This window comes from Zingiber officinale, chromosome 9B (assembly GCF_018446385.1).
Source record: "Zingiber officinale cultivar Zhangliang chromosome 9B, Zo_v1.1, whole genome shotgun sequence".
NCBI classification, from domain to species: Eukaryota; Viridiplantae; Streptophyta; class Magnoliopsida; order Zingiberales; family Zingiberaceae; genus Zingiber; species Zingiber officinale.
In genome coordinates, this window is record NC_056003.1 from 83168429 (window position 1) to 83240517 (window position 72089).

Here is a 72089-nt window from a genome sequence, read left to right on the forward strand (position 1 = left end):
TAAATACTCCAATGGCTACTAACATTAAAATTGACTCTGACTTAAAAGGAAAATCAGTAGACTTAAAGTACTATCGAAGTGCGATAAGAAGTCTATTGTACCTAACTACAAGTTGACCTGACATCCTTTTTGCAGTAGGTATGTGTGCAAGATACCAATCTTCTGAAAAAGAGTCACACTTAACAAACATTAAAAGAATACTTGGATATATTAAGGAAACCCTAAATATAGGACTCTGGTATCCTAGGACTTGCAACTTTGATCTAATTGTCTATTCTGACTTAGACTATGCCAGTTGCAAACTAGATAGAAAAAGCACAAGCGGTAGCTATCAATTTCTAGGTCAGTGCCTAGTAAGTTGGTCAAGCAGAAAGCAACATTGTGTTGCACTATCCACCACTGAAGCTGAATACATAGCCCTAGGAGAATGTGCATCCCAACTATTATGGATGATGCATACCCTAAAAGACTATCAACTAGAATATCAAAATATAAAAATTTCAATTGATAAAATAGGTTCAATCAATCTAACTAAGAACCCAACTCACCACTCAAGGACTAAACATATAGAAGTAAAACACCACTTTGTAAGGGATCATGTCACTAAAGGTGACATTGTACTCAACTATGTTGAATCCAAGTCAAACCTGGCTGATATTTTCACAAAACCCTTACCTGAACTTGAGTTCAGTGCACTTAGAAGACAAATAGGGATGTGCTTAGTAGAATATAACTTACTTTTTCTGCTTATCAGCTTGATTTTAAATTCTAGGGAAAATATTTTTTCAAAATTCTAATTTTTGTTAGTTTTCAAAAATTTGGACTTAGCCTAGGAATTTACCCTCTAGAAATCATGTTCCCCTAGATTTCAGCCAGAGCATCTCACAAGCACACTAGGTTTTACTTGCTTGTGTATGAAAACACTTAGAATGGTGTGAGATGCATAGGGTACTACCTGGACTTAAGAATGCTTATGTATATGCATCGACATGAGTCTGGGCAATAAATATCAATTTCCATTAATCAAGTTAAGTTATACTGTCTTAGTCAAATCTAATTGGATCACTGACTTAACTTGACTAACCAAGTGAAAGTTGCTGCCCTCTAGGTAAATAGCTAATAGCTAATGGTTAGATATTTGGCTAATAAAATTAAGTATTTAGTTTAATTTTTTACTCATGCTTGGACTTTAGGACTTTTTGGAAAAGAGAACTAACTTTTTCTTTAAAATTGACTCACTCTTTTTGATTCTAAGTAAAAGAGGCCTTAGCTAAAGTTTTACAAGTTATTACTATTTAAGCTAAGTGTTTCTTTTTTCAAATTTAACTAAGTAAAATTAATTTTTGAATCTCTAAAATTTTTTCTTTAAAGTTTTATCAAATATTTTTGTTCACTCTTTTTAAACTAAATTTTTTGCTAAGTTACTTTTCAAACTTTTCCTTAGCTAAAAATTTCTTGCTAAACTTAGTTTTTGAAAAAATTTTAAGTAAAAGGTTTTTTTTAAAAAAAAAAATCTAAGTACTTTCTCAAAAATCAAATTATTTTTTAAAAAACTACACTCCCTACTTAACTATTGATAAAGGTTTTTCTATTCATTCGCTTAGCTAAAAAGTCTACAAGAAAATTTATTCTAAAAGCTAAGTATTTATCAAAATGTTTTAAGTATTTGTTCAACCTTATATTAATTTTTTTTTTAGTTTTAGCTAAAAGTTTTTGTGTATTCTAAAAGCTAAGTTTTTCTAAAGCTAAATTTTTAAAACTAAGTTTATGAAAGCTAAGTTTTTTTTTCAAAACCTTCTTAAAAGCTAAGTTTTAAAAGTTAAAATATTTCTCAAAACCAGTTCTCAGCTATGTACTTTTAAAGATAAATTCTTAAACTAAGGCCTATGATCAACTTCTCAACCTGTCTATTTTTATACCTTCTTTTTATTTTTTTTTTATATATGGCAAAGGGGGAGAGTATATGTAAATTCAAATGTAAATCTAAAAGTCAAGTATAAAATGAGGAGCTTTAATTAAGGGGGAGTTTTTCACTTAAACTTTTATTAAGGGGGAGACTTTTTATTAAGGGGGAGCTTTGCATTTAAATTTATGCTTGTACTATCATTCAGTTATGCTTGCGTTGTTCAAAAATTCTTTATAGCATTATTTCTTTATTCTTTATGTCTTTTTACTTAACTTTAAATTTTTTTTGCCATAATAAAAAAGGGGGAGATTATTGGTGTGGAAAGCATCCGACGATCGAACCTAAATTTTGATAATGGCAAAGGATTCAAAGTTAAGGTTATTTGTGATCTAATGTGTTGAATAAGTTTGCAGGAAAAGTCTTAAGGTATCTTAGGCAAAAACCCTAGCTGCAGTTAGACAGGCAAGAAAACCCTAGGGGGTGGTAACCCTAGGTCCTAGGGGGTATAACCCAAGGCGAAAAGCCTTGGCAGGTCGAGGTCTTTGAGTAAAAGTCCTAGAGTTGGATACTCTAGGTGAAAATCCCGGTGTCGCGGATCGGATGGAAAGTCTGGGCGGGTCGTGGAGCAGACGTCCAACAGAAAGACCTGAAGACCCAAGCACTGAGCAAAAGCCCAGTCGATTTGGAGGATCGAACTGGAAACAAGTATACTCTCCTGAGTGGAGTAGGTGAGGACGTGTTCCCCGCTGAGGGAACAGTAAGCGTCGGTTCAACCTAGGGTTTCCGGTCGGAAATCCGAAGTCAGAATCGGACAGTCTGGTGATTGTCGGACATTTATTTTTATGTTATTATTATGTGCTAACTTTGTTTTACAGGATATGGTGTTGGTTTGTGGACTAATGTATCTTGCAAGATGTAAAAAGAACTCAACTTCCCGGATGAACAGTGTCCAGGGCGCCTCCATGGAGCCTGGAGGCGCCTCGGGTGCTTCAGCAGAAGGAGCGCGTGAAGTCAAGCTGGAGGCGCCCTCAAGGAGTATGGAGGCGCCTCAGACAGCCTTGAAGGTGCCCTCCATGGCATTGAAAGCGCCTTCAAGAGGCTAAGCGGCGACTTGTTCAGAGCCCATCTACGCTGCGGATTCGGCGCAGATGAGGGCGCTCTCAAGGAGGTTGAAGGCGCCCTCAATGGGCTTTATAAGGAGGTCTCGAGTAGCAGCATAAGAATCACTTTTTCTGAGCATCTTTCAACTGTTTGCTACTAACGAGATGATCCGGCTGAGCCATAACAAGACCCCGACGACCTGAAGTTGTGAATTTCAAATTCCTGTTGTCTGTATAATTTCAGCTCAGTTAAATTGTAATATTCTTCTTGTAATATTTGCGTGATTATAGTTGTTGCTTAAAGTAAACGCTCAACAAGCGTGAGCCTTGGAGTAGGAGTCGCCACAGGCTCCAAACCAAGTAAATCGTTGGTGTTTGCGATTGTTCTTGTTTACTTTATTTCCGCTGCGTTACTCGTTGATTTTCCGAAACGAAAAGTGAAAGTCACGAGCGCTATTCCCCCCCCCCCCCCCCCTCTAGTGTGTCTCGATCCAACAGTTCACACAAACAAAATCCTGACAATAAGAATTTTGCACATGCATAAATCCAATTTTAGAGCGTAAAATAAAAGAAAATAATTAAACACATCAAGGATGTAACAAGACAAACTGAACTGAAATGATATCATTTCGTGAATAAACATAGAATTTCAAAAGGAAAATGAACGAAGATCTAAAGAGGATGCAATTTACATTCGATCGCTATGTCAAGAAGGGAGTGTCGGAGAAGAGAAAATGACAAACTTCGTTGGGAAAAGAAGTCGGTGTAGAGGGATTAGGTTTGTAAAAATATGTGGAGGATAAGATAGGGATTAATGAAAATATATAAGGATATTTTAGAAAAGAAAATTAACAAAATAAGATCTTTTTTAAAAAAAAAGTAGGATCTCATTTACTTTTTTAAAAATAGCTTATAAGCTGTCAAACAGCTTATTTCAATATCTTATAAGTTGTTTGTGAAAAATTTTAGCAAACAAATTTAAAGAGCTTATAAGCTCTAAAACATATTATAAGTTTGTTTTATAGAGCTTATAAGCTTAGCCAAATACCCTCTTAGTCTCTACTTTTGAACTACACGAGTCTAGATGTGCAGGTTCAAGACATGAAGAAAGGTCTAGTCAAAACCTCACACTAAAAGCCAAGGAGATCGAACCGGATTTAGAATCATCGGTCGACAAAAATGAAGAAGCATACATGTAAATACCTCAGGTTGGTTTCGATGTGACCAACCGAGTTAAGTTATGTCGTGTGTTATTTTGATGTCTTGTGTCTAAGTATGCAGGAGGCTTAGGAACATAATAAGTCAAGCAGAAGATGTAGCAGACAAAAAGGATGACACAGGAAGCAAGTCGATGAGCTTGGTGCATCTGAGAGATCATAAGCTATGGAAGAGTACACCGGTGAACGAGAAGGACATACACAAAGCATTCAAGGGACGAGAAGTTAGGGAGGAAGTATGTTCAAGGAGAATGTTAGAGTTGGGTTCAGATGAGCTTAACTTCGAAGGGCCGGAGATCACCCAAGCAAGTTGGAAGCTTGCTGCCTCCATGGAGGGTGCCCCTGTGCCTCCATGGAGGGCACCCCTGTGCCTCCACGGAGGGCACCCCTGTGCCTCCACGGAGGGCACCGTCACGCCTACAATGGAGGTGCCTTGAGTTGTTGATTATCATTAGCTGACCGTTGTGAACATGGATAAAGCTTTATCCATTGGAGGCACCCTAAATGTCATTGGAGGTGCCTCCTATAACGTCCCTAAATTTTCTTTATATATATATAATCTTAAAACTACACAATCGACATGAAGGGAAATACTGAATTCTTGTCATAAGTTCTTGAATTTATTTGCAACTAAATAAATTGTTAGATTATGCGGAAATATAAACTAAAAAGGGTCTTCAGGTTGTGTCTCCTACGGCCCGAGCCTGCTCATTGGTCGATGCTTCCCATCTCATGTGGTTCGCCTCCTAAAATAAATCCAATGGTAAGTCTATGGATTCGGCATGTTCAAATCATGTTATGCAATAGTTAACGTCTATAATTTGGTGTACTAAGGGAAACACATGCTAGGTAACTTAGAACTTGACTGCTGGCATATTATAGACATGAACCTAAGCATAGACGTTGACATGAGCATGAGAGCACAAACATAAGTATAAGCATGTAAATAAGCTTAAGCATGAAAATAAACATAATCATAAGCATGTATATAAGCATAGGCGTAAGTAAACTTGCGCGGCATAAATAGACATACTAAGGATGAGCATAAACACATGCAGCCATAAACATAACCATATATGAATTGGAACTAAGTGTAACATAATTAGGAACCTATCATGAACATAAATTGAGCATAAGCATAATCATAAAAGTAGCGCCACGTAAGCAAGCTAGCAGGTCATAAGCTACGTAGGGTTGGTGAGCTCCTGGGCTAGGGTCACCGATTACACTCTCCCTCGTAAGATTTGTTTAGCTCCCGGATTAGGGTCATCAGTCACACTCAGCCACAAAGGATTTGGTGAGCTCCCGGGCTGGGGTCACTGGTCACACTCAGTGAGCTCTCAGACTGGGGTCATCGGTCACACTGAGTGAGCTCCCCGGGCTTGTCCGGATCATAATTTGGTAACTATTTAAGCATAGGTATAATCATAAATCTAAACTTAGGTATGCAAATTCATAACATAAGCTTAAGCATAGACTTGTGCATCAATATAGCATGGACATACATAACATAAACATACACATATGAACACATACAAATCCCTAACATATTGTACCAAGAAATCAGAAACATGTTTATTGTCATCACATCTTAGACTTAAATCTAGATTTAACATGTGGCATTTAAAGTTGACATGAAAAGAAGTAGAAGGGACTTATACATGGCTAACTCAAGACCGAAATATAGGATTCATGCACACTATTAAGAACAACATGAACTCAACTAGCCTCTACTTGTAAACATGTATGTGAACTATCATGATGGTAAGGTGGAAGGATGGTTATAAACCCAAAAAAAATAGTGAATAAACTAATTTCTACTAATCCGGAATTTACACATTGTACGGTAATTTAGAGCCTAAGAAAATTTTTGACTTCTAGAGGTAACAAGTAGCTAACATGTACATAATGGTAATGCAAGAACATGATGAATAACAATCCCCAAACCAGTGATTAAATCTACCCCTATAGAATCCGAAACTTGAAAGTTCTACATTATAATTTGAGCATACAAAGTTCTCTAATTTCTAATGGAAAATAAATAGAAAACATGAAGCAATCGTAGTGTAACATCATCATAAAGAAACCCCTAAAAACAGTGATTAAATTTACCCCTAGAAATCTGAAACTTACAAGTTCTACAAATCAAATTGAGCATAAAAAGATTTTCTATCTTCTAAGGGAAAACAACTAGAAGTATGGAACAAAAATATAGTGCAACATCCAAATGAATAACCCCTAAAATAGTGATTAAAACTACTCCTATAGAATCCGAAACATACAAGTTCTAAAATCAATGGGGCCATAAACAATTATGTATCTTCTAATGGAAACCAAATGGAAAACATGAAGCCATTGTAGAGTGTTCATCAAGATGACTAACTTCTAAAAATAGGGAGTACAACTAAGATGTATGCATTCCATAAAAATAGAATTTGCAACTAAGATGATTGCACACAAAAACTGAATCCAACTATGATGATTGCACTCATCAAAATTGAATTAAAACTAAGATGCATGAATTAAACAAAAGGTTTTAAATCCTCACCCTATAATATTCGAAATCTGCACCAAATTAAAGAGCCAACGAAAGTAATCATAAGTAGAGAACATGCACGAAATTGTAGAGCAAGAACATGATGGACAACCCTTAAAATTAGTGAGGAAAATATCCCCTCAAAAATCTGAAATCCAACATCTATATAAATAATTTGGAGCATAAGAAAAGAACATAAATCATGGTGTCATCTTCCTAAAAACAGTAAAGAAAAACCATGCATTGGATCCGAATTCCACAAGTTATAGAACTTAGCTAAAACATCAACCAAGGTAGAGAACATGCCTTCCAAATCCTTGCTACCAATCTCTCTCTTCTCCTCCTCTGTTTAGAGCTTGGAACTGATAGAATTATGGGGAGGATGGAGGCTTAGAGCTGGTGTAAGTTTGGTGAGGATGGAGGCTTAGCTTAGGGCCAGCGGAAATTTTGAAAGGAGATGGAGCTTTAATGTAGGGGTTTAATAAAAGGTGGAGGCTTAGGGCTTTGTCTCTCTTTTCTTCCTTTATAAAAAAATATTGGACCTAATCTTTATACTAAAATTACTACATGAGAATTTTAAAAAAAAATCTAAAAAAATATTTAGATAACTTTTACACACATTGAATAATAATTATCTAAATTTGGGACATTAAATATACCTTTAATCAAGTAAAGAGAGTTAATTAAATTAATTTAATATTATTCTAAAAGATATAAAATTACATTTCAACTTACGCACTCTATCCCATTCTAATTATGTATGAAGTTAGTGTGGTTAGGTGTTGGACACTACACCTCTAACCCACAGAAACCAACGATAACATTTGCCCAGAATGCTATAAATAGCATCCTGGAGGTAGGAGTTAAATACAACAACTAGTAATCAATTTCTATACTCCTTACTGAGCTATCAACGACTATAAGTAGCTTCTTCGCCTTCAACGAAGGAGGTTCTTATTGAACTTTCACTTATCTTGGATTAACAACCATCTAAGTTGTAACCAAGTAAACTCTAGTGTCTCTTACGCTTTTATGTTGTTTATTTTAATTATTTAATTAATTGTCTATCCTTGTTAGTTCAAAATCAAAAGATTTTTTCTAACTCTTATTTCAGGACTATTCACCTCTCTCAAGCTGGCTAAACGTAGACCAACAATGCATGGTAAGGAATTTAAAAAGTTGTTTAAATCTATCAATTTTGACAAGTCACAGGCTAAAAAGCTTCTATGGAACAAAAGAAAAATAAGGTGCTATAACTGTGAAGAAGGACATATTAAAGATAATTGCCTCAAATTGAAGAACAAAGTAAAAGAAAAGGACAAAGGAAGGTCAAGATAGAAGAACCTTAAAGCGGCGTGGAGCGAATCATTATCATTTGAGTATGAGAAAGAAGAATACGTCGGACTAGCACTAATGACCAGTCACCAAGAATTAGATGACAAAGGGACCTCAACAGAGAGCATCAATGAAGGAGAAGCGTCTATTGATGAGTCCAACATAATAAGTGAGATACGTTTCTTACATTCTGATAAATTATAGGAAGCTATAAAAATGCTGAGTAGATCATTTTATAAAATTACGGTGAAATATATAAATTCAAAGATTAATAGAAAATTTTGACAAACTTAACAATAAAAATGCAAAACTAAAAGATCAAATAGAATTATTAAAAAAGAATTTTGCATGCTCAAATTTGAAGTTTTCACAAATCTTAAATTTTATAAATTATGGAGGACTAAATTGATACATGAGAAATTATTGGGGCCAAATTGTAAAAATTACTAGAAATATTATTTCAATAAAATATTTATTTAATACAATATGTAATAATTTATTTTGGATATAAAATCTATTCTATCCTATTAAATTAATTTTATGCGCATACTTGAAATTAATTTTAGTTGAATTTTTAAATGTATTGACTAAATTAATTGTCCGTACACTCTCTGTTTGATTTTTTTTGAAGTTTAAATTTTTTTTCTGTTCTAAAAATTATATTATCCATTGGTAGAAAAAATTTCAAGATTTTTTGACAGAAAATATTTTTTTATAAATTTTTTACCTAAAATAAATTTTTAATATTAAAAATTTTTGGAGATTATTTTTTTGGAAAACTTGAATTTTTTAGAAAATTACTGTTATATTTTGAATGTTTAGAAAACTCAATAAGATTTTTATAAGTCGAAAACTATTTTTAATCATTGAATTTTAAAAATTCATATTTCTGTTCAAAAATATCTATTTTAGCTATAAAGAAAATATTTTTTTGTAAATTTTTTTATCATGATCTGAATGTTTCTACTTAATATTGACAAAAAAAAGTTTAGGATTTTTTTTGAAAAATTAAAAATAATTTTCAATTTTTTTTGAGAAATCTATCCTTTAAATATATAAATTATTTTCCTCGAAATTAATTGCGTTAAAAATACATAGACTTTCCTCACATATGTAACTCCCTAAGAAAAAGTTTTCATATTTTCCTACTAGTTTTCAGGTTTTTTCCCTATTTTTGATGTGATTAAAAGGGAAAAATTGTAAGGATTAAGTTGAGGGGGAAATTGTAAAATTTGAGTTTGCAAAATTTGGCTTGTACATTTGTAATATTTTACTTGTACTTAATTACAAAATTAATTGTGTTAAACAATTTTAAATTATTTATTTACCGTAACATTAACTCGGGTTGATGCACATCAAAAAAAGGGAGATTAATAAGTACCCCAGATTAATTTTGATGTGATTAACTGGGTTAAGGTAGACTGTGTATTTGATGTCTTGTGTCTAAGTATGCAGGGACTTAGGAACACAAGAGGTCTAGCGGAAGACGCAGCGAGCGAGAAGGATGGCGCTAGAAGTGAGTCGACCAACTCGGTGCATTCAAAGGACGAGGAGCTGTGGAAGAGTACACCGGTGAAGCGAGAAGGATGCGCATACGCATCCAAGGGATAAGAAGCCAAGGAGGAAGTTTGCTCGAGGAGAATTAGGTTCAAGTGAGCTTAACTCTGGACTGTCGGAGCATCACCCAAGCGAGCACGAGGAAAACAATAGTCAATGCTGAAATTGACCATTCATGTGAACGCACTTCGGATGAACCAAAGGCACCTCCAACATTTAGCTGAGTTCTACTTAAAAAAGGACTGGAGGTGCCTCTGATGGACTGAAGGCGCTTCAGATGGACAATAGCTGAGGCGCCTCTAGTTGATCGGAGGTGCCTCCAATGAACATTAGTCGTTAGGCTACCGATGTGATGAGAATAACGTTTTATCTACTTGGAGGTGCCTCCAAGCCATGTTAGCAACTGATAACTTTTTCTGGAATGATATGAATAACAACCTAGAATTAAAAGTTCAAAACACACCTTGTACTCATTTCTGTATTTCATTTTCTATGCGTTAATTTCTGTAAAGAGACTTCTTCGCCCGAAGGAGATCTTCATAAGTGTGTTTCATTTTTCTTAGATTAGCAATCTTCTAATTGAAAACCAAGTAATTCTCTTTGTGTCTTTATCTTTTTAATTAGTCTCTTAATTCTTAATACAAGTGTTCATAATTAAGTTATAAGTCGAGAAAGGGTTGAGTTTATTTTTGCAGGACAATTCACCCCCCTCTTGCCGGCCATCAAGGGACCTATAATTGGTATAAGAGCGATGACGCTTCAGAAGGACTAACTTCCGACCGAAACAAAGAAACCAATGGTCGGATCAAGCATCGTTCCATCAAAATTCGAGGGAGATTCGCACACTGAAAACACCGAATAGAGGTATTTCTAAAAACTGACTTTGAGATTCGTTAATAATCAAGTATGATTTTGTAGTTCCTATGAATCAAAACGGAGAGGAGAAGGAGAAGAGTCCTTGGACAAAGAAAAAATAAAATGATTCCGTAGCAAATAAAAGAGCGGAGTATCACTTGCTGAGTGTGCTACCACCTCAAAAAGTCAACCGTATCGGAAGCTACTCGTTGGCCAAAAAAAACTCTGGGAAAAATTCCTAGAACTCCACGAAGGCACAGCCGAAGCCAAGCTCACAAGACTAGACATACTTCGGAACAAACTGATGAATATCCATCTAGAAAGAGGTGAGAAGGTAGTCGTTCTACAAGCGAAGGTCAAAGAACTAATCACCGGGCTCGAAAACCTCAGTGAAACGGTAACCAACCGGGACTCGGTACGCTACACACTCAATGCATTTCCCAGGACTCCAGAATGAACCTCGATAATCGACGCATACTACATCTCAAAGGACTTGGAGGTAAGTACCCTAGAGTAACTCTTTTCTACTTTAGAATTACATGAAACCAGATGTGCAGGTACAATAAAAGAGTCAAGCCATATTCTGGCACTAAATATAACCAAGAAGGATGAACCCGAGTCAGACTCAGAAGGAGATCAAGAAGCTTACATGGTAAGAAAATTCAGAAAATTCTTTAGATCACAAATTTAAAGAAATGCATAATAGGAAAAATCCAAGAAATAGAAAAAGGGTTCGATGCTACCAGTGTCAAAAGGAAGGACATATAAAAGAGGACTATCCAGAACATAAAAAAGGAAAAAAGATAAGATGCCCAAGCAAAACAAGCGTAAGAATCTAATCATCTGAGTCAGAAATAGAAGAATATGCCAGACTAGCACTGATGGTGAGCCATGAAAAGCAAAGCATCTCAGAAGCCAGCATCGATGAAGGGGGAGCGACTTCAGATGAATGTAGTGAGGTATGCCTCTTACCTCCCGATCAACTCTATTTTGGTATTAAATCTATGGAAAAATCAATGTGCAAGTTAAAAAGTGAAAATGATAAATTAAAAAATGAAAACTTAGAAATAAAAAGAATTTTAGTAAAATCATGTCTAATAGAAGATTTTGAAAAAGTAAAACTTGAAAATGCTAAATTAAAGGAACAAATAAAAAACTTAAAAAATTCTGCATGTTCAAATATTTCTATTTTAAATGTTAGAAAATATAAAGGATTAAACTGGTACTATATATTTCACAAATGTCAAATCAGAAAAGTGATAAAAACTTATATCCCTAGAAAATACTTAATTAACCAGTAGGTAGAAACCTATATTGGGTTCTGAAATCATGCCTAAATTAAATTATTCGCATGCTCTAATTTTTTTTAGTGTCAAATAAATTTCTTAGCATATGTTCTGTTAGAATTTAATTTTTTGAGAAATAAGATTTCATTACTGTCGACAAAAGTTAAAGTTATTTTTGTTTACTTTTTCTATGAATTTCTAAAAAAAACATATTTTTTAATTTAAAAATATTATTTTTACTATTTTTTTGCAAAACTCATTGTTTTTGTTCCAAGAAAAATAATTTCAAAATTTTGTGAATTATTTACACCCATGCCAATTTTTAATATTTAAAATTCTCGACCACTAAGATTCTAAAAGATTAATTTTTCTGCACGACTACTTAAAATTTATTTTAACTTAAAAATTAATTTAACTTAATTTTATTTTTTTACCTAAAAATTCATTTAAACCTACAATTTTTTTACCACATAAATTTATTTTATGTTCTCATGTAAGTTTTATCTCTATGTTTGGATGACTCTAATTAATCATTCTCATAATTAATTAAAATTTTCACCAACTAGACTTTCTTGTAAATTTTCTTAATCATTTTAAGCTTACCCCTATTTTGAATGTGATTAGAAGTTAAGTTTAAGGGGGAGGTATATTTTTCAAACTATTACATATCTAAAAGTCTTAAAATTTGAATATATATTTCATGTCTTTAATTTCATGTCTTATTTTACCCTAACTTAATTAGGGTTGATTCACATCAAAAAGGGGAAGATTGTAAGTACCCCGTGGGGGTTTTGATGTAATCAATCGAGTCAAGTTAGGTCATGTTGTTATGTGATGTCTTGTGTCTAAGTGTGCAAGAACTTAGGAGCATAAAAAGTTGAGCGAAAGATGTAGCTAGCGAGAAGGATGACACGGGAGAGAGCTGACGGGCTCGGTGCGTCTGAGGGATGAAGTGTTGTGGAAGAGTACGCTGGCAGACAAGAAGGAAGCGTGCGACATTTCCGAGGGACGAGAAGCCGGAGCGGAAGATTGCTCGAGAAGGCTGGAAGTTGGGTTCGGTGAGCCCTATTTCGGATGGCCGAAATCACCCAAGTGAGCGGAGCCGGAGCGGAAGACCCGGACCGAGGCGAGCAGAACCAGAGCAGAGGACCCGAACTGAAAAAGTCAACCATGTTGACTTTATGGGTCAAGGTGCCCGGAACCTAAATTTTATCACCATTGACGTGGACTTTGACCGACGCGTAGGGGATAGAATTCTATCCCACTACAGGCACCTCGAACCCTTTCAGGCGCTTCGAACCCTTCCAAGCGCCTTGACCAAGGCTATAAATATGACCTTGGTCCCAGAAGCTACAAGAAACAAGAATTTTGATAAGCATCACTTGTGCGCTTCTCTTTGTTAGTTTAGCTTCATTTTTTCTGTGCGTTAATTTCTGTAAAGAGACTTCTCTGCCCAAAGGAGATCTTCATAAGTGCGCTTCATTTTTCTTGGATTAGCAATCTTCTGATTGCAAACCAAGTAATTCTCTTTGTGTCTCTATCTTTTTAATTAGTCTCTTAATTCTTAATACAAGTGTTCATAATTAAGCTATAAGTCGATAAAGGGTTGAGTTTGTTTTTGCATGACAATTCCCCCCCCCCCCCCCCCTCTTGCTGGCCATCAAGGGACCTACAATATAATCATCTTCTAACACTGTAGTCTGACGAGAAGTTCAAAATGAGGAGAGTGATGTTGATAGCAGTGCCAGTGCTCATGGAAGTGATGACAGTGATAATGCATCTTGTAGTAAAATCTATTTCCCCCTACTCTAGTACTGGAGCCATGGACAAATGAGACAGATTGCACACATGCAACTCAAGATTCTGATCATGGAACTAGAAGTGGTATTATTCAATATCAATGTCAATATAAATGTGACAAACAAAGGAAAACCCATAATTATCAAGATATGCGTGATAGTTTAGTTGAGATTGATTTTGATCAAAGTTCATCATACTCACAACCTTCTTATTATAAATATGATGCATCATATGGTGATCCATCATGCTAGAACTCAGGGGCGTATGCTTATCCTTATCCTATGCCTGTACCTGTACCCATTTCGATTTCAGTGATGCTAGTTCGAATTCAACTTCCAATTATGAATTGAGACACATTGATGGGCATGTGAAAAAATCAATATCAATATTGCATGTCATGGGATGATTATTTAATCTGGGTATTGGAGACCTATGGAATTGACCTAAGTAAAATGTTACAAGAATCAATGTTTCCATTTGATTCACGTCATTTCTTTTGGTATTAGAAAGATAATATATGTATCAATTTTAATTCCAAATTATTTAGAGATTAATTTTCTTTAAAGAAAATAATATTTAATTATTTTTAATTTATAAAAAATTCTTCAAATTATTTTATTAGTTTTTTTATTCATACAACAACAAATATTTGATTAAATAGTTTAAATTATTACCAAACAAAATAAAGAAAAATATACTTTGATTATAAGGGATGAGATTAATTTTTGAATACTTTTTTCCTTCTTATTTTTGTAAACAGAATTCCATTGATTCATTGGTTTAATTTGGAACTCTCCGATAGATCTTTTTTCTACCCTAAAATAAAAGAAAATGATAAGATCGAACCAATCTTTACATTTATTTGTGACCATAGAGGAGTCGTTTGAGGTCGAGGTCTCATGTATGGTTTTGAAATAGCAATAGGAATAGTATTATTTTTATCAACTATAATTATCTAATAGTTTAAGTAAAGTTGATATAGTTGAAACACAGTCCAAATATGATTTTGGAGGTGGAATCTGTGGTGTCAACCTATAAAAATGAACTTATAATCTGATGGTCAAGGGATCATTTAATAGATGCAGAATCAACTGAGGGATCATTTCCTCGATTTTTATTTGTACTATTTGTATTCCTCGGTAATCGAAGCCTAAAAATCTATGAACTAGTTCATGATTTACTAACCAATCAAATAAACGATCTAGTTGCATCTTCTTGATTTCTTCTCAGGTTTCATTTTTTTTAGTATTTCAATTTACAATGAAATTTTTAAAGAGTGACCATTTTTTTTCCTATTCTGCACAAAAGAATCTTACCTTTCCTGATTCACTAATTCGAGGAGGAGGGGATACTAAACTTTTGGATTAAAAAAATATTTTAGAAGGTATTTCTAAAGTAGATGCAGGTTGATAGAGTAATTTTTTATCATAATTTCCCGTATGAATACTACACTGAATATAAAACTCATGATTGGTAGTAAAACATCAATTTTCATATTAATAAGCAATTTTATCTTCAAGGATTTATCTAAATATCTTTTTATGAAGTTTCGTTATAGCATCTATAACAACCTCTGGTTTAGATGGACAGCCCGACAAATAGACATCGACAGGAATTATGACTATGTGAACAATACTATAAGAATCAATATTGATGATTTCTAATATCCAATATTGGTTTTATACTATAATAGCCCTATGCTATCTGTCTTAGTTAACAATCATTGGGAAGGGAATTCAAACGTTGTCCTTGTGTGGTTTTGATCAGATGATCTGTTGTCTTTTTGTGCACTAGTTTTCTCTCTATGAAATGAGGCTGTTGGTCGATAGGATCTTAAGCACACCCATTTGCAGTACTAGCCCTATCCATGCGTGGTAATGAGGGGTTCCTATTGTGCGACAGATAGGTGTTTCCTTGTTGCTTCGCTATCCACCCTCATCTTGCTCTTATTAGACCGGGTATAGTATTGAGAGAATTTCCCAACACGCCTTCTCAACCTTGTATAGGACAAGTTCATAACTCTGTTTCGGGTGCACTTTGAGTACTTCAATGGGTGTCACTAAACTCATCACCTATGTCCCATGCGCCTGACGAATCGAATACCTCAATTAGAGTCTCTATTACTTGAACCCATCTAGTTGTCTCCATTAATCATATTAAGATGTCCAACAATTAAAAATTTATATAAAATTAATATATAATTTATTTTTAAATTATACATAATAAATATATTTATCTAATAATTATTATATATAAATAAAAAAATACTAAAATTATATCAACACGATACAGAATATTAAAATTATATTATTTCAATCTGATATGGAAACCTCGACGCATATTGAGATTTTAAATCTTAAATTTAATTTAGAAAGTCGACCAACCTTCAATAACTATTTTAAATGCCCCAAAGAATTTCTCAAAGCGGCAAAAGGGAAAGAAAAGCGTGAATGGGAGAGGAGAGAAGCAAGCCAAGATTGCTTATTTGTATATGAAAGGGCGGGATAGAAAGGAAAGAAGAAAGTTTCCCCCGTTCTTTTGTTCCCCGTTCAGTCTTGCTAGCTGAGGTGAGCTGACCTCCTTTGCTGGATGGTGGTTGCCTCACTGCAATCGCAAAAGACTTCTTCCGATAGGATGAACCCGATAAAGCATCTTTTAAGCCCCACTACAATAAATCCTCATTAAATAATAATAATAATAATAATAATAATAATAATATCAGAAATGTCGAATCTAAGATGATCGATCCAATCACATAAAAATTTTTCATCAATCATCAAGATAAATTAAGAAAGTACACAAAAACTCACCCTAACAGCCAACATTCTTAGATCCGTTATCCATTAAGAATTTTTTTTTAATAATATACAGAAACGGGATCTCGAATTCTAAACATCTAATTATCATCAGAGGTCTAACCATGACTTTAGACCCTCTGTCCAGGAGGCAACAAGTCCTCATTGAGGTTGCAAAAGGAGGTCACAAATCTAACCAACAAGGTCGACGATTTACAATTCTTTCATATTGTAAAAAAGAAAATATAAGTTTGCATACAAGCACAACACAGTGATCGAGAATCATAGTAACAGTACAAAATGAAAAGAGAGGAAACGAGAGAATATCTTTCATTACAACTTTCAAAACAACTTACATTTTCATATAACAAACAAGAATCCAGCTTGATATCATAGTTGCAGGACCAATTAGTTTGTAAACATTTACTTTGCTAGGAAACTTGATCTTCCATGAAGTACCTCGATAGAATAAACATTCAAATGCTAAAGCTGTACATTATTAGTAGGTGCATAGTTTGGAATGTCATTGGATTATTAGTAGTCTAATATAACGAATGGCTATTACAGTTAGCATAAACAGAAAGTATACACATGGAACCAAGTCCCCATGATGCAAGGAAGATCTTCCGAATCCCACAGTATATTGCATAGTACCTAAAATTTGGTCAAGACATAAAAGAGACGTATTCAGCATACAAACATAGGATATCAAAGACTAAAACCGCAAGTAATTAAAAAGGTAAAGTACCAACATCATAATTCATAGCAATAACCAAATGATTTGATAGACATTGGGTCAGCTTATGTTAAAAAATAAGGAACCATTGTACAAAGTTTAGACAACAATATAGCATTTAATGACCAAAGAGGCACTATCTACATTTCAATTTTGCATTCATTTTGTTGTCTGCCAAAGCAATTGTGAGTGATAAGGTGATAGTTTATGGGTATATGCAAATGAAGCCAAAGCAGTCAAGAGAATGGCAATTCCGCTAAACAAAACTTTGATAACATAAATAGGAAGCTATTATCATCAGTTCCGTATCTCATATCAGTTGCCCGCTAATCTGGACAGGACAAAGCACACTTTTACAATTGTATTCTCTAGTGGCAAACTTTAGGCAGTGAGTGAAACCTAAGTAATTAAAACTCAATTTAGGCATGTTTGTGAAAGGTGGTCTATGGATGCAGGCTGCAGCTGCTGATTTGGTCAATACAAATCAAGCAATGGAACAAAGAGTAACAGAAACTATTGGTATCAATGACATACAGATGAAATCAGTTAACCTATTCTAGGAACTAAAATAGTAAAACAACAAATGGAATGTACATCCAAGTACTGGTAATAGACACAAAGCAACATTGATAAATGACATTCACGATCAGATATTAAAAAAAATTAAAAGAAGAAATTTAGAGCAAACCATCACTTGATCGTCTGTTTAAATAGTTTGATCATGTTTGAGACCTCGTGGAGGGATTAGCATGGAAAGCAGATTGCCTATTTGATCCTCCACGAAAATCCAATGAAGATGTGGTCCCTACAAGGGACTCTCCTATACTCAATTTTGACATACCCACAAGCTCATCAATATTTATTGGAGTCTTTGATCGCACTGCTGTTGGCTTAATAATTTCATGAGTCTGTTGCTCCAAAGTATCCATTTTGTATCCTGACCAATAAGAGGAAGGAAATTGTATAAATGGAGAAAAGTATGTGGGAAGCATTAAAGGATAAGTGGGCTGCTGAGCTTCTGGTTGTGGCACTTCTTCGATTATTTCCACTTTAGAATCCATTGATTCATCTTCCTCATTCAGAATTGGAGGTATTGGAAGCGGCTTGTTATTTTGTGCATCTGATTCTTGGAACACTAACAAAGTTTGAGGTTCAAGGGGCTGGAAAACAAAATGAATGACGATCACAATTAATATGAAAATGATCAAAAGGCACCACATGTGAAATAAAAGGATCCGTGGACCCTTCCAATTCCCACACTTTTTTACAAATCACAACATAAACATCAATTGAAACTAACATCAATCCTTGTGAAAACCACAAATATTAAGCCGTATTTATAATTTAAGCAAAAAACTACACAACTACAATTCACAGGTTCAGCTCAATAGGTTGCCGTACGATAACTACAACTAATTACTGGTACTCTTATCTTCTTTGACTTAAACCTCTTGAAGACTTTCTTTAGGACACCTTACATTTGAGTTCTATATAGAAATATCAAGGTCTTTTACTTTTGTACCTATTAATCCCTTCCAGTTCTCTAGGGATACTTCATTTGCAAAGTGATATCAGAGGAATGACTGCAGTAGATGGTTTAAGGGCATCTCTAGTATATGTCACCCAGAATATGGAAAATAAATATAATGAGTAAAGTATATGTACACCGTCTTACTATGTTGCTATGACAAGTAGTCCCATTTTTAAAATCTCCACTCCATCATATTGCTTATTCAAACCTACCTTATTGTAATTCAAAGAGCAATCAATCAGTTTAGAAAAACATGTAGACATCCAATATGTTAATATGATGTTGTTTCATCCTAATGTAGTTTTGATGGGTTTATTAATCAAGAAAATAACAAAAACAAGTATAACTGTGTGCTAAATAGCACAGTGAGTGGGGGGGAGTAACCTCATCGGCTTCCATATCAAAGAGGCTTGATCTTCTCTTTCTTCTTGTTATATTAGATTTACGAATAAAATACTTCTGTGCGTGGCTAGCCACTTGAGTAGGTGTCCTTGATACCACATAGTTACGAGATATGCCACGCCAATCGCCTTTACCAAGCTTTTGCAATCCGAGTAAAAACATTCTATGCTCTTCTTCAGTCCACGGATTACCTGTAAACATATACAAAAAATACAGTAAATCCATCAACACTCTGATACCATACTAAAATGTTAGTTTAAAGTTAAAAAGCTAAAAGTGACAATCTTTTGTATAAAGAGAGTAGGAATTAATGTTTATCCCCATTTTATGTGATACACGCACTTTCCTGTCATCACTAAGATGTGGAATGAATTGAGGGACTGTAAAATCAACAGCTAAAAAACATCTATTTCTGAAAAATGGGTATAAATTGCATCGACGCAACCATTTTGCAACAAATCATTTATCCAATGCAGAGAATAGGTGGTGGTTATAGGAAGCTCAAAAAATTGTTGTCTGTACCTTTGTCTTTTTCTCTTTTTTTTTTCAATCACATAACACTATCAGAATCAAATGAATTCTTATTCTTCAGGTGCCTTTGATTTAGTTTTATTTTTTCCCCTTTTTTCCAATCATGTAGCCCTATCAGAATCAAATGGATCCTTCAGGTAAGTTACAAAGTGCATTAAAAAGTACCGACAAAGAATGCCCCAAAACACTAACACAGAACATGCTAATTCTAAGCATCATATACACAATAAGGATGCGTCGTGTCGTTAACAAGTATACTTGTTGTAGAAATCTACCAAAAGTTCTCATTAGTGTTGCCGGCCACAAGCAAGTGAACAAAAATCATCTTTTTAGCAGGTTTACCAAAAACATAGGGCAAAATAAGTAAGCGATACGAAGGGAAGGGAAAGACTCACCTTTTTTCCTCTCGCGGCAGCTCGCGGACGACCCCTTCACGAAGTCCTCCGATGCGTAACCGTCGGTGGCCGCGCCAGCGGCGGGCTCCGGCCCGTCAGCAGGGGAGGCGCCTCCGCTGGATCCGGAAAGTAAGGATAGGTTCCCCATGCTGGCGCTCTTCTGAATGGAACCGTCGGTGAGGCGCACGCCGAAGAGCTTCACCCCGCCGCGGTTGGGGCACGTCCGGGAGTTGTGGCCATTGTGGCTGCAGTGAGAGCACCGGCGCATCATCTTCCGCCACCCGTCGCCGCCGGCTCCACCGCCGGCGGGGGCCGATCAGCCGAATAGATAAGGAGTAGGGTTTGGGTTGGAGAGATGCACCTCTCGCCTCGCCACGCCACGCCACGCAACGCCAGGCAAGACGAGACTCGAAAGAGGAGAAACGATTAAAAATCGGAAAGGGGATAAATAGCTAACGAACTTTGCTTACCACTCCTTATCTACCCAATAATTTACCTTAATTTGAGATGGATAATAGCTGAGCCCCACAGAGTCAACCTACAATATACGCCTGAGGATATTTCTATTTTGTTCCGGGAGTTTTGCAGTTCTCAAAACACCTCCAAGAGCTTTCAAATTTTTATCATTTCACCCCTAATTAGTACGTCAAGTCAAGTACTCGTGCTAATGGTTAAAAGCGAACAGATTTTTTTTTATTAAAAAACTAATTATAAGATTTTCTTTTTATTAAAAATAAATAAAATATGGACTATGAATGAAAAGTTCATCTAGAACAAAGAAAGCTTTTCGTGAATTATTTTGAATAGACCTGACTTAAAAATAACTTAACATGAATTAATCTTTTGGGCAAAAATTAAAAAGAAAACCATCATTTATGAAATCGTCACGTAGACCCTCCATTTTCAATTAAAGTCAAATGAAGATCCAATTTAATAAAAATTATCTAAAATACACTTATTATACGACATTTAGCCGTGTAAAAGTTATTAATTATTTTTTATAATTATAGAAACCAGTAATTAATTTCTACCATAATAATTTTATATATTTTGATTTTACTTTTAGTAATAATTTAATTAGAATAATATTTTAATTAAAAATTTCATGGCATTCACTATATTTTAAATGATCATTATGTGATCATGATTAAAAATTAGTTGTTAGAATGGTGACCTTATATCATTTCAATTTTATATTACAATATGTATCTGCAAACTTCTAATTAATATTATAAAAACTACTAGGTTTTACAACAACATCAAATCCGTAAGTATTTTTTATGATAAAATGCTCATTTAATATTCTTTTTTTAAAGAAACACTAAACTAATATTTCTCTGAGCCGCTTTTAATTTCACCCTAATCATTTTAATAATTGTAATAACTATTTATAATTTCCATCCTAATTTAAAGCTAATACTAACATAGTGAAATCTCCTAAACGTTTCTTTAAATATTTAGGGAAACTATAAAAATTATTTTCAAGATAAATTTAAAATATTTTAATGCCATAAAAAATTTTAAATACTTGCCATCCGCCCTAAATATTATCATTATTAATTTATTTAATGCACAAATGATATGGCATACACACTCAATTTCATCATTCCGTTAAGATGAATTATTTGTGCTAATAATTAGGGGCTTAAACTGACAATAATTTAAGAACCCTAAAAATGTTTTGACAAACTCAACATTTTAATAGGGAAAGTAAACTTTGCAATCCTAATAACACCAATTAACAAATGATAACAACAAGAGAAGAAGTACAATATCATCCAGCGACAGAACCATAAACAGATTACAAATGAAGGAACATTCTCTATTAGACTTTAAAAACAATAAAAAAAAAGTAAAAATAAATAAATTGAAATTTATGGCTCACATACAAGTTTATAGGCTGATTAAATTATCTTTAGGTACTTCATCTATCCTATGCTTTCATCAAATCTATATTGTTGTCTTCAGTTTGTGATGCTGTGAACTTCTTCCATCTCACAAGAGACTTGAGAAATTCTTGTACCTGCGAGAGGGGGTGAAAAATTGTTCACGCCACACACAGAAAACTCAAGTACAGCAATAGATTCGGAACCCACCTCAGATGGGTCTCTCAGGGAGTAGTAAGCATTAGTTTCCTTTGGCACATTCGAAACTAAGATGCCAAATCCATGGATTCTCTCTCTCAAAACCTGATGGTTTTTAATTTTTTGTGATTTCAATTCAGGGGTATTCATAATGCATTACTTAAGTTCACTTTTGTCAACGGAATTACTTTAATACCTTGAATGCATCTTCATCGGTACGATCATCTCCAACATAAATTGGGAGCACATTGTTGCGTTGGCTAAGCTGCAGTGATTCAAGAAGAAACTCAACGGCTTTTCCCTTGTTCCAGTCTATCATAGGGCGGACCTCTAAAACCTGCACCATGGAGAAAGAAAAGTAATGATAATGGTAGCCAGCAGAGTATATTGAGCTAAGAATTATGGAGTTAGTATATTGAGCTAAGAATCATGAAGTTATCTCCTTTTGGAGTTTACCTTCCGCCCATGGGTAACACGCAAACGTGGAAAACCCTTTATCAAGCCAAATACACGAAGTCCAACTTCATCCCACATCTGAAATGCAAATCAACAAACTATGATGTTAGACAGTTAAATATATAAATTTTTTAAGAAAAAAAAAAAGAAAACCCTTAAATTAAAGCATTGTCTTGGTCTTTAATATTATCGTTTGAATTTATTCTCACCCTTTTATCCACATTGCGGTAATGTACAGAGACGCAAAACTTGTTATTCTCTACTTTGACACCTATGATATTGCTAGTGATCTCAATGAGGGATTTATACACCTGTGAGTATGAACAATCATTAAGGAATTTAGGACTATGTTGGATTAAGTGAAAGGCGTACCTACCTCATTGATCATTGGTAGAAATTCCCTAGCAGGTTGGAAGAGATGTACTTCTTTACCCTGGAAACAGTCTTGTATTAGCAAAAGAAGAAAGCATAACGATGAAAGTAAAATATTTGGAACTTAATTCTCCAGTCACATATAGTGAATAGATATTATCCGATTGATAATCATAGCAAATGTGTTTTGGTTTATAAGGTGCAAAGCAATCAAGAGCTAGTAATCTAGAGTATGGCTTCAAATGTGGATCCATATCAGTCAACATGGTGAAAACTTGGCATTTCGACGGATAAAGATATGATGTTATTTTGAAAGATGTTCTTTTGTTTTTGAAGAAATGTTAAGAGTGGTCAAAGTTTGTTGCAGTCCAGAAAATATATTCAAGAGGATATACTTCTGTACCTTACTATCAGTTGTCTTAATGCAGACTGGATGATCACCAACAGATTCAGATATTCTGATTGGACCCATTATATCCATCCCATGACTGCCAGCATAATACAGCTCCGATAACTTGACAAATTCATGTACCTGATAAGAATGCATTCTCATTCCATCAATCAACATTTCCAATAATTATTCCTAAACACTTGTGCTAATGTATAATGATGACAAGGTATACCTTGTCACGAGACCTTCCACTAATAATTGCAGTGGGGAAATGATTAGCAGCCTCTCTTACAGCAGCACGCATCTAAAACAAATCAATAATCACAAATAAAATAAGAACCCTAATTCTTACAGAAACAACAAAAAGAAAATTAAAAGTATTCTATTATGCACAGATTCATGAAACTAATAAGTAAACTTACTGCACTTGACATAAATGCATGGTCAGGATTATCCACAATTGGTGAAAGAGTTCCATCATAGTCCAAAAACAATGCAACTGTCTTGCATTTAGCATAACTTGTGATTAGGTGAAAGGAGTTTAAAGCGGATGGATAATTTATCTGCAGGTACAAGAGAGAGAGAGAGAGAGAGAGAGAGAGAGAGAGAGAAGGAAGTTAGAAAAAATGTTTTCCTGAAACTAATTTAAATTCTGAGTTTTAATAGTTTCAGTGAACCCACCATCCAGGTTTGATAAGCAGCATCATTGTCATCTAATTGACACTCAGAGATCAGGTCCTTGTTCAACTTTTTGCGAGGTGAAGATACTATTATTGCATCCAACCAACCGTTAACATGGGCATTATGAAGTTTACAATTTAGTATTTTGGGAAATGTTAGATACAAACCAGAAGATGAGAATGGCAATGCTGCAGGAGAGCATGGCGTCATGTTAGAGGGCAAGCCCAATCTTGACTTGCTCAGAGATGCAGGATCAGTGAGGACAGGTGAATTATGGTTTGACTTCAAATCCATTGATTCGTTGACAAAGTGTTGCTCCACAAGTAGTATAATCAAACGTACTCTTGGTTGATTAATCTTACTCTCTCTTACTTTTCCTAAACATCATCCAACCCTTTTATCAATGAAAAACCACCTCTTTAATGTGTTCTTGTCAGTTGATGAGTTCATGCAGTCCATCAAGGAGATGCCACCTGATGACTAAGGTGCTAGAGGTCAGGAAAAAAATAGAAAACCATATTTACAGAAAAAATAATTTAGATAGTATATATATATACCTTCTCATTGCAACGCCTATAGAGCATTTACACGAGGCTACAAATCATTTGAGCTAGTATGCCCTTTACAAGAATCAAATCTTTATCACTTGAATCGCATGAACTGAACAGACCCAGAATAAGAAATGATTTAATTCAATATTAACATCATTATAATTGTTTTAGAAAAAGTTAAGATGTAAAATGAAGGATAGCACAAAAATTCATATAAATTCACCTTTTATACAGATGCTACTCATGAAATTAAGAGGCTAAGAGTGCCAAAGCAAATACGTTAGCTTTGTACATTCCTTACAAAATGGCAGAAGACTACTTTTGTATACATTAACTTTGTACAATTTCATAATGATCTTAACCTAGATGTATTTTCAAATGCATACAATTGGAAGGTTGGTAAATGCTAAATCAGAATGGAACTCGTATATTAAAATAGTAGTCATTTGAGAGGGAGATGTTCTTTCTAATATATAGACATACTAGCCTGTCACACTTATCCATATGAGATAAATGGATGTGTGGAGTATCTAACTTCAACAGCCCCTTTCACCCAATCAGCACTTAATGGTATAGTTCTAACTTTGATACCATGTTAAATTGAATGGTGTCAAATCCATCCCAACATGGCGCTAGCTTTTTGAAAGGGGGCACCTTCTAATATATATAGATAAGACTAACCTTGTGGAGCATCCTAGCTTCAATTAATAGTGAGTTCTCCAGCTTATAGGGGAAAAAGGTTGTTTTTCTGAGTTACACTAACGTGAAATATCACGGGAAGACTGTCTCAGCGTATAAGAATATTAATATCCATCCTTTTTCCAGGTCGACTGACATGATCGAATAAAAACATATTGGGCCAGACGATTTCTACCAAAGTGATTTTTTTTTGTAAAGTTTGTAAACGTCAGAGCTTCTGATACACTAGAAAAAGAAAAGAAAAACTAAAAGAAAAGCACAAAAGAACTAGATAATTCACGAGCAATCTTAGGTGGCCTTTTAGGTGGTGTAAATGTAGAAGAAAGCCTGCAAAAAGGAGACTCTGCATTTACCACTCTCCTTTTTTATCGACGATTTGTTCCACTACAAGGAGGCATCACGGCGAAAAGCTGAGAGGCTCCCCCTTTTCTTACAAAGCACAAACTGAGAAATATGTGCAGATTCACAGACGAGGTCGAAGAAAACGACAAAAGGCACACCAGCAACCCAACTAATGGGTCCACGGAGGGCGTCCATGTTCATCCACAAAGCACCTTAGTTCATTAGCCGAGATATCATTTAGGCAACAGCATGTTACACTGATTTATCCTACTGTTCATAGTTAAGAATCTCCAAAACCAAAATCTAAAACACCAAGCTAAGAGGAAAATATTGAAAATCTCGCCCAAAATAGACTACCTAAGAGAAAAATCCTTTTTTTTTCCTTAACTTCTCAATCCTCGACTTCGAGAAATGCTTAAAACAATAAATAAAAAAAACTATAAATCATCATACAACAAAAAAAAATGCAAAAAAAAAAAAATCATAAAAAAGTGCGACACTCCACATCTTCCATCAATAAAAAAAGGGAAAAACGAGATATCATTCTACTCACGTCGCTGCCGTAATGCCGCCGCCGCCGGCCAAAGCGATCTCGTCTCGCAATCCAAGGCGAAAGAAACCCAAACCCTACCAACAGACGAAGACACCAGGAGAAGGGATCGAGAAGAACGCCGCGGAGAACGGGGAAAGCAAGGGGAGAGGGGAGAGGGGAGAGGGGAGAGAGAAAGCTTATATAGCTCGATGGAGGCGTCGTATTTATAGTGCCTCGGTCTGCTGAAATGGAGACGTCCTCGCCAAGGCATACTTAATGCTTTAATTAATTCATTAAATGATTATTAATAGAAACTTACTGCAGAATTCAAAAATAGCACCCTGTTTAATATCCCGTAATAAATTAGTAATTAAGTATTAACGAAATCCAGCTCCTCCTCTTACTAACACCCAAGAAAAAAGACCCATCCGCACCATCACTTTTCGGGTATCTTTAAATTGATTTCCTGTTTTTACCAAACAGAAAACAGCAAGTTTTGAGACTTGGCTACTGGGTTTGGTTGATTTGAGTGGGCGGGACGGTAACAAATCTAATTTTGAAGTAGAGCAGCTGATCCTCGGTTTGAAATGAGTGGTCCTGTGGCGCGGGTAGAAGCGCGGGTGGAGGCTGTTGGACCGGTCTATTTGTGTACGTGTGCGGGAAGCGCCTTGTCTTGCGCTTGCTGCACGTGGCTACGAGCTGGAGTCGAGCCCAAGCGCGGGCTGGTTGCCGTTAGCCAACGCATTAGTTCACTTATTCATTCATCATACGCCAGATTTATTAAATAAATAAATAGCTAAAACAATTCATTAATCTAAATAATAAATTTATATTTATATATATAATTAAATAAGTTTAAATTAAAAGGACGAGATTAATTAATTTCAAATCCTTAATTTGTAAAACAGTTTGACCATAAAATAAACCTCTAATAAAGTCAAACTTCTTGCTCTTAATTGAATTAGTCCGAAAAGGGGGCATTAAATTCCAAGTTTCTGGATGAGCATGACTCTCCTGTAATTTGAAGAGCATGTGACTTGTTGGAATTTAAGGATTCAAACAATGAATTCAAATGGAAAAAAATAATCAAATCAAGAATTAGTCAGAACATTTGTTTGAAATTTCAAAACACTCGAAGGTCCTTAGTATTCAAAATTAAGAGGGTGTTTGGTACTTTTTTTTAAATAAGAATCGAAATAGGAATCATAATATTATGGAATGAAAATGAGTATAAATATAAATATCATTCTTAAAATAATATTTGATTAGATGAATATTTTCTATCGGAATAAATCAAAATTTTCTTTTTTTACCCTTAAAGGAAAATAAAAGAAAAAATTAGATGTGAGAGAAAGTTGAATGTAAGAGAAAAATATGATAAGAGAGAAAGTGTGATAAGAGAGAAAGTGCGATGAGAGAAAATGAGGAAAGCGAGTCTGATGGGAGTGAGCGTGATGATAGAAGATGAGAGAAAAAATATGATGAGAGAGAAAATATAATGAATGAGAAAATATGATGAGAGAGGATAAAGAGAGAAAAAATATAATGAGAAAAAATGAGGAGAGAATGTGATGGGAGAGTTGTTAGGATATATACTAAAAGTCTAGCTTTTGTAAACATTTATTTTGAAATAAGAATCATATTGATCAAATGTCTACATTTATATGCTAAATGTAGTTGTTCATTTAATTTATATTGAAGATAACATGGCGTGTGGTGTCACACAGAAGATCATGTTATCAGTTCCTTATAAATTATAAATAGTTGCTCACAACCAAGATGGAATAGGCAAACCATTGGAATGGTTATAGTGTAATTTGGTATTAATTTATCTTGACTATAAAATTACATTAGTACACTCTGAGTGTATTGAGTAGGACTATTTGAGGTTGTTCTTTTTATACTGACTGTAAAAAAAGAACAGGACCTTTGTTATTATGGAAGTGCGTACTCTTAATCATGATATAATAACAAGCACGTATACTTAATATTTATTTCTTTAATTTATTAAAGGGTGAGATTTAGTTCGTTAAATCAATAGGTCCGATAAGTTGGGAAATGATATTATTTATATGGTGTGTTGTTGATTATAGAATGAAAATGTGTCCTAGTGATCTAGGTTAGTGATATCCCCTTGAGGAACTTATAAGGATTGTCATGTAAACCTTGCAGGTGGACTTAGTCCGACATGACAATGAAGTTGAGTGGTACTACTCTTGGAGCTAGATATTAATTAAGTGAGTTGTCAGTAACTCATTTAATTAATGGACATTAGATATCTTAAACACGGTGAGATTAGCGCACTCATGATAAGAAGGAGCCCATATTGTAATATGGGATTGGTGCGGTAGTGCAATAATAACTCTTTAATGGTATAAGTTATTATTAATGAACTTGAGTTGGGTGTTTAGGGCGAACATGGGAAGCTCAAGCTCATCGGGAGACCAAAACCAATTCCTCCTCTCGGTCCCTGTTGTAGCCTATTATTTATAAAGCCTTATATCTACCAAAAGCCCAGCTTCTTAACCAAGCTTAGGGGCCGACCACATCCTTGCTTGGAGCCCAAGCAAGGGGTCGGCCAAGCCAAGCTTGGAGCCCAAGACTAGGGTCGGCCAAGTCATGCTTGATGACCAAGTATGGGGCCGACCATAATAAGAAGAGAAAAGGAGATTTTATTAAAAATAAAATTTTTGATAAAATCTTTTCTTTTATAGCCATTCATGAAGGGATTTAAAAGAGAAATTTTATTTTTAAAATTTCCTTTTATAGACATCCATGTGGTTTTAAAAGTGAGTTTTAAAATTTTAAAATATTTCCTTTTATAGATTTCTACAAAAGATTAAAGAGATATTTTAATTCTTGTTAAAATCTTTCCTTATTTGTAGTTAAGAGATATTTTAATTTTTTATAAAACTTTCCTTTTTTGTAACCATGATTTAAAAAGAGAAGTTTTAATTAATTTTTCCTTTTTTGTAGTTATTTACATGTTTTAAAAGAGAGAGATTAATTTTTAAAATTTTCCTTTATTGTCATGTATAATAGTAAATTTAAAAAGAGAGAGATTTTAATTGTTTTAATCTTTCCTTTTTTTGCTTTTGTGTGGCCGCCCATGTATTATTTAAGAGGAATTTTTAATTTTTTGTTTTAAAACTTTTCTTTTTAGTCATTAGCAAGGATTAAAAGGAAGTTTTAATTTTGTTTTAAAATTTTCCTTTTTTGCCTTGAGCAAGGATTATAAAAGAGAGGGAAAGAGAGCCTTCAGGATAACAAAACCTTAGTCTCCTCTCTTGATCCTTGTGTGGTTGGCCCTTGCTTCTTCCCTTGCTCCTTGTTTTCTTTCTCTCAAGGTCGGCGGCACATCAAGAAGTTCCTTTTCCTTGGTGGTCGGCTACTTGGAAGAGAAGAAGAAGAAAAAGGAAGTTTCCTATTTTGGCATCCCTTGGTGGCTCGAAAGTCTTAGAGGAGAAGAAAGCTTGGGTGGATTTCATCTTGGTAGATCGTTGCCCACACGACATCTAAGAAAAGGAGAGCAATACAACAGAAGATCAAGAGGTCATTAACTACAAAGAAAGATATAACTAATTAATGGTTTCCGCTTCGAATTAATTAATTAGTTTTCTTTGCATGGATTCTGAAATACCAACACAAGAGGCTATCGATTTTAGGCTATTGGTTTTGTGTTATCGATTTTTGTTTCGATTTCATGTTTCGATATTGTGCTTCTATTGGGGTCTCTGTAGTTTAACCTAGTTTACTGTAAGAAGGTAAATATCTGATTTCTTCAAAAGGCTTTGTCTAGGAAGTGGTGGATGATCTCATACCCAAGAAAGTCTAGTGCCTCGCCATGTTTAACTGGAAGCCGATATTTGAAATAGATATTTAATCAACTTTTGTAATATGATTTAACTTATGAAAAACACATCGGTTAAACTTAAAGTAAGAATGTTAAGTTTCGTTTCCAATCCAAGTTTAACTTCTGAAGAACAACTTGGATTAATAATGTTAAGTTCTGTTTACAATCTAAGTTGAACTTCAGTAGAACACATGGATAGCTAGGAAAAGTTCTATGCTTGTACAAAATTTTTATACAGGGGAATAGAACGAAACTCCGGGTATAGCAACCAACAAGAGTATAATGAGAGACAAAATATGATGAGAGAGAAAGTGTGATGAGAAAAAATAGAAAAGCGAATGTGATGGGAGAGATTGAGGAGATAGAAAGTATGATGAGAGAGAAAGCATGATGAGAGAGAAAGTGTAATGCGAGAGATTGAGGAGAGAAAAGGTGTGATGAGATAGAAAGTGATCCTGTCCGAGTGTGAGTAGACGAACGCTGGGAAGATGGTGCTCACGTTGACTGGATGTTGACTGAAGATGGTGTGGACCTCCGATGAGCTAAACCTGCACCTACAGAGTCGTTAGTGCCGGGCCAGGGAGAGGTCCCCTGGCGATGACCCTCCGACGCTCAAGTCAGCTACCGACGATTAGTAAATGAAGTGGAGAAGAAAGGAGCAGCGTAACTATAGCAACAGTAGAAAAAACATACCTCCAATGAAGCTATAGGGCTCCTTATATAGAGCTACCAGGGGGCGCGTGCATGCTTCCCCAATGCATGCACGCTTCTCAAAGCATACTTAGAAAAGACGTGTCAGAAAAGCGTGCCTGACGTCATACCTTAACAGCCCGCGCATATCCCTAATGTAACAGTGGAAGGTTCCACCGTACGATCCTCTGCCTGGCCATGTCGTCGATCATGCCGTCTGTCGACGACACTAGTCCCTAGGAAGATATTGTCAACTGCTCCCTTTGTTTGTTATTGGGCCGAGCGGGAGAACTGCTCGACCAGTCTATCGTCCGGGTGATGCAACGGTCGGGCCGAGAGTCCACTCGCCCCAGGAGCTACAGTCTGGCCCCACCCTGTTGAGCGAGGGAGCCCTGCCCGGGTTGAGGTTGCGTCCATTGCTTAGCCGAGCGGGACGACCGCTCGGCCTTCGTCCTTTCCTGCTTTGAGCTTTATGAGCGGCGAAAGCTCGGTGCCTGACCGAGCTGTCGGAGTATCGGGCCGGCTACTCTTCCTGCTTGATCAGGAAGGTAGTTCGCCTGATCGGATGCCTGCCCAGGATGTTGATCACTCTAACCTCCGCCCGGGCGGGCCCCACCTTACCACCGGATCACGTGCCTCTCCCTCAAGTCTAGTCGAAGGAGGCTGCAAGTTCGACTGACTGAACCAGTAGTATGATGACCGATCGGCCGATCGGCTAATAGGTGAGTTAGATCCCGATCGGCCTTTGTAGGACTGATCTTCCTTTTCTGGTCGGTGCCTCGAGCCTTTGTACTTGGATATTTTCCTCATCGCCCCCGGGAGGGGGAGGGGGCGCGAGCCGGGTGGTCAATGCTGACGTCGTCCAAATCTCCTCGAAGTACGCATAAATCACCCTCATTAAGGCCAAGCACGCGCCCACGCTTATTAAATGTCACCCTGTGGGAGGGCGCCACGTGTCGTCGTCGTAGCCATCGCACGCCCGAGGTGACAACTATTGATGTGACGTTTGGCGGTTCAAATTCAATGACCGGATGTGTGCTCCGACTCCCGTGCCCTAAATCGGACGACTTCGATCGGTCGTGCCCATCTTTATAAAGCCTTAGCGTCGCCATTTCTTCCTCTGCGTTCTCTGCGTGCTCTCCGATGAACTTTGTGTTGGAAACCCAAGGTATTTTGATGTGATCAAACAAGTTAAGTTAGGTCATGTTTGTTTTAACCTTTGTGTCTAAGTGTGCAGGAGCTTAAAAGCACAGGAAGTCAAGCGGAAGACGCGGCTAGAGAGAAGGACGGCACGGGGAGAGAGTTGACTGGCTCGGTGCGTCCGAGGGACGCAGTGTCGCAGAAGAGTACACCGGTTGATGAGAAGAACGTGTGTGACGTTCGAGAGACGAGAAATCGAGGAGGAAGGCTGCTCGAGGAGAAGGCCGAAACTTGGGTTCGGGTGAGCCCTATTCCGGATGGCCGAGATCACCCAAGCTAGCGGAACCGGAGCGAAAGACCCAGACCAAGACGAGCTGAACCGGAGCAAAGGTCCCGGACCGAGAAAAGTCAACCCTGTTGACTTTCCTAGTCTGGGCGCCCGAACCCGACTTTTTGACCAGATCAAGTTTTGACTCGATTTGAATATTAGGGGATAATGTTTATCCCCCCAGGGCGCCCGGAACCCTTCGGGGCGCCCCGAACAGTGCTATAAATAGAGCACTGATTTCCATAGTTTAGAACAACAACTTGTAATCTAATTCTTTCATTTCTGCTTTTTCTTTTGTGCTGTCAACGCTGTAAGAGGCTACTCCGGCCAAAGGAAATCATCAGATAGTGCGCCATATTTTCTTTGGATTAGCAATCCTCTGATTGCAAACCAAGTAAATTTTCTGTGTCTAATTTCATTTAATTAGTCCCTTTTTGTTTTGATTACAAGTTTTATTATTAGTTGAAAATCCGAGAAAGGTTGGTTTATTTTTTTCAGGGCAGTTCACCCCTCCCCTTGCCGGCCTCCGAAGGGGCCAACAAGTGGTATCAGAGCAAGGACGCTTCAGGAGGACTAACCACCGATCGAAGCAACGAGATGGCCAGACCAAGCATCATTCCACCAAAATTCGAGGGGGACTTCACACACTGGAAGAGTTGTATGGAGGTATTTTTGAAAACCAATTTCGAAATTCGTTTAATAATAAAATACGGTTTTGTAGCTCCTACGAATCAGAATGGAGAAGAAAAAGAAGAAAGACTTTGGACGAAAAAGGAGCAGAATGATTCCGTAGCGAACAACTGAGCGGAGTATCACTTGCTGAGCGTGCTGCCGCCTCAAGAAGTCAACCGCATCGGAAGCTACTCATTGACCAAAGAACTCTGGGAGAAGTTCCTAGAACTCCATGAAGGCACATCCGAAGCCAAGCTCGTCAGAAGAGACATCCTTCGGAATAAACTAACAAACATCCATCTGGAAAAAGGTGAGAAGGTAGCCGATCTACACGCGAAGGTAAAGGAATTAATTACCGGTCTCGAGAACCTTGAAGAAACTATAACCAACCGGGATACCATACGCTACGCACTCAACGCGTTTCCCAGAACTCCAGAATGGACCTCAGTCATCGACGCCTACTATATTTCAAAGGATCTGGAGGTAAGTACCTTAGAGGAATTATTTTCTACTCTTGAATTACATGAAACCAGATGTGCAGGGACAACAAAAGACTCAAGCCAGATTATGGCGCTGAACGTAATCAAGAAGGATGAACCCGAGTCAGACTCAGAAGAAGACCAAGAAGCATATATGGTAAGGAATTTTAAAAAATTCTTTCGATATAATAAATTTAAAGAAATGCAGAATAAGAAAAACCAAGAAATAGAAGAAGGGTTCGCTGCTACCAGTGTCAAAAGGAAGGACACTTAAAAGAAGATTGCCCAGAATTAAAGAAGGATAAAGTCAAGATACCCAAGAAGCACAAGATTCTAAAAGTCACTTGGGACGACACTTCATCATCTGAATCCGAAGTACAAGAATATGTCGGACTAGCACTGATAGCGAGCTATGAAGGGCAAAGTACATTGGAACCCAACATCAATGAAGGGGGGGGGGGGGGCGACTTCAAACGAATGCAGCGAAATAGGGGGAGAGTCAGGCTTCAAGTCTGATATGGTAAGTGAGGTATGCCTCTTACCTCCTGATCAGCTTTATTTTGGTATTAAGGTTATGGCAAAATCCATGTACAAATTAGAAAAATAAAAATACCAAATTAAAAAATGAAATTTTAGAAATAAAAAGAATTTTGGAAAAATCTTGTCTAATAGAATACTTTGATAAAATAAAATTTGAAAAATGATAAATTAAAAGAAGAAATAGAAAATTTGAAAAAGCCTACCTGTTCAAATATTTATGTTTTTAAAAATTATAGAGGATTAAATTGGTACTATAAGTTTCACCAAAATCAAATTAGAAAAATATCAAAAGTCCATGTGCTTAGAAAATACTTGATTAACCCTGTAGGAAGGAACCTCTATTGGGTTCCAAAAACTTGTTTAATTCAAAAATTAAAATTAGACTTAGCATTTTCAGTAAGAAAATTAAACATTTAATTTCTTTTATGCGACTTTGTCTAAGAAAGTAGTTGTTGCTCCAATAACTAAGAAGGCCTAGTGTCTCGCCACTGCCTCGAAGCCAAGTATCGAAATAAGAATTTAATTGACAAACCGAAAAAGCATTTGATCCGGTGGTCAAGGCAGGGGACCCCATTGCAAGAGGTCAGCGCCACGTGGAGATCAAAGGGCCGGGGGGTCCACTGGAGGAGAATGAGCCGACCAGACTCGGAAGAAAAGGATAGACCGATCGGCTAACCGAGGAGCATCCAACAGTAAAAGGTGCCCTGACAGGGGTCGGGGTTCCGACGCTCAGTTGAAACAATGTCTAAGGGTCGAGCGGAAGGCACTTGCCCGGAAGTCTCCCCAGCATATCAATGCAAGCGACAGGCGAGACGTGAGGGGCGTGTCGCCCGGCCAGCGCAGGGGATGAGGGCCGTCCGGACGACGGTCTCCGTCCAGCCGGCCGGACGTACGTCCCAGCTGGCGGTGGGTAAAGGGGGACAGGAACATCTTCTGACAGCCGTTAAGTCCTATGGCTAGGCCATACTCCAAGTCTGACAACGAGGTGTTCTGTTGTCCCATCGAAGACGTGATTGGACTGTAGCAGTATGACGTCAGGTAAGCTTTCTGACAGACACATACCGAAGTATGGGCTTCGGACATGTATGTGCCTCGGTGGACGCACAGGAACCCTTCCACCGTTCTATATAACGAGCCTCATAGTTCGTCGGAGGTACGCGTTGAACACCTTTGAAGCCACTTTTTTCCACTGCCTGCTTGCCTGACTTGAGCGTCGAAGGGTCACCGCCGGGAACCCCTTCCCGGCCCGACTTCTGTGCAGGTTCGCCGGAGGTTCGTGCAACTAGTAAAAGATCTACATCGGCGACCCGGAGAGCGCCACGTGCCCAGCGTCCGTTGATTCAGCATTCGGACATGATCAATTTGGCGCCGTTTGTGGGAACACTCCTGCATCCGATCGGAAGCAATGGATGAAGCTGGATGACCACACATGGTGATGCTCTCCGTGGAGAAACCCGACGCTCTGATAGAGGCAAGAGTAGCTAGGCTCGTGGAGCAACAGGAGCAGAAGGCTCAAGTAAAAGGATAACGCATCAGGCTGCCTCCACCTCTGGGGGGGGGGGCCGAGCGGCCATGGAGGACAGACCGGGAAGTTTCGCCATCCTCCTGGCCTTGATAAATTTCGACGAGTACATTGTATCCACCTTACTCCACGGGTATTCAGGAGTTGAGAAATTGAGTTAGATCTTATGCTGATCGGCAGGTTAGTTTTTCGGATATAGTTTCTTTCGGGCATAGAATTCATCGTAACTTTCCGAAAGAAGGCCCGTACCGTTCGGCCGAGCGTATATCATCGGAGCCAAAGGCTCGACGAAGAAGGCCACGAGCTGATCGGTCGGAGGTATAATAACCGAGTCATGCGCTCGACGACGAAGGCCCCGAGCCGTTCGGCCGGAGGTATAGTATCCGAGCCGAGCGCTCGATGCCGAAGGCCATGAGCCGTTCGGCCGGAGGTATAATAACCGAGCTAAGCTATCGACAACGAAGGCCCCGAGCCGTTCGGCCGGAGGTATAGTATCCGAGCCAAGCGCTTGATGCCGAAGGCCATGAGCCGATCGGCCGGAGGTATAATAACCGAGCCATGCGCTCGACGACGAAGGCCCCGAGCCGTTCGGCCGGAGGTATAGTATCCGAGCCAAGCGCTCGATGCCGAAGGCCATGAGCCGTTCGGCCGGAGGTATAATAACCGAGCCATGTGCTCGACGAAGAAGGCCCCGAGCCGCTCGGCCGGAGGTATAATGTTCGAGCCAAACGCTTGATGAGGAAGACCCCGCGCCGTTCGGCTGGGAGTACGTTATCCGAGCTGGGTGAAAGGTGCGCTAAATGTAAATTTATATACATGTCGGTCGCCTATGTCCTTGTAATACAGGAAGCAAAATTATAAAGATAGGCAAATATCTTCGCCGACCGACTGTGTTAGAAGTAGCCTTGAAGGCCGTCGAGCTCCGACGTTAAATATCGAGAGACGAGCCGGCGTCTATAAACCTCCTAGCGGAAGACCGTCGAGCTCCGACGTTAAATATCGAGAGACGAGCCGGCGTCTATAAACCTCCGAGCGAAAGACCGTCGAGCTCCGACGTTAAATATCGAGAGACGAGCCAGCGTCTATAAACGTCCGAGCGGAAGACCGTCGAGATCCGACGTTAAATATCGAGAGACGAGCCGACGTCTATAAACGTCCGAGCGGAAGACCGTCGAGCTCCGACATTAAATATCGAGGAGCCGGCGTCTATAAACGTCCGGCGGAAGACCGCCGAGCTCCGGCGTTAAATATCGAGAGACGAGTCTATAAACGTCCGAGCGGAAGACCGCCGAGCTCCGACGTTAAATATCGAGAGACGAGCCGGCGTCTATAAACCCTCCGAGCGGAAGACCGTCGAGCTCCGACGTTAAATATCGAGAGACGAGCCGGCGTCTATAAACGTCCGAGCGGAAGACCGTCGAGCTCCGACGTTAAATATCGAGAGACGAGCCGGCGTCTATAAACGTCCGAGCGGAAGACCGTCGAGCTCCGACGTTAAATATCGAGAGACGAGCCGGCATCTATAAACGTCCGAGCGGCTCGCATTTCAAAAATCTAGCGAAAACCCCTTTGAGGTAAGGCACACAGCAAAAGATGGTTAATTAGAATTAAAAATGTGAGCACGTGAACGAGTGACGTTCGCGCGCCGAGCGGCTGCCCAATTGCATGGCGAAAGACGTTATTGATGGCAAGCGGCTTGAGTCCATGTTAGAGCGTGAAGCTGAGCGGAGGAGTTTTAAAGAACACTTAATGTTACGAAAGAAAAATTTCTTGCCAAAACAAAAGTTGAAGGAACAGAAAAGATAATCTATTTATGCCGAGCACTGGGCAAACCAAAAAAGTTACAGCAATAAACAAGTTTGGCCGAACGGCAGGGGAACAAAAAAGTTGATGAAAAACACTCCTCACGCGTCAAAATCAAAAAGTGCATCAGGAATGGCGCCCATCACGGTAGCCAGATCCTCTGGGGGGATGGTCAACTCGGCGGGAAGGTGGCCCTTGGTCTTCAAGTGATCCACAGCCGCCTTGATCGCCTCTTCAAAGGTGAGGGAGATCTTGTCAGTAAATTTCTCCCCAAAGGCATCCGAGCGGACGAATGCCTTCCTCACTTCCTCAGAGCGAGCCGACTCCCCCTCTTGATACTCTTTGAGCGCGGCCTGGGAGGCATCGTTGGCAGCATGGAGAGCCTTTAAATCCCCTTCAAATTTGAGTAGATCGGCCGAGCGGCCCTCCTTCTCTGTGGCCAGAAGGGCATCCAGATCCTTGATGCGTTGCTCTAGCCCTCTGATCTCCACCTTCATTCGGTCCATGTCATCGATGGCCTGGCGCTTCCGAGTGGTCACCATCTTGATCTCCTTATCTCGTTGTTTGACCACCGCTTCAAGCCGAGCGACCTCGCTCGCCAGATCGGAAGCTCGTTTCCGTTCGACTTCCAGTAATCTTTTGGCCTTCTCCAGAGCGGCCGTCGATTGTCGGTTGTCCCCTGCGGCTTTAAGTTTTTTCAATTCATCCTCCAGCTTGGCCAACCGATTGCTAATGGCAATCTGCTCCACCCAGTTCTGCGAGCAAAAGTGAACAGGTTAAAAACTAAATCCAAATACACGAACAAAGAAAAAGAGCATACCCCGGTGGCCTGTTGAAGGTTGCTGTCGCCGAGCTGCCCGGGAGCCTCCCAAGCTTTTGCAAGAGGGCCCGTCAAGGTGATCTGCTGCTCGGGGACCAATGGCCGATCAGCAGCAGCCATGTATTCCTCTGAGGGGAGGCGCAGGACGGTTTTAATTAAATTCGGGCCGCTCGGCTCGCTCTGAGAAGCATCGGCCTTACCGGACGACCCACCGGTGGACGAGGAGGGAAGCTCGCCCAAACGCCTGATACGACGCAGAGTTCTTGAAGGGCTGGACGGCGGCGCCTCATAGCTTGCCCTCGGAGAGCCATGTGGGGTCGGAGTACTCTCTAGAGAAATGGTCCCCGATAACATCGGAGCATCCGCGCCCTGCTCGGGCTGTGGCTCATCAAAGGCAATTGATGCAGATGCCGGCTTTGGCCGTCTGCGCTTCCTAGTGAGAAGGGGAACATCATCGGCCGAACGGCCCTCCACCTCGGCTTGGGTAGAAGGTTCTGTGCCGCCCGCTGCCTCGTCGTGAGAGGTAGTAGCTGCTAAGGCTTCAGGGGCATCCTGAGTCCCCTCACCTACTTCACCGGTCGGATCAGCTGGATCAAGGCCCCGCTCGGCGACCTCCTTGTTCTTCGCCGCCTCAATCTGAGCGGCCTTCAATTTGAGCTTCTCGGTCGTCTTAGCACGCCACATAACTTCAGCTGCAGAAATAAAGATTAAATCAATTAGAACAACAGAAAAAGGAGGGATGAGAATCGCTTACTCATGCTGCAGGGCAGATCGGCTGGGGTAGAAGACAGGCCGAATATATACATTACTCCCGGAAGGAGCAGCTTGTCAATGTGATAGCGCTGACCCACCAACCGCTCGGCCGCATGAAGGTATGCCGCATCGCCTCTAAATTTGCCGAGCTCCGGTTGCGCCGGCATAGCCGTCTGCCACTTGGTACGGAAAGTTGGCGGCTCGGGAAAACGCACATAGAAAAAGTGCTCCTTCCAATGTTTGTTGGAGCTCGGCATATTATCAAAAAGGACGAAACCTATCCTAGACTAGAAAATAAAGGTACCCCACTCGGCTTGCTTGGGATAAAAAAAGTAGTGAAAAATCTTAGGGTCGAGGGGGATGTTGTTCAGTTTAAAAAGGACTGTAAAATACCGGAAAATAGGAAATATTAATAAGGGAATTTTTCAGAATTTTTGGAAATTTTTTGGGAATTTTTCGGAGCTCGTATGGACGAGTTCACGGGGATAAAAATAGGGCCCGGAAAAGCCTATTTTGGCTATCCCAGTTAAGCGAGGAAATGTTTATAATTACATTGCCTTTTTCCTATTTATTTTCTTTATCTGTTTTCTTTTTCTTACCTCGTCGAAACCCCTCGACGCCGCGACCTTCTCCCCCTTGCGCCGACGCCTCCGAGCCCTAACCGCCGGAGCATTAACCGCCGGCCGCGGCGGTTTCTTCTTCCCTTTTTTGTACAATAGCCCTCGGCTAAGGGTTTCACCTCTTTCCCTCGCCACTGCCATCGCCCTAGCCGTGAGATTTCGATCACTGGCTGCCGGCTCTCGGTCCCCGATCGCGACCTCGCCGGCCTTTCCTTCTCCTTTTCTTCGAGCGTCGGCCACCAGGTCCACCGGGCTCTAGCCGCGTCGCTGTCACTCCGACCCGACGCCGAGCCTATGCACCGACGCCCTCTCCGACAGCCACCTCTCGCCCACCACCGAACCTCCTCCTCTGACGTGCCCTAGGTTTGAGCTCACCGCCGGCCTTGCCTCCTTTTTCTCGGAGACACCCTGTTCACGGCAGAAGCAAGCCCTAGATGAGCCCTGCCGATCTTCGGTTGCCAGCCATTGGAATTTTTCCTAGCCGGCCAAACATTTCTGCCCTAGACATCACCATGGGATCCTCCTTCTTCGCCACCAGTGAGGAGAACAGGGTGTAGCGAGTTAGGTAAGGCAAAAAGGGGTATTTGGATTTTTGATTTGGATCCTGTGCTGAATTTGTTGGTTGATAACTATGGTACTTGTCACTGTTTTCCCACAGCAGCTTCTCCGGGTCTCGACAGTAAGTTCTTCAGGATTTGAGCAGCACTGAGGCATCGGAAAAATTTGAGGTAAGGTTTAGGGTTTTTGAGCTTCGTGTATATTGATTAGGTATATGTTGGAGATTGGTAGATTGGATTAGCTTTAGATTTTTAATCTCATGTTATGATTAGGGTTAAGGAACTAACCCTGGTGGACCCACTGATTTTATTTAATTAGGGTTCATTAATTTTGTTGGATGAATTAGTTGGATCCAATTTAGAACTTCTTAAATTGGATTAGAATTTAATTTGGCTAATTGTGGTATGATAGAATTAGCTAAACTAGACCTTATGTTTAATATACAGGACCTTGACGCGAGATGAGTATCTCGAGTCGATTTGGACCATTTTTATCGGAGGGTACTTTTGACTTATGTCATTTGATATACATAGTAGTGAATTTAACAAGTTGCATTAATTATGTCCTTTATTTGTTTCGGTTAGTCACTACCCAATATCTGCTACATGATTGATTGATTGCTTGATTTGCATCCCATGTATACTTTATTTGTTTATACATGCTTATAGGGGGTAGTGATATACCATGCTTCACCATGTTCAGGACCTAGGTTTTTATACCTTCTGTGTACCTTTGATTTGATTTGATTCGTTGACCTATGGTGCACTTTTATATATACATGGATTAGGTCAGGGTATTTTGTGGTTAGTGCCATGCACCATTTGCATGATTGCATGCTGTGCGATAGTCCGCTCCATTATTGTTGAGCACATCGCCAGTTACATAGATCTGCACACACCACCACTCATGGGTTAGTGGTCGATTCAGGCAGAGTGTGTTGCAGCAGGGACTCTGTTAGGCACCGTTGGTCCGCTCATGGGTAGTGTGACACAACGTGTTATCCGGCAGGGATTCCTCCCCGTCCTCGTGTACCGGGAGTTGAGAGCATTGCGCTCCCCCATTTTTGATTTGGGGTAGGAGGATAGGTGTACTCCAACAGCATCCTGTCCACTCGGTCACTCATCAGGAGTAGTGACGACAGAGTGCACGGTTGTCACAGCCCTACCCACTCGCCCTCACTATTCTATGAGATGATCGACTGGCGTCAGGGGTGACCAGGACGCATCATTGGCATCATATGCATGATGCATTTATTGCTTGTGTTTGTGTTTGTGTTTGTGTTTGCTGCATTTATATGCTGCATATTGTTTGGATACCTATGTTTGACATGCATACAGGATTTACCTATACCACTCGGACTGTTTGACCTTATACTCAGGACCTGGTTAGTACAGTATACTCCTGTTATTTCAGTTTGCATTTACCTTTATTTCATCAGGAGACTGTACGCATAATTAGTGCTAGGTGTTATTTCCTTACTTTGTATATCAATTGTACCTACTGAGTGTTGGACTCACCCCGCCTACATTGTTGATATTTTCAGGTTGATGCTGTCAGGAGAGAGTTCCAGTTGCTGGTCCTTGCAGACCTCGAGGATATGTTTGGTTTTCTTTGGTTTCTTTTCTGTTCTAGACTGTTTGAACATGTTATGTTTTGGATTATTCTGCTTATGGATATTGTATGGATTTTATTATTGCGATGGATTTGGATTTGGATTTTATTCTACTACATGCCTGCCTGGACGGCAGAAGAGGTGAGTTCGTCGGATTTGAGCTTTACGAGTGTAGTGGAGTAGGGTGGATTTCGAGTCAGAGTCCTATTGTTATTGATTACTATTATTAACTGCGTGGTTGTGACAGCCAGAGGCTGAATATCTTTATAAACTGCGTGGTGTTTGTTTTTTATTTTTGTTATCATTCCAGCCGCTTGTGGCTGATGTATATGTGATATGTAGAAAGTTTCATATTGTCCGCCGTACAGGGGAGATGCTGCCGAAATTTCTTCGGACAGAGACTCCTCTGGGGCGTGACAATTTAGTGGTATCAGAGCACAGGTATACGATCTTTTGTTTTCTTATTTTTGATGTTTGGGATAACCTGATACCAATTTATTTACTTGGTATCAGAGTGCCAAGTTTGGCGATACTTGTTGGATTTTTGTATTTTGGATTTTCGGGATTTATCTGATATCAATTTATTGGTATCAGAGTGGGTTATGACACCTGCTTTAGGTATTCTGGATTTTTGGATTAACCCAAGTTTGCGAGTCAAACTGGGTAGTTGTTTAAGTGACATGGATTTTTCCATTACGATTGTGTTTGGATTTCCGTTTCGGATTTATATGGATTTCCGGTGATTTTTATGATCAGAAATTTTGAGGTCAAGTTGGGGACTGGACAGCGACGGAACATCTCCAGACGGCATATAGGTATGATGTTTAATTTTATAGTTTATGACAGGTATTAGCATTCTTTATTTAGTACCTGTCTGGTTGCTGTAGCACATATTACTTGTGATGAGTTAGCCATTGAGGATGGTTTACCTTAATAGAGATAAAGGATTATAATCTCTGATGATTTTTCTTATCATACCATCAGTAGTGTTAGCTTCTGTTACTACTCATAGGAGATGGAGGCACATACCAGCCTCTGCTATTGTTAGCTGGGTAGTGGATGATACCTACATATTTCTGTTGACTTAGCCAGGAGAGTTTTATACTCATATCTTTTGGATATTAGGGTACCAGGTACGATGGAAATTGGTCATTGGGGGTTACCATGTTTGATCATTTTTGAGAATGGTTTGAGGTTGAGGGATATTGTGAGATAAGATATTATGATATGTTGATTTCTAATGATTTATGAGAGTAAATGTTATGTGGTTGTTTGATGATCAATTACTAGATATTTGTTTTGATGATCTATTAGTGGATAACTATTTTTGATGATTTATATTTGGGTTGTCATTGATGGTGACATAGTGAGTGTCATTTATGATATTCACAGGTTTGATGATTATGGTTGGTGATCAGATTATAAATTGGGTGCTGGAGAGTTTTACGGTTGAATGTGCCTATGAGATTTTAATAAACCTGGTTGGTTATGGATAGTTAACAGGATGATATAAAAAAAAATGATATATGCTTCCTCTGATATGGGACTATGTGGATAAATAATGATTGATGTTTTGAATGCTAACTTGCCCTCATGGGGAGTAGAGATTTATTCATCTGATATAGTATGGGCTGATGTTTTTGAGGATGAAGATGAGAGTGTCATGATGTTCTTAAATTCTGACTTTTTTCTTTTGGGTCTTACACATTTATACATATGATATTATGTGGTTGGATATACCTTAGTTGCTTGTGGAGGATTAAGGTATTCTTGATTAGTTAGTAGATGAATGATTTAATTTTGTTGGTTGATCAGTAGAGGATTGCCATACTCTATTTTTAGAGGTTCGAACCTTTAGGTTATTTGTGCTTAGTTATGTATCTAGAGCACCTTTGAGTACATGTTTTGTACTGACGTGGGAAGGACTGATTTAGTCAGAAATCATTTTCAGCTTGGATAGTTTATAAAGGATCGATGTATCCTATTCCATGAAGACTTTGACCGTGGACTGTATATACCTGGTGGGATAACTTAGAGGGTGCGTTGGGATATGTGACCCGGCTGGTGTAAGGAAGTGTAGAGCTAATTGCTTAACACTTATGGGATACAATCGTTACTAGTGTAAACTGGGAGAGTACATTTGGATTTATGATGATAAATTTTTTTTTCCCATTGGATATAGTCTTGGTAGTGTATGACATTGACTTGCAATGTTATACCATGGTGTGTATATCTTTCTTGTCCGATACTAGTTCCTTTGAACCTATAGCAGGGTTGTTACTGGATGATTAGGTTGCTTTATTTTGGGTTGCCTTTGATTGATGTATTCATGCTTGATACATATGCATGAATTTTGTTTAGATATACGATAACCCATGAGTGTTGGTAGCATAAGGTTGGTCTCTTTGATTGAGCTGGTATGCTAATTTTGCATGTATATCATGATTGTTTTGGGTTATAGGAGTCCTGTGGTAGACTGTCCATTTGCAAGTAGTATATGTATCCATGTTCTGATATGGTTTGAAGGTTCCTTGTGGATCATAGATATGTAGTTGGGTGTATGTATCTGGAGGTATTATTGAAGATATCTTGTTGATTAAATCCGAGATGTAGTATAAGTACATCGGTGGTGTTTTGATGGAGGCATTTTGTCGATTTAATCTGAGTTGTGATATGTACATATGTGTTTGGTGTGGTATCTGAGGTATCTTTTGATTATGTTTGATATGTGAGTGCACCTGGATTTAGTATGCTTTATTGGAAGTATATGTTGGTTATACTCTTGGCATAGGTGTATATATGTCATGTGAGGTTGTTTGAGGTGTATTATCGATTATACCTATGTTGATATATGCACACGGGTTCGGTATGCATTGTTGGAGGTAGCACGATGATTTATGCCTATGTTGTGGGTATGTTTGGTGTGTACTAATTGGAGAATTATGTCGATCATACATATGTTGTGTGTGCATGTGTGCCAGGTGTATGGTGGGTAGCATCATGATGATTCTACCTATGTTGAATGTAGAATGCTGAGTGTCTACATTATGTTATTGGTTGTATAACCCTGTCAACTAATTCTCCTATTAGTGGGTGACCAACCCACTAGGATGATGATAGAGTTGACTATGAATTTGATTTGTTTACTAGGTTGTTTATACCTTTGGCTGCCCACAGTGATATGTGGTCGAGTGATCTCGTGCAGCCTTTAGTTGGATAGTTAGGTGTCTTGGACACTTATGGATCGTTTGTGGTGGAGCGGAGCTCCCACATATACATATTTCGGATTGCTTGTAGCGAAGCATTGCTCCCATATCTATTGCAGATACATGTTATGGATTATTTGTAGTGGAGTGTTACTCTTACATATTGAGGATTTCTTGAGGTAGAGCGTTGCTCCCCCATATGTGGTATTTTTTGTGATGGAGCGTTGCTCTCACACTGGAGGATCTATGCTTAGGTGATTTTTATCGTTGGTGATCATATTTCAGACTTATTGTCAGAGATCTTATGGATAGGAATGTCTGTGATACGGACATTATGTGTCTTGGTTTTTGCCATATAGGCTTACAGTGCCTTAGATGTTTTCAGGGACTCGATGATCCTGGTATGTCGAGGATGTTTGGATATGTTTCCATTATCTTTGTGGACGATGTTGTGATCTATTTCGGATCCGAGGTGAGTCACGTACACTACCTTTGCATAGATCTAGAGATGATTCGACGAGAAACATCTATATGTGATTATCAGTAGTGCTGGTTTGGATTGTCTTTTGTTATGATGTTTGGGACACACGGTCACTAGTAGGAGTATACCGTGGTTCCACAGGAGATAGAGGTTGTTACCGTTGGGAGCAGCCGAAATTAGTGTAGGAGATCCGCAGTCTTTTGTGACTCGCAGGATATTACAGACCTTTCGTCGAGGGTTTCTTCCGCATAGCTATGCTACTTTCACACGTGACCATGAAAGGCGTGAAGTTTACTTGGACTGAGGATTTCAAGACCAGCTTCTAGGAGCTGAAGCGGAGACTAGTGTCGACTTTGATTTTTGGTTTTTACCTTTAGAAGAGGACGAATTTGTCCTCTACACCGACGCGTCTCTACATGGTATGGGTGCTGTTCTGAGGTAGCACGGTAGAGCGTTCTTATATGCTTCTCGATAGTTGAGGGAGCCTGAGAAGAAAATACTCAGTTCATGATCTGGAGTTGGCCGTTATTATTTTTGCCCTGAAGATTTGGCGGTAGTACCTGTATGATATTACATTGAGATTCTCACTGACCATCGGAGTCTCAAATATCTGTTCACTCAGGAGGAACTTAATCTTCGACCGAGGAGATGGATGGAGTTCCTGAAGGATTTTTGATTGTACCATTAGCTATCACCCGGGGAAAGCTAATGTGGTTGCCGATGCACTTAGCTAGAGGTCCAGAGGGACTTTAGCTTGCCACCGAGTTGTGGTCACAGATTTGATTCAGGATTTCTCCGAGTTAGACATTGAGGAGCAGGGACATAGAGCAGGGTATTCTTGTTACCATAGTTGCTCAGTCGTCGATCAGGACGAGAATCCGAGAGACCCAGTTGTTGAGACCTCATAGAGCTCAACGTGAGGCAAAGTGGTCCATATTATCAGACAGAGGATGTCAGAGGCATAAGACTGCCAGAAGTGTTATGCTGACCGGAGTCGGAGACCCTTAGAGTTCTCTATTTGCGACCAGGTATTTCTACGAGTTTCACCCACGAAAGGGGTGAAGAGATTGGCCTCAGAGGTAAGCTAGCTCCGCGATAAATTGGACCTTTCCAGATCTCGGAAAGGATTGGAGCAGTAGCTTATCGGTTGGCACTATTGCCGTCCTTGGCAGGCGTTCATGCCGTATTCCACGTATCTACGCTGAGGAGATACGTACCCGATCTGATACATGTGTTGATAGATAATCTCAGTTCTCCTTTCAGCCTGACGTCACCTATGAGCAGGTTCCGGTATGGATTCTAGACCGGAAAGAACGTCAGTTGCGGAACAAGACTATTCGGCTGGTTAAAGTCGGATGACAGCATCATTCGGACGAGGAGGCTACTTGGGAGCTCGAGGATACGATCCGAGCTCGATGTCCCCATCTTTTCACTTGAGGTGTGTGATTTAATTCATCGTTCAGCATTTATAATCGTTACCGGTTATTAGTACTTGCTGATGGTAGATACTGAAATTTGGGGACCAAATTTTTATTAGTGGAGGAGAATGTAAAATACCGGAAAATAGGAAATATTAATAAGGGAATTTTTCAGAATTTTTGGAAATTTTTCGAGAAATTTTCGGAGCTCGTATGGACGAGTTCACGGGGATAAAAATAGGGCCCGGAAAAGCCTGTTTTGACTACCCCAGTTAAGCGAGGAAATGTTTATAATTACATTTCCTTTTTCCTATTTATTTTCTTTATCTGTTTTCTTTTTCTTACCTCGCCGAAACCCCTCGACGCCGCGACCTTCTCCCCCTTGCGCCGACGCCTCCGAGCCCTAACCGCCGGAGCATTAACCGCCGGCCGCGACGGTTTCTTCTTCCCTTTTTTGTACAATAGCCCTCAGCTAAGGGTTTCACCTCTTTCCCTCGCCACTGCCGTCGCCCTAGCCGTGAGATTTCGATCACTGGCTGCCGGCTCTCGGTCCCCGATCGCGACCTCGCCGGCCTTTCCTTCTCCTTTTCTTCGAGCGCCGGCCACCAGGTCCACCGGGCTCTAGCCGCGTCGCTATCACTCCGACCCGACGCCGAGCCTAAGCACCGACGCCCTCTCCGACAGCCACCTCTCGCCCACCACAGAACCTCCTCCTCTGCCGTGCCCTAGGTTTGAGCTCACCGCCGGCCTTGCCTCCTTTTTCTCGGAGACGCCCTGTTCACGGTAGAAGCAAGCCCTAGATGAGCCCTGCCGGTCTTCGGTTGCCAGCCATTGGAATTTTTCCTAGCCGGCCAAACATTTCTGCCCTAGACATCACCACTGGATCCTCCTTCTTCGCCACCAGCCGCCGGCAGTGAGGAGAACAGGGTGTAGCGAGTTAGGTAAGGCAAAAAGGGGTATTTGGATTTTTGATTTGGATCCTGTGCTGAATTTGTTGGTTGATAACTATGGTACTTGTCACTGTTTTCCCATAGCATCTTCTCCGGGTCTCGACAGTAAGTTCTTCAGGATTTGAGCAGCACTGAGGCATCGGAAAAATTTGAGGTAAGGTTTAGGGTTTTTGAGCTTCGTGTATATTGATTAGGTATATGTTGGAGATTGGTAGATTGGATTAGCTTTAGATTTTTAATCTCATGTTATGATTAGGGTTAAGGAACTAACCCTGGTGGACCCACTAATTTTATTTAATTAGGGTTCATTAATTTTGTTGGATGAATTAGTTGGATCCAATTTAGAACTTCTTAAATTGGATTAGAATTTAATTTGGCTAATTGTGGTATGATAGAATTAGCTAAACTAGACCTTATGTTTAATATACAGGACCTTGACGCGAGATGAGTATCTCGGAGTCAGATTTGGACCATTTTATCGGAGGCGGGTACTTTTGACTTATGTCATTTGATATACATAGTAGTGAATTTAACAAGTTGCATTAATTATGTCCTTTATTTATTTCGGTTAGTCACTACCCAATATCTGCTACATGATTGATTGATTGCTTGATTTGCATCCCATGTATACTTTATTTGTTTATACATGCTTATAGGGGGTAGTGATATACCATGCTTCACCATGTTCAGGACCTAGGTTTTTATACCTTCTGTGTACCTTTGATTCGATATGATTCATTGACCTAGGGTGCACTTTTCTATATATATGGATTAGGCCAGGATGTTTTTATGGATATTTGCCATGCACCATTTGCATGATTGCATGCTGTGCGATAGTCCGCTCCATTATTGTTGAGCACATCGCCAGTTACATGGATCTGCACACACCACCACTCATGGGTTAGTGGTCGATTCAGGCAGAGTGTGTTGCAGCAGGGACTCTGTTAGGCACCGTTGGTCCGCTCATGGGTAGTGTGACACAACGTGTTATCCGGCAGGGATTCCTCCCCGTCATCGTGTACCGGGAGTTGAGAGCATTGCGCTCCCCCATTTATGATTTGGGGTAGGAGGATAGGTGTACTCCAACAGCATCCCGTCCACTCGGTCACTCATCAGGAGTAGTGACGACAGAGTGCACGGTTGTCACAACCCCCACTCGGCCTCACTATTGTGTGAGATGATCGACTGGCGTCAGCGGTGACCAGGACGCATCATTGGCATCATATGCATGATGCATTTATTGCTTGTGTTTGTGTTTGCTGCATTTATATGCTGCATATTGTTTGGATACCTATGTTTGACATGCATACAGGATTTCCCTATACCACTCGGACTGTTTGACCTTATACTCAGGACCTGGTTAGTACAGTATATTCCTGTTATTTCAGTTTGCATTTACCTTTATTTCATCAGGAGACTGTACGCATAATTAGTGCTAGGTGTTATTTCCTTACTTTGTATATCAATTGTACCTGCTGAGTGTTGGACTCACCCCGCCTACATTGTTGATATTTTCAGGTTGATGCTGTCAGGAGAGAGTTCCAGTTGCTGGTCCCTGCAGACCTCGAGGATATGTTTGGTTTTCTTTGGTTTCTTTTCTGTTCTAGACTGTTTGAACATGTTATGTTTTGGATTATTCTACTTATGGATATTGTATGGATTTTATTATTGCGATGGATTTGGATTTGGATTTTATTCTACTACATGCCTGCCTGGACGGCAGAAGAGGTGAGTTCGTCGGATTTGAGCTTTACGAGTGTAGTGGAGTAGGGTGGATTTCGAGTCAGAGTCCTATTGTTATTGATTACTATTATTAACTGCGTGGTTGTGACAGCCAGAGGCTGAATATCTTTATAAACTGCGTGGTGTTTGTTTTTTATTTTTGTTATCATTCCAGCCACTTGTGGCTGATGTATATGTGATATGTAGAAAGTTTCATATTGTCCGCCGTACAGGGGAGATGCTGCCGAAGTTTCTTCGGACAGAGACTCCTCTGGGGCGTGACAAGGACTATCACTCCGCTCAACAGCCTAATGGAGTTAGGGACTACCTGACCAAGCGGAATGCGAAAATAATTGTAAACTTGTAAGAAGAACTTGTGGGGTGGAAAACGCAGCCCGGCCAAAAATTGGACTCGGAAGAAAAGAACGGTGCCGGACGGCGGTTCATGTGGCCGGTCGGTGGTGTCAGCTACTATGATGTGGTGGTCGGTCGGCAGATCATAGGTTCGAGTGTGGCGCAAGGCGTCCTCCTCGTCGAACCGACTTTCCATGGTCGAATACCAAAGACCAGGAGCACCGCGGTCGGCTGTGAGGTACTGGTCATGGTATAAGGCCAGGGATGGACGCGTGATGGAAGGAAGGAGAAATAAAACTAGGAAAGAGTGCGGGATGATAAAAGAAATAGCTAATAGAGAGAAGAAAGGAGAGGCAGCAAGGAAAAGGAAGCCTTACGGGCAAGGGAGATGATCGGAAGAAGCTGTAGGGTCGCCGGAGAGCCGGAACGTAAGGTCGCCGGAGAAGAAAGGAGCAGCGAGGTGTCGGGAGGAGATGAGGCCGAAATGCGGCGGAAAGCGGAAGTCGGATCTTTATAAGGGCGGCCGCTATCAATTTCAGCCGTCCGATCCAGGTCGTCGATAACGAGGTCATCATCCAGCCATTTATTTCAAACGACGGCTGTCCCATCGGAATTGACGCCACCGCCATACCCTAACAAGAGAAAGGTAGCCACGTGTCAGCAAGTTACGGGTTAACGCACGTGGTTGATAGACGCCTCGACATAATTTCCAAGGCACGGGCAAGATATCGCCGAACGGCCGAGCAACCCTCAGCCTGTGCGAGTGGACTAAGGTATCGGTCGCCACTCGATCAGATCGGCAGTCCAGTCAGTCGGACTTCGCCTCCTTCGACTAGACTTGAGGGGAAGGCAAGTGATCCGGTGGTCAAGGCAGGGGACCCCATTGCAAGAGGTCAGCGCCACGTGGAGATCAAAGGGCCGGGGGGTCCACTGGAGGAGAATGAGCCGACCGGACTCGGAAGAAAAGGATAGACCGATCGGCTAATCGAGGAGCATCCAACAGTAAAAGGTGCCCTGACAGGGGTCGGGGTTCCGACGCTCAGTTGAAACAATGTCTAAGGGCCGAGCGGAAGGCACTCGTCCGGAAGTCTCCCCAGCATATCAATGCAAGCGACAGACGAGACATGAGGGGCGTGCCGCCCGGCCGGCGCAGGGGATGAGGGCCGTCCGGACGACGGTCTCCGTCCAGCCGGCCGGACGTACGTCCCGGCTGGTGGTGGGTAAAGGGGGACAGGAACATCTCTGACAGCCGTCAAGTCCTATGGCTAGGCCATACTCCAAGTCTGACAACGAGGTGTTCTATTGTCCCATCAAAGACGTGATTGGACTGTAGCAGTATGGCGTCAGGTAAGCTTTCTGACAGACACATACCGAAGTATGGGCTTCGGACATGTATGTGCCTCGGTGGACGCACAGGAACCCTTCCACCGTTCTATATAACGAGCCTCATACTTCGCCGGAGGTACGCGTTGAACACCTTTGAAGCCACTTTTTTCCACTGTCTGCTTGCCTGACTTGAGCGTCGGAGGGTCGCCGCCGGGAACCCCTTCCCGGCCCGACTTCTATGCAGGTTCGCCGGAGGTTCGTGCAACTAGTAGAAGATCTACATCGGCGACCCAGAGAGCGCCACGTGCCCAGCGTCCGTTGATTCAGCATTCAGATAGGATCAGCATTAAATTATTTTTTTTGCTTTAAAGGGTTATTCAACATGTTTCAAAATTTTTTAAATATTTTTAAGATGCACAATAAATTTTATTGTTAATTTAAAGGTATTTTTTGAAACTCTTCCAAATGCTTAACAATTTCAATTTAAAAATTCAATAGTTTCTATTAAAATATTTTTTCCCTTAGAATTTTTTTTTACTTATAATTTTTTTTACTTAGAAATTTTTTTTACTTGGAAATTTTATCTTAGAATTTTAATTATTTTTTTTTAAGTTAACCTTAGACTTGTTAAGGAACCCCAATTTTTTATGTGATCAAAGGAGGAGAAGAATGTTAAGTCTAGGGGGAGATATAATTTCATTGAAAAATTATATTTGCACTTATTTTGCAAAATTAATTGTTTTTACTTTATGTTTGTTTTACCCTACCTTAACTTGTGTTGCTCACATAAAAAAGGGGGAGATTGTTGGAACCCCAAGGTGTTTTGATGTGATCAAACAAGTTAAGTTAGGTCATGTTTGTTTTAACCCTTGTGTCTAAGTGTGCAGGAGCTTAGGAGCACAGAAAGTCGAGCGGAAGACATGGCTAGCGAGAAGGACGACATGGGGAGAGAGCCGACCGGCTCGGTGCGTCCAAGGGACGCGGTGCCGTAAAAGAGTACACCGGTGGATGAGAAGAACGTGCGCGATGTTCGAGGGACAAGAAACTGGGGAGGAAGGCTGCTCGAGGAGAAGGCCGAAACTTGGGTTCGAGTGAGCCTTATTTCGGATGGCCGAGATCACCCGAGCTAGCGGAGCTGGAGTGAAAGACCCAGACCGAGACGAGCTGAACCGGAGCAGAGGTCCCGGATCGAGAAAAGTCAACCCTATTAACTTTCTTGGTCTGGGCGCCCGGAAGCATTCCGGGCACCCAGACTAGTCCGGGGCGTCCGGAATGCTTCTGGGCGCCTGGACCCAACTTTTTAACCATATCAAGTTTTGACTCGATCTGAACATTAGGGAATAAAGTTTATCTCCCCAGGGCGCTCGGAACCCTTCAGGGCGCCCCGAACTGTGTTATAAATAGAGCACTAATTTTCACAGTTTAGAACAACAACTTGTAATCCAGTTCTTTCATTTCTACTTTTTCTTTTGTGCTGTCAACGCTGTAAGAGACTACTCCGCCCAAAGGAGATCATCAGATAGTGCATCATATTTTCCTTGGATTAGCAATTCTCTGATTGCAAACCAAGTAAATCTTCTGTGTCTGATTTCATTTAATTAGTCTCTTTTTGTTTTGATTACAAGTTTTATTATTAGTTGAAAATCCAAAAAAGGTTGGTTTATGTTTTTCAGGCCAATTCACCCCTCCCCTCTTGGCGGCCTCCAAAGGGACCAACACTTTGCTCCGGCGATTCTTCTGCGTCCGTTGCTCCGATGGTGCTACTGTGTTCAGTGCTCCGGCGATCTTCCCCCTCTTGTAAGCTCTCCCTTTCCCTCTCCATTGTTGCTTTTCCACTGTTCCCTCCTTCGCTTTCAGTTTCCTGCGTTTTTCCGGTCCTTTTTCCCGTCGAACTTTCTGCCTTTTCATTTCTCGGCCATGGCGAGCTCCTCGCATCTGTCCGACCCCGTTTCCGGTCTCTGGTATGCCACCATGGAGACTCGGTTCAACGAGGATGACGCCGCGAGTTTGATAAATGCCTATGACCTCCCGTTCGACCATGAAATATTTTTAGCCTCCCCATCCGACCGACCCAACGATCCGTTGGTCGGCACAGTTTGTTTCTTCCGAGACCAATTTATGGCTGGCCTTCGGTTCCCCATCCACCCCTTCATAATCGAGGTTTGCAACTACTTTCGTGTCCCGCTCACCCAGCTTATCCCTAATTCCTTCCGCTTGCTATGTGGCGTGGTGGTGTTGTTCCGAGTGCACAACATCCCACTGACCCCTCGGGTCTTCCACTATTTTTACTACCCCAAACAGTCCGAGCTGGGCACGTACCTTTTCCAATCCCGGATCGGTCTGGTCTTCTTCGACAAAATGCCCACCTCCAACAAACACTGGAAGGAATGCTTCTTCTATTTAAGACTCCCCGAGCGGCCAAGCTTCCGGACCAGATGGCAGGTCGGGCTCCCTACTCAACATGATCTGAAGAAGTACAAGGCTCAACCCGATTACCTCCACGCTGCTAACATGTTGGTCGGGCTGAAGTTCGACATTCACAAGTTATTGCCAGAGGGCGTGATGTACATGTTTGGGTTGAGTCCGATCCGAGTGAAACTCCCGAGCAGCCTAGGTATGATATTTCTCAACCTTCTTCCTTTGAATCTAACTAATTCTGTTCTTCTTTTGCAGCCGACATCATGATGCACGCTCGGGCAACCGGGATAATGAAGGCTAAGCAAGCCAAGATCGAAGCAGCTGCTACCAAGGAGATGGGGCGACTCGGCTTGACCCCGGTCGGCTCGCAAGAGGGCACAGTTGGGGAAACTACAACTGTGGGCGACAGGACCGCCGAGTGAGCGCCCAGCGCAGGAGGGGCGACCGACCCAGGATTGGCCCGAGAAGCGCCACTCGTCATCCTTGCTGAGGGTTAGGGGTCCTCGGGCGATGAAGTGCCACTCACTCACAAGAGGCGCCGAACGGACGCACCTTCCCGATCAGCCACTTCAGCCGTCTAAGCCTCTGCGAGGGGAGGCGTCCCATCTCGAGCTCCCGCAACAGTGGAGCCTACTTCCTCCGATCGGACCCCGTCCATGGCTGAGCTGCAGGAGCCGCTCCTCATTCAGCCGATCACCTCCCTTCCTCCGGCTAGGCGGAGGATAACCCGATCCGCCATTCTTCCAGTCCCCCCTGCTCAAGCCTCCGGCTCGTCTACCTCCGCTCAATCGGCGTCGGGCGAGAAATGATCCATCACTACCGCCCTTCACCTGCCGACTGAGGATCTTCTCACACCAGGCGACCAACCCAGCTCTCCTCAATATCAAGTCTACATCCGGGGTCGGCTCGCTCGCATCTGGGAGGAGGCTAGGGCGCGAACGACCATGAAACCCCCGGGCGCGCTGGTTGACAGCCATCTGGAGATGTCCACCGGGGTTAGTATTTGCAAGAATCAGTTCATAAGTTACCTCTGCTCGGCGCTAATTTCTACTTGCAGTACTGGGTGGAGAATATCGCCATGTGCCAGCGGTTGGCCCAAGTGGAGGATGAGCTGAAGAGGCTCAAAATTTCCGAAGAAGCCTCCTCCTCCTAGGGACCGTCAGTCGCCCGTCTGAAGGCCGAGCTGGAGAGGGCTTAACAACTCCTCGCCGAGGAGCAATAGAAGTCGGCCGAGCAGGCCAGCAAGCTGGGCCAGATCGAGGAACAGTTGAAGACTTATGATAGGAAACTTGATCTGGCCTCCACGAGGAAATGACGGGCCATTGCCGATCTGGAAGAAAAGAACAAAGAGGCCCAATAGTTGGCCGAGGATCTGAAGAAATCATAAGACTCCCTGTCTGCCGAGCGGGAGAGCCGCTCGGCCAAGGAGGCGGAACTTCAGGATCAAGTGAAGTGTCTGGAAGAGGAGCTGGGGGCCTCCTGGGCGGCATTAACATCCTATCAGGAGGCCGAACCGAGCCGCTTCGCGGTCTTGAGGCAGTAATACCTCCGGTCGGACCAATTTCTGGAGAAGGTGACCAACTGGATCATCCACTCGTTCGAACTGGCCATCAACGCTATGCTCATCCAGCTGAAGGCGAACGACCACATTCCTCAAGCTTTCTCTGACAAGGATGTCGACTGAGTCCAGCTTCTCGAGTCCATTCCTGACGAGGTCTTCGACTATATTGAGTGAGCGAGGGGTTGGTAGAGAGTGTTTTTTGTAAGCCTTGACTATACTCCTGCCATTCGGCAGCATTTATTAATGAAATCTTTTTGCGCCTTCTTCGTATGCTATCTGTTTGCTAAGTATTTAGCTATATAGTTCCGATCGGCTTTTACGACCGTGCTTTCATTATTGAAATATTTGCTAGGATCATACTCCCGGGGTTTATAGTCGCTGCTCGACTCTAGGTTTTAACATCTCCGCTAGATGATCTTTTAAGGTAGGAGTTTAAGGTCGCCGCTCGACCGTCGGTGGAGACATGAGTTTAACGTCGCCGCTCGACGATTTGGTGAAGACCGGGGTTTAAGGTCGCCGCTCGACTGTCGGTGGAGACATGGGTTTAACATCACCGCTCGACGATTTGGTGAAGACCAAGGTTTAAGGTTGTCACTCGACCGTCGGTGGAGACATGGGTTTAACATTGCCGCTCGACGATTTGGTGAAGACCAGGGTTTAAGGTCGTCACTCGACCGTCGGTGGAGACATGGGTTTAACGTCGCCGCTCGACGATTTGGTGAAGACCGGGGTTTAAGGTCGCTGCTTGACTGTCGATGGAGACATGAGTTTAACGTCGCCGCTCGACGAGTTACATGGGAAACCTTTCATTTTTCATTTCAATCCTGCAATCAGAGGGCACAGGCAAAACGGAAGGTACACTTTAATTACATTGGTGCACCTTTCATCCAGCTCAGTATGGCTAGAGGTGGTTCGCACTCCAAGGACGTTCTAGTTGTCATCTGTCCTCATCTTCTAGGTAGTAGGCGCCCGAGCGAAGCTTCTCCACAACTTTGAATGGTTCGACCCATGGAGCTTCTAGTTTAGTGACATCACCGACCGACTTCACTTTTTTCCACACGAGGTCGCCGACCTGGAACGACCTCGGGATCACTCGTCGATTGTAACTTTGTCTCATCTTTGCCTATAGACCATCAACCGAACGACTACTTTGTTGCGTGTCTCATCCACCAAGTCCAGCTCCAGAAGCCTCTGCTCGGCATTGTCTTCACCGTAGTGCTGTATTCGATTGGACTCGACTTCGACCTCGACCGAGACGACCGCTCCACCACCGTACACCAGGCGGAACGGGGTTACACCCGTGCCTTCCTTAGTGGTCGTGCGGATTACCCATAGTACGCCAAGGAGCTCATCCACCCAGCTCCCTCTGATGTGGTCGAGCCACACTCGCAGAACTCGCAAGATCTTCCAATTAGTGACCTCAGCCTGTCCGTTGCTTTGAAGGTATGCTACGGAGGTGAAGGCTTGTTGGATGTCATATCCCTCGCACCATTCTTTGAGTTTCCGTCCAGCGAATTGTCTACCATTGTCAGAAATGAGCCGACGTGGAATGCCGAACCGACAGATGATATGCTGTCAGATGAACTTTTGGACCATCTGCTCGGTTATTTTGGCTAGCGGCTCGGCTTTAACCCACTTGTAGAAGTAGTCTACTGCAACGAGCAAAAACTTTTGTTGTCCGATCGCCATGGGGAAGGGTCCCACAATATCCATACCCCACTGATCGAATGGGCACGACACAGTGGAAGCCTTCATTTCTTCAGTCGATCGGTGGGAGAGGTGGTGGTACTTCTGGCAGGATAGATAGTTAGCCACTGTCAGAGCGGCATCTTCCTGTAGAGTCAGCCAGAAGTATCCGACCAACAGAATCTTCCTTGTTAGCAACCGACCGCTTAGATGTCCTCCACAAGAGCCTTGGTATACTTCCTGCAGTATATAATTGGCGTCCTCCGACCCGATGCACTTAAGCAGTGGCCTAGAGAAGGTCTTCTTATAGAGCTGGTCCCCGACTAAGGTGAAGCGACCAACCCTTCTTCTCAATAAGCAAGCTTCCTCCTGATTAGAAGGTGCAGCTCCCGATCGTAGAAACTCTATTATGGTCATTCTCCAATCGCTGGGGAAAGTGAGCCCCTCCATCCGATCGACGTGCACCACCAAGGATACTTACTCGATCGGTTGAGTAATGATGATCGGCGAAAGCGAGCTCGCCAGTTTGGCCAGCTCGTCCGCTGTTTAGTTCTCTGCTTGGGGGATCTTCTGGATGATTACCTCCTGAAAGTTTGCCTTCAGCTTTTCAAAGGCTTCGGCGTACAACTTGAGCTGCGTGTTACTAATCTCGAATGCTCCAACCAACTGTTGAGCGACCAATTGAGAATCAGAGTGGATAAGAACTCTGCCCGCGCCGACGTACCGAGTGGCTTGTAAGTTGGCTCTAAGAGCCTCGCACTCAGCTTCATTGTTAGTTGCACGGTACTCCAGCTGAATAGACAACTGCACTCGCTCTTCTTGTGGGGAGATAAGTAGTATGCCGATCCCGCTACCTTGTCGGGTGGACGACCCATCCACATATACTTTCTAGACCGAGTTGGGTTCAGGGTTTTGTACCTCAATAACAAAGTCGGCTAAGGACTTTGCCTTGATTGCCGTTCGAGGCTGATATTGGATATCAAACTCGCTGAGCTCTATCGTCCATTTAATCAATCGGCTGGACGCCTCTGGGTTAAGCAGTACTCTTCCCAAAGGGTTGTTGGTCATCACAATGATAGTGTGCGAGAGGAAGTAAGGACGGAGCCTCCGAGCGGCAAGTACCAAAGCAAATGCGAACTTCTCAAGAACGGTGTAGCGAGATTCAGTATCCTTTAATATATGACTCAAGAAGTACATCGACTGTTCTTCGCCGTTCTGTCGAACCAGCGCCGAGCTGACAGCATGCTCGATCGAAGACAGATATATCCGAAGTGGTTCATCGGCAGTAGGCTTAGCTAGTACAGGTAGTGAGTTCAGATATACTTTGAGTTCCTCGAAGGCTCGGTCACACTCCTCGTCCCATTGAAACTTGGTGGCTCGGCGCAGAATTTTGAAGAAGGGAAGACTCCGGTCAGACGACTTGGAGATGAATCGTGACAATACTGTTATCCGCCCGGTAAGGCGTTGCGCTTCCTTCAAGTTTCTTGGTAGTGGCATATCTTGGAGTGCTTTTACCTTGCTAGGGTTTGTCTCAATGCCCCGCTCGGTGACGATATATCCCAGGAAGCGCCCACTTTTAGCGTCGAATAGACACTTCTAAGGATTTAACTTTATTTCGTACGTCCGAAGGGTCTGGTAGGTCTCCTTGATATCTGCATAGAGGTCGACGGCTCGGAGGGATTTAATTAATATATCGTCGACATATACCTTCATGTTGCGGCTGATCTACTGCCGGAAGATTTTGTTCATCAGCTTCTGGTAGGTGGCTCCTGCATTCTTCAAGCCGAACGGTATTATGTTGTAGCAGTACGTACCGTCGGCGGTGATGAAGCTGTTGGTTGCTACTCGGAATACCGTTCTAGTTCCCCTGTACAAAAATTTGTTCAAGTATAGAACTAACCTAGCTACCCATGTGCTCTACTGAAGTTAAATTTGGATTGCAAACGATGCTTAACATTATTAATCCAAATTGTCCTTCAGAAGTTAAACTTGGATTGGAAACGATACTTAACATATTTACTCCAAGTTTAACCGATGTGTTTCTTCATAAGTTAAACCATATTACAGAAGTTAATTAAATATCTATTTCAAAAATCGGCTTCCAGGTTAAACATAGCGAGACACTTGACCTTCTTGGGTATGAGACCATCCACCACTTCCTAGACAAAGCCTTTCAAAGAAATCAGATATTTAACTTCTTACAGAAAACTAGGTTTAACTACAGAGACCTCAATAGAAGCACAATATCGAAACATGAAATCAAAAAATATAATCAATAACAAAATGATAACCTAAAACCGATAGCCTCTTGTATTTGGTTTTTCAAGATCTATACAAAGAAGATGAATAGTTATGATGCGGAAACAAATAACTAGTTATACCTTTCTTAGTAGCTTATAGACCTCTTGATTTTCTGCTGTATTCCTCTTCTTCTCTTGGATGTCGTGTGGGCGATGATCTTCCAAGATGAAATCCACCCAAGCTTCTCCCTTTGCTTCCAAGTTTTGGCCACCAACTAACCTCTAAGGGGTGCTAGACAAGAGAGCTTCCTTCTCTTCTTCTTCTCCTTCAAGCAACCGGCCACCAAGAGAAAACCAAGCTTGATGCCGCTGGCCTCCAAGAAAGAAAACAAAAGAAGAAGAGAGAAGGAAGAGGGTCGACCACCAAGGAAAAAGGAGAGGAACAAAGGATGTTATCGTTGTACCATGAATACACCTTCTACCTCTCTTTTATAATCCTTGGTGAATGTAAAAAAGAAAAGTTTTAAAACAAAAAATTAAAACTTCCTTTTATTCCTTTACATGGCCAGCCACATCATGTCCTAATAAGGAAAGATTTTAAATAAAAATTAAAATCTCTCTTTTAAAATCTCTTTTGTGGATAGATATAAAAGGCATGTTTTATAAAATTAAAATCTTCTCTTTTAAATCCTTTTGTGGATATCTATAAAAGAAAAGTTTTAAAATAAAACTCTTTTTAAATCATGATTTCAAAAAAAGGAAAATTTTATCAAAAATTAAAATATTTCTTTTAAATATTATAGATAACTACAAATAAGGAAAGATCTCAAATATCTCTTTTAAACCTTTGTAGTAAGCTATAAAAGGAAAGATTTTAAAAATTTAAAACTCTCTTTTAAAACCATGTGGATAGTAACAAAATTTTATTTTAAATAAAATTTTCCTTTTCTCTTCTTATATGGCCGACCCCTTGCTTGGGCACCAAGCAAGGCTTGGCCGACCCTAGCTTGAGCTCCAAGCTTGGCTTGGCCGGCCCCTAAGCTTGGTTAAGAAGCTGGGCTTTGGGTAGATATAAGGATTTATAAATAAGAGGCTACAATAGGGACCGAGAGGAGGAATTGGTTTTGGTCTCCCGATGAGCTTGAGCTTCCCATGTTCGCCCTAAACACCCAACTCAAGTTCATTAATAATAACTTATACCATTAAAGAGTTATTATTGCACTACCGTACCAATCCCATATTACAATATGGGCTCCTTTTTATCATGAGTGCGCAAATCTCCCCGTGTTTAAGATATCTAATGTCCATTAATTAAATGAGTTACTGACAACTCACTTAATTAATATCTAGCTCCAAGAGTAGTATCACTCAACTTCATTGTCATGTCGTACTAAGTCCACCTGTAAGGTTTACATGACAATCCTTATAAGCTCCTCAAGGGGACATTACTAACCTAGATCAGTAGGACACAGTTTCATTCTATAATCAACAACACACCATATAAATAATATCATTTCCCAACTTATCGGACCTATTGATTTAATGAACTAAATCTCACCCTTTGATAAATTAAAGAAATAAATATTAAGTATATGTGCTTATTATTATATCATGATTAAGAGTACGCACTTCCATAATAACAGAGATCCTGTTCTTTTTTACAGTCAGTATAAAAAGAACAACCTCAAATGGTCCTGCTCAATACACTCAGAGTGTACAATCTCGACATAGCATCTCCGAGCGGCCAGCTGATCACCCTTTACCTCTCCAACTCGATCTTCTACCGGAAACTTAATCTTCTGGCAGAAAGTTGAGACGATCACTCAAAATTCATTGAGGGTCGGTCATCCCAAAATGACATTGTAAGCTGAGATGGCCATCTTGATGAAGTTGGTGGCTCTTGTCCTCCGAAGCGGTTCCTCCCCGAGCGAGATGGCCATCTTGATCTGGCCAATTGGCAAGACTTCATTGTCGGTGAACCCGTATAGAGGGGTCGTCATGGGCAACAGCTCGCCTCGGTCAATTTGGAGCTGGTCGAATGCCTTCTTGAAAATGATATTGACCGAGCTACCTGTGTCAACGAATATACGGTGAATAGTGTAATTGGTTATTACCGCTCGAATAATGAGTGAGTCGTCGTGCGACACTTCAACTCCTTCGAGATCACGGGGGCCAAAGATGATCTCTGGCCCGCTGGCCTGCTCCCGGTTGCAACCCACTGCATGGATTTCGAGTCGCCGAGCATGTGACTTCCTAGTTCGGTTGGAATCCCCGTCGGTCGGTCCGCCAACTATGATGTTGATCTCCCCTCAAGCAGCATTGCTCCTGTTCTCCTCCTCCTGAGTAGACGGCCTATTTTGATCACGTCCGACTCTTGCCGGCTCTGCACTCTTCCGATGAGACTGTCTCGGAGACCGCCTTGCTTCCTCTCGCCTATCAGAACGATGATACTCATGTCACCGGTCAGGAGAGGGGGATTGTCGACGATAACTCCTGGGTGCCGGTTGGGCTACCGGATTGAACCCGCGATAGTCGCGGGTGTTATGGGTTGCAAACTGGTGGAACGAGCAGAACAAAGAGGTCCATGCCTTCCCCTTGGGTCTTGGCCACTCTGCGGCAACATGCTGGATGGCGTGTGACATTGCTTCTTGGTGTGGCTGCACCCCTTCAGCCCAGGGTCCTCTCGATGGCTGATGACTGGACGGAGGCCGATGCTCGATCGGCGCCGAGGGCTCGGATGGGGCCTCTTTCCTTCTGGTCGCCTGGGCTTCCTCCATGTTTATGTACTCGTTGGCCTTCTTCAACATGTGGTCGTAGTCGCGAGGTGGCTTTCGGATGAGCAATCGAAAGAAATCTTCGTCCACGAGTCCCTACGTGAACGCGTTCATCATGGTCTCGGACGAGACCTAGGGGATATCCATTGCCACCTAGTTGAAGTGTTGGATGTAGGCTCGGAGAGTTTTCCTCTAGCCCTGCTTCATGGAGAACAGGCTGACGCTTGTTTTCTGATAGCGCCTGCTGTTCGCGAAGTGGTGAAGGAAAGTCATTCTGAAGTCTTTAAAGCTTTCGATTTACTCATCCGGCAACCTCCGAAACCACCGTTATATCGAGCCAAAGAGTGTAGTAAGGAAGACTCGACACTTGACTCCATCCGTATACTGATGAAGAGTAACGGCGTTGTCAAACTTACCGAGATGGTCATCTGGGTCAGTCAACCCATTATATTCTCCGATCGCCAAGGGAGCGTAGTGCCTTGGCAGCGGATCCTGTAGGATGGCCTCGGAGAATTGCCGGTTGATCCTCTTGGGTGATAAGTCAGCTCGGGGTGCTTTGCCCTTTCGTGCATCCCGCACGGGAGCCTCGTCCGAAGAACCTCTATCCTGGTTGGCTTGAGCAATTTCCGAGGGCGTATGAAATAATGCCCTGTGAAACTGAATTGGCACTGGCGGAACCTCTCCTGGAGTGCCCATCGGCATCTTGTGTTGGTTGGTCCTAGAAAGATCGTACCGGTTCCACTGTACAAAAATTTTGTACAAGTGTCGAACCTTTCCTAAACAACCTATTGTGTTCTTTAGAAATTAAATTAGGAATCGCAAACGGAACTTAACATTATTGATTCTAAATTTAACTTATCTATTCTTAATGGTTTAGACTTGGATCGCAAGCGGAACTTAACACTATTGATCCAAATCAACCTATGTTACAAATTCAATTAAATATTTATTTCTAAAATCGGCTCTCAGGTCAAACATGGCGAGGCACTTGGCCTTCTTGGGTATGGGATCATCCACCACTGCCTCGACAAAGCCTTTAATAGAAATTCAATATTTAATTTCCTAAAATAACATTAGGTTTAACCAAAAAGAACAATCGAATCACAAGATCGAAAAATAAAAAAAAAGAAACACAACTTCAAATATTTAATCTAAAAATCTAGAATCTAATGCCTCTTGTGTTTGGAATTCATACAAAAGAAAAACTAGTATGATGCGGAAAATAATTACTAGTTATACCTTTCTTTGTATGCAACGACCTCTTGATCTTCTACCGTATTCCTCTTCTTATCCCGGACATTGTGTGGGCAACGATCTACCGAGATGAGAACCACCCAAGCCCATCTTCTTCCTCCTTGCAAGTTTTGGCCAAACCAAGACTCCTCCAAGGATGTAGAATTTCGGCCACCACCACCATGCTCCAAGGGATGCAAGAAACAAAACCTCCTTTCACTCCTTCTCCTAGCTAGAACCGGCCACCATCAAAAGCTCCAAGAGAAGGATGAAACCGACCACTAAAGAAGAAGAGAAGAGGAGAGGGAGAACCTCTAGGGCTGGCCACAGCCAAGGAAGAGAGGGAGGAAAAATAGAATAGAGTCGTTACCTTTGAAGGCACCTCTACCCCCTCTTTTATATTCCTTGGTTTTGGCAAATAAGGAAATTTAAATAAAAACTTCCTTAATTCCTTTGCCATGAAAAGGAAAATTTAATTGATTTAAAATCAATTTCCTTTTCTTAATTTATATGGTCGGCCACCTTTAATCCCCAAACAAGGAAAATTTAATTCATACAAGAATTAAAACTTACTAATTTGTTTCCGGAAATTTATAAAAATTTCTCCAATAATTTTTCCCTTCATGGTGGGATATAAAAAGAAATTTTTATAAATTAAAATATTCCTTTTAAATATGTGGATGATTTCCAAAAAGGAAAGTTTTCTCTAAAATTAAAATCTCCTTTCAATCTACAAATAAGGAAAGATATCTTATCTTTTCTTAATCTTTTGTAGAAACTTATAAAAGAAAATATTTAATTTTAAAACTCTCTTTTAAATCATGAACATGGTTACAAAAAAGAAAGTTTTCTCAAAATTAAAATCTTCCTTCCAATCTACAAATAAGAAAAGATATCATATCTTTTCTTAATCTTTTGTAGAAAGCTATAAAAGGAAATATTTAAATTTTAAACTCTCTTTTAAAACCATGAAATCCATATAAGAAAATTTAAAAAATAAAATCCCTTTTAATATGATGTGGCCGGCCACACCAAGCTTGGGTTCAAGCTAGGACCGACCACACCATCTTACTCATCCTATTTGCTTTGGCCGACCCAAGGAGAGGAGGAATTGGTTTTGATCTCCTAATGAAATTAAGCTTCCCGTGCTCGCCCCGAACACTCAACTTAATTTCATCAATAATAATTCATACCACTAAAGAATTATTATTGAACTACCGCACCAATCTCAAATTACGTTTTGGGTCCTTCTTATTATGAGTGTGTTAGTCTCCTTGTGTTTAAGATGTCGAATGTCTACTAATTAAATGAGTTACTGACAACTCATTTTAATTAATGTCTTAGTCCAAGGGTAGTACCACTCAACCTTATCGTCATGTCGGACTAAGTCCACCTGCAGGGTTTAACATGACAATCCTTATGAGCTCCTCTTGGGAATATTCTCAACCTAGATTACTAGGACACAGTTTCCTTCTATAATTAACAACACACGCTATAAGTAATATCATTTCCCAACTTATCATGCCTTTTGATTTATCGAGCTAAATCTCACCCTTTGATAAGTCAAAGAAATAAATACTAAATATATGTACTTGTTATTATATTAGGATTAAGAGCACACACTTCCATACTAACTAAGGTATTGTTCTTTTATTAAATCAGTATAAAAAGAACTTACCTTAAATGGTCCTACTCAATACACTTAGAGTGCACTAGTGTAATTTATTAGTCAAGATAAACTAATCCCTAATTACACTACGACTTTATTGACGATTTGTTCCTTTCCATCTTAGTCGTGAGCAACTGTTTATAATTTATAAAGAACTGATAACATGATTTTCTGTGTGTGACACAACACATCATGTTATCTACAATATAAATTAATTGAACAACTACACTTAGCAAATAAATGTAGACTTTTGACCAATGTGATTCTTTTATTTCTAAATAAATGTTTATACAAAAAGCTAGGCTTTTAGTATACATTCCAACAATCTCCACTTATACTAAAAGACTAAGCTGCCATATCTGCTGCCATATATCTGATTCCCAAACCTTCAACATGCCCATCAAAAGCTCTTGCCTTAAGGGTCTTAGTGAAAAGATCTCTCAGGTTATCATCTGATGCAATCTAGGCGGCCACAACTTTTCCTCATTTATACGATTTCTCATATTGGGTGGTACTTGCGCTCTATTGTGTTTACTTGCCTTATGGACTTATGGTTTCTTCGAGTTTGCTACTGCACCAAATAATTTTGGGCAAACCAAAAATCATATCTAAGTCTATCTTGAAGTATTTGAGCCATACAGCTTCTATGGCTGCCTCAGAGGCTGCCATATACTCAGCTTCTATGGTGGAGTCCGAAAAAGCACCTATGTTTATCACTCTTCCATAGTTATGACTTCACCTCCTAAAGTAAACACAAAACCCCGAGGACTATTGTCCCTATCCGATTGGAAGTCAAAATTCGTGCAACCCACAGGGATCAAATTATCTGCCTTGTAAGCTAGCATATAATCTCTAGTCTCTCTAAGGTACTTTAATATATGCTTTATGACAGTCTAGTATCCCGGTCCTAGGTTACTTCAATATCTGCTAACTATGCCCTGGGCAAAACAAATATCTGGTCTCGTGCACAATATAGCATACATTAGGCTTCCTACAGCTGAAGCATAAAGAACTGCCTTCATGTCTTCTATCTCTTTTGATGTCTTCGGAGACATCTCTTTAGATAAAGCTACTCTATGCCTAAAAGGTAAGAAACCTTTCTTGGAGCCTTGCATGCTAAAATGAGATTGTATCGATATTTGAAGCTTGGGATAAGCATAATATTCTTTTCTTGTGATCCCTTTGATCTCAAGAATATGTACGCCTTCTCCCAAATCCTTCATATCGAATTGTTTGAACAACCATACCCTTACTTCCGACAACACTTTGATATTGTTTCCAACTATCAAACATGCCATCTACGTATAGTACAAGAAATACCATCACGTTTCCATCACACTTCTTGTATACACAACACTCATCCGGGCATTGAATAAATCCATAGGTCTGGATTACTTCATTAAACTGGATGTTCCAAGACTTTGAAGCTTTTGCTTCAGTTCATAAATATACCGATTGAGCTTACTTACTAGATGTTCTTCGCCCTTTGCAATGAACTCCTCTGGATGCTTTATATGGATGCTTTCTTCATGACTTCCTTTAAGGAAAGTCGTCTTGACATCCACTTGCCAAATCTCATAATCCATATGAGTAGCATAAGAATCCAGATAGACTTAAGCATGACTACCGGTGAAAAGGTTTCCTCGTAATTGAAACCCTTTTTAACAAGCCTTGCTTTGAAAGTTTTCACCTTCCCGTCTGTCCTACTTTTCCTAATGGTTTTTATACCATTTGGTGATTCTACAAGCTCCCAGACTTTATTAGAATACATATATTCTAATTCTATATTCATTGCTTTTTTGTAAAGATGCTACACCTTTATCTTGAAGTGCTTCGTCATATGTCCGGGGATCAGGTTCATGTTCACCAGGGATCAAGTCCAAAGACTGTAACAACCTGAATTTCCTCATTTCGAGTCCTAAAAGTAATCTAAAAATATTTAAAAATGCTATAGAAATATTCTAGAGATTTTTAGAAATTTTTAGAGTATTTTTATGCAATTTTTGGAGGTCGTTTGGTATTTTTACAAAACGAAAGAAGTTTTGACAAAAATAATGTCCAAGCCGAGATTTGAACCGAAGACCACAGACCCGAACCAAACCTTAACCGAACCCAGCTAGCCAACTGTTCCGCAAACGTTTTGAGAATGAATATGGAACGAAATATATTTAAACAGTAGTTAGATAATAAAAACCCTAGTGATAAAAGAGGACTTAGGTTTTTCTTCTTACCGTAACCCGAAATTTTCCCCTTCTCCTCTTCGCGAGCGACGACGTTTCCCTTTCTCGGGCGAAAACGCAGCAAGTACCTAGGCGACTCCAGCGGCCGGCGAGCACCCTTCTCCGCGGGTTCTTCACAGATCCGAGCTCCTCTCGGCAAGGTGAACGCGCGGGCACAAGAAAAGGCCGAGAGTTGCAAGTCTCCGAACCCTAGAACCTCCTTCCTCCTTCAGTTGTAAGTCCAAGAAATCGCTGTAAGTAGCTTCTCACCTACGGTAGGAGTGGTTTTCGGATTGTATTTCTCCTTGTTTTTGAATCTGCCGTGAGCTTCCATGTTTAGATGATTGCTGCGGTGAACCTTGGATAAGTGTAGATATTATTTACATGAATAAAGATGAAATCCTTGGATAAGTGGTTTTCCTTGTTTCCGAATTTGTGTTGCTAGGGATTTGGGTCCTTCTTGTTTAGGATCATTTTGTGCGGAAGTTATTTTACCAAGGTTGTTTCGGGTCTTGTTGTACGGCACGGGAATAGTTAGGGATTATAGTGTTTCTTTGCTTTTGGAACCAGCTGTAACAGATTATGGTTACTAGGGATGTAGTTCTTTTTCCTTGTTTTTGGAACCTTCCATAATAGATTTACTTCTTTGTATATGATTGGCTTGGAATTGATAAGCAGTGTATACTTAAAATGTATGCTCGGCTTGTATTTAGTTCTTTGTTGTGGACTGAACAGTAGCAACTTTCAGTTTTCTTTTGCTGCCGTGAGTTCTTATAGGAAGTTGAAAAGAGGCTTTAAGTAATTTGATTAGTTCCCATTAGCAATTAGTTGAGCATGTGTAATTTCCCTTGCTGCCATGAAACTTGATTTAAATTGTTTAGTTTTGAACAACCTATTTGTAGCATAGTTTTTCCTTGCTATACTGGGCACGAACAGCTATACATGGTGTATTTTGTAGTTTAGTTTTGACTTGCTAATTCCATGAACATGATTAGCTTTAAGTTTGGTATTTTAGCCTTGGATCTCCATGATTTCTGAACCTACACAGCTTCTCATTTTGTGCATGTAGCCTAGATTTTCTGTGCCATTAAATAAGCATGAATAGTCATGAATTTTAGTGGAATAATTATGTCTTCTATTAAACCTTTTAGGGGATTATGAGTAATTATAAGTAAGAAAAGACCAAGGTCTTGATAGGATCCCTAAATTTTAAGTATTGGGATCAGTAGCACACCAAGTGCTCAAACAAATGCCAAGACATTTTATTATAAGAATATTACAAGATAGTAAGTATTTTATTTTAAAGAGGCTAGTACCCGACTTCCAAGGTTGTCGTTAAACAAATCTAGGTGACCAATTCCAAGGTCTTGGCCCTAGTAAGACCAAGGTCTTTACCCTCGTAGGACTGGTGACTAACTACCACAGTCTCTATTAGGGAGCGCGCATTGGTACTACGCCTGGGCCCAAGAAAGAAGTTGTTTATTATTTTTAAGTATTAAAGTATAAGTTTTTAACCAAGAGAAACTTTATTATTGTTTTGAAGTAATAAAGAATAAGTTTTGGAATAAATAAAACAAGTTTCACTTATGATTAGAGTCAGCAAGTTTAGCTTCTTTTAATTCGAAGCATGCAGTATTAGTTTTATTTGTTTCCTGATTAGTTTATTGAGCATGATTAGCTTTATCTACCAGCATGCAGTTTTATCCTTGTATATCATGAGTATGCAGTTTATAGTGCTTTGCTATTGATTATGCATGAGCAGATTTATTTCTAGTTTCAGTACTTTTGACATGAGCAGCTTTATATGTCTTCTTTTAAAGCATTCAGTTTCTAGTTCTTCTCGTATACATGCACATTCGTGTTTTTGTGAGTTAGACAGCGCTTACTAAGCATTCGCTTATAGTTTGCATTTCCTCTTACTGCAGATAAAGGAAAGGAAAAGATATAGCAAAGGAAGGCGACAAGGAGGTGTGTGGTGGATGTGTGATGCCAAGACTATGGAGAGATCCGGGGATCTGCCAAGAATTTATTAAGACTGTTTCCGTTAAATTGTTTAAAGAATTTAGAACTTGTACATGCCATTCTATGGATCGTTTTATCGTGTTTTACGAGAGTTGATTATTTTGGTTATATATGAACTGCGTGGGTGTTTGATATATGTTCCAGCCGCCTGTGGCTGTTGTATACTGTGTATGTATTAAAGTTTATGGTCACCGGTACATGGGAGATGCTGCCGAAATTTTTCGGTAGAGACTCCTCGTGGTTTCGATCATACCGATTAAGTAGAGTTAGTAGTAGTAAGAAGGGTGGTCGTTACAGTTGGTATCAGAGCAGTCTCCATTCTCCAGCATCACACATCAGCACCAGCCTTGCCATCTTCAAGTAAGAAAGTATTTAAGTTTTTTCCTTTTATGCTTTCTTTATTATTTGTATTATGGAGTAATTGCTTATATGCGCTTTAGTAAGATAGAAGTTTTGTTTCTCTTTTATTCATATACATAAGTATGTTTAGAAAGGATCGAGAAGATATCAAGTCTTTTTCTCTGCATAACTAGATGTCAAGAAGAGGACATCCCCGTACCGTTCGTACTGAGGACCAAGATCAGGAGAACGAAGAGCTTAGATCAATTGAGCCCAATCTCTCTGAAGTTGTTGCCCAACTCCAGAGACAAGTAGTAGAGCAGCAACAAGTGATTGCCAACTTGATGACCAATCAACAGCCAGTTCCTCCCACTCCCCCAACCATCAATGTGGAGACCCCGGTAGTGACTGAAGTCCCATCAGCTGCCCTGGAAGTCGCCACAGCACCTAGAAGACAAGAAGCATACCTGATATAGTGGCTAAAGCTGAAGCCAGAAAACTTCTCAGGCACGATTGAGCCATGGGATGCCCAGGCTTGGTTCAAGGCACTGGAGAGCACAATGGAGCTTCTTGACTGGCCAAAAGTCGAGAAGGTTAAGTGTGCCTCTTTCTGCCTATCTGGAGATGCTCGTATGTGGTGGGAGCAAGTTAAGAGTAGGAGAGTAGTCAACCAGATGAGCTGGGCTGACTTTGAGACAGAGTTTTACGAAGAGTTCTTCCGCCAACGGATCACCAATAAACATTATGAGGAGTTTATAGAATTTAGACCAGGTGACCTACTAGTAGAAGAAGCGGTCAAAAGATTCAATAGGCTAGCTCGTCTTTGCCTAGAGTTAGTAAGTACAGAGAAAGAACGAGTCAGACTGATGCTCCGAAGGCTGAGACCAGAAATAACACTTAATGTGAGTAATGAAACTCACCGACCACATATTGGTGAAGAGCTGGTCAGCAGGGTATTAGTGAGCACTATCTGAACAGCATCAAGGCACAACAAATGCAACACAAGTCAGTCAAGATCGAAGACAAGACAGTGGGGAAACAGAGACCCCAGTCAAGTAATTAGAACTGGAAGGACAAAGATAACAAGAAAGACCCAAGCAGGAAGATGTTCAGGTAGTCTGTGAGTATCCAGAGGTATTCCCAGAAGAGCTACCTGGACTACCTCCTAATAGAGAAGTGGAGTTTGAAATTGAATTGGTCTTTGGCACCAACCCAAATTTCAAAAGCTCCGTACCGAATTTCTCCAGCAAAGCTAAAAGAGTTACAAGAACAACTTCAGGAGCTGCTTGACAAGGGTTTCATCTGCCCTAGTCATTCACCATGGGGAGCTTCGGTATTGTTCGTTAAGAAGAAAGACGGATCTATGCAAATGTGCATAGATTATAGAGCACTGAACAAAGTAACAGTTAAGGACAAGTACTCTCTTCCCAGAATAGATGATCTATTTGATCATCTAAAGAGGGCAATAGTGTTCTCTAAAATAGATCTGCGCTCTGGGTACCATCAGTTGGAAGTGAAGGAAAGTGATATACCCAGAACAGCTTTCAGGACCAGATACAGACACTATGAGTTCGTAGTCATGCCTTTTGGTGTGACTAATGCACCTGCAGTCTTCATGGACTTGATGAACAGAGTGTTCAGAGAATACCTTGACAAATTTGTCATCATTTTCATCGACGACATTCTAGTCTATTCCAGAACCCCAGAGGAGCATGACACGCACTTGAGAATAGTCCTGCAGACCCTACAGCAGAAACAACTTTATGCTAAATTCTCGAAGTGTGAGTTCTGGTTGGAGCAAGTGGCGTTTCTAGGTCACATCATTTCTAAAGAAGGTATCCAAGTGAATCCAGCCAAAATAGAATCGATCAATAACTGGAGTAGACCCAAGAATGCCAGGAAGATCAGAAGCTTCCTTGGTTTAGCTGGGTACGACAGGAAATTAGTGGAGGACTTTTCCAGGATAGCTTCTCCACTAACGCCCTTAACCAGGAAGAACAAGAAGTTTGAATGGTCAGACAAATGTGAGCAGAGTTTCTAAGAGCTAAAGAAGAGACTGACCAGTGCTCCTATCCTGACTGTTCCAGAGGGTGACAAGAGTTTTGACATCTACAGTGATGCTTCCAAGATGGGCCTAGGAGCTATTCTCATGCAAGAAGGAAAAGTTATAGCTTATGCTTCCAGACAACTCAAAGACTACGAGAAGAACTACCCCACTCATGATCTTGAGCTGGCAGCTGTGGTCTTTGCACTGAAACTCTGGCGACACTACTTGTATGGAGTCCAGTGCAGAATTTTCACAGACCATTAGAGTTTAAAGTATTTCTTCACCCAGAAAGACTTAAACATGAGACAGCGCAGGTGACTAGAGTTGGTCAAAGACTATGACTGTGAAATCCTCTACCACCCAGGCAAAGCTAACAAAATGGCAGATGCACTAAGCAGAAAATCTAGTGCATCCCTGATGTCTTTGTCATCATTAGCCCTGCCACTGCAGAAGGAGTTGTCAGATTTCGGACTTGAAGTTATTTATGGGCAACTCTCTGCATTGACCTTAGAGTCAACCCTGCTTGAGGATATACAGAGAAAGCAAAGGGAAGATCCAGATATCCAGAAGATCGCAAGGGATACAAAAAGAAGAAGATACAGAGTTTCGAGTATCAGACAGTGGAGTTCTTTATCAGGGGAACCGTCTTTGTGTTCCCAATGATGAGGAATTAAGGAGGAAGATTCTAGAAGAAGCTCATAGTACACCTTACTCCATGCATCCTGGTTCTACTAAGATGTACCAAGACGTGAAACAGAGGTTCTGGTGGTCTGGACTCAAAAGAGATGTAGCTAAATATGTCAGTACCTGCCTGACATATCAGAGGGTCAAAGCAGAACACCAGAGACCAGGAGGAGTTCTATAGCCTCTCCCAATACTAGAGTGGAAGTGGGAAGACATATCCATGGACTTTATAACAGGTCTTCCAAGAACCACGAATGGAT

General features: G+C 40.7%; 2 protein-coding genes and 1 long non-coding RNA gene across 5 annotated transcripts; 1 reads left to right on the forward strand and 2 right to left on the reverse strand.

The window, feature by feature from the left end:
• Nucleotides 1-16694: 16694 nt before the first annotated feature.
• Nucleotides 16695-20408, reverse strand: LOC122024120 (transcription factor MYBS3-like). 2 transcript variants are annotated; one of them, XM_042582672.1, is made up of 4 exons: nt 19983-20408; nt 19039-19247; nt 17818-18283; nt 16695-17041 (listed from the first exon to the last, which is right to left on the reverse strand). In XM_042582672.1, exons 1-3 carry the CDS (start codon nt 20251-20253, stop codon nt 17843-17845), a joined length of 921 nt encoding a protein of 306 aa, XP_042438606.1. In that variant the 5' UTR covers nt 20254-20408; the 3' UTR covers nt 16695-17041; nt 17818-17842. The 2 variants fall into 2 exon arrangements, with proteins under 2 accessions (XP_042438606.1, XP_042438605.1); XM_042582671.1 differs by having other exon boundaries at nt 17812-18283.
• Nucleotides 20409-21822: 1414 nt separating this feature from the next.
• Nucleotides 21823-26259, reverse strand: LOC122024590 (probable trehalose-phosphate phosphatase 2). Of its 2 annotated transcripts, XM_042583247.1 has the most exons (13): nt 26112-26259; nt 24524-24626; nt 24134-24446; nt 23967-24052; nt 23708-23848; nt 23518-23589; nt 23298-23426; nt 22899-22955; nt 22732-22833; nt 22523-22600; nt 22263-22403; nt 22079-22171; nt 21823-22005 (listed from the first exon to the last, which is right to left on the reverse strand). In XM_042583247.1, the coding sequence occupies exons 3-13, from the start codon at nt 24258-24260 to the stop codon at nt 21916-21918; spliced, it is 1116 nt and encodes a 371-aa protein (XP_042439181.1). In that variant the 5' UTR covers nt 24261-24446; nt 24524-24626; nt 26112-26259; the 3' UTR covers nt 21823-21915. The 2 variants fall into 2 exon arrangements, with proteins under 2 accessions (XP_042439181.1, XP_042439180.1); XM_042583246.1 differs by having other exon boundaries at nt 23967-24446.
• Nucleotides 26260-39847: 13588 nt separating this feature from the next.
• On the forward strand, nt 39848-40328 carry LOC122023602. Its single transcript, XR_006123170.1, has 3 exons — nt 39848-39875; nt 39972-40038; nt 40315-40328. It is a non-coding gene; the product is annotated as an uncharacterized LOC122023602 (long non-coding RNA).
• Nucleotides 40329-72089: the final 31761 nt, after the last annotated feature.

Bases quoted from the DNA above. Each gene is read 5' to 3' on its own strand.
- LOC122024120 (XM_042582672.1), bottom strand. From the start codon at position 20,253: ATGATGCGCCGGTGCTCTCACTGCAGCCACAATGGCCACAACTCCCGG. The intron at 19,248-19,982 runs GTGAGTCTTTCC...ATATGTTTACAG, and splicing joins CTGCCGCGAGAGGAAAAAAG to GTAATCCGTGGACTGAAGAA. The intron at 18,284-19,038 runs GTTACTCCCCCC...TTTGTTTTCCAG, and splicing joins TTGATATGGAAGCCGATGAG to CCCCTTGAACCTCAAACTTT.
- LOC122024590 (XM_042583246.1), bottom strand. From the start codon at position 24,260: ATGGATTTGAAGTCAAACCATAATTCACCTGTCCTCACTGATCCTGCA. The intron at 22,404-22,522 runs GTAAACTCCAAA...TCCATGGTGCAG, and splicing joins GTGTTACCCATGGGCGGAAG to GTTTTAGAGGTCCGCCCTAT. The intron at 22,172-22,262 runs GTATTAAAGTAA...AAAAACCATCAG, and splicing joins CCGATGAAGATGCATTCAAG to GTTTTGAGAGAGAGAATCCA.